This window comes from Salvia splendens, chromosome 12 (assembly GCF_004379255.2).
Source record: "Salvia splendens isolate huo1 chromosome 12, SspV2, whole genome shotgun sequence".
NCBI lineage: Eukaryota > Viridiplantae > Streptophyta > Magnoliopsida > Lamiales > Lamiaceae > Salvia > Salvia splendens.
The window spans coordinates 17,121,799-17,193,887 of record NC_056043.1 but is presented as its reverse complement, the minus strand read 5'-3'; the positions used below and the strand labels follow the sequence as shown (position 1 = coordinate 17,193,887).

General features: G+C 39.9%; 3 long non-coding RNA genes across 8 annotated transcripts; 1 reads left to right on the top strand and 2 right to left on the bottom strand.

Annotated features, from left to right (window-relative positions):
- Positions 1-23,970: 23,970 nt before the first annotated feature.
- Positions 23,971-32,689, bottom strand: LOC121759259. Of its 6 annotated transcripts, none has more exons than XR_006041625.1 (26): positions 32,339-32,689; positions 31,543-31,652; positions 31,200-31,277; positions 30,968-31,128; positions 30,717-30,869; positions 30,231-30,311; positions 29,614-29,729; positions 29,180-29,478; positions 28,995-29,068; positions 28,799-28,914; positions 28,434-28,662; positions 28,171-28,323; positions 27,952-28,069; positions 27,676-27,822; positions 27,534-27,592; positions 27,262-27,439; positions 26,938-27,008; positions 26,728-26,839; positions 26,299-26,591; positions 25,589-25,746; positions 25,344-25,488; positions 25,085-25,212; positions 24,938-24,993; positions 24,502-24,692; positions 24,181-24,243; positions 23,971-24,086 (listed from the first exon to the last, which is right to left on the bottom strand). It is a non-coding gene; the product is annotated as an uncharacterized LOC121759259 (long non-coding RNA). The 6 variants fall into 6 exon arrangements; XR_006041626.1 differs by having other exon boundaries at positions 27,971-28,069; XR_006041628.1 differs by having other exon boundaries at positions 31,543-31,624.
- A 17,481-nt stretch (positions 32,690-50,170) lies between these two features.
- LOC121758013 lies at positions 50,171-52,445 on the bottom strand. Its single transcript, XR_006041303.1, has 4 exons — positions 52,364-52,445; positions 52,221-52,284; positions 50,911-50,972; positions 50,171-50,450 (listed from the first exon to the last, which is right to left on the bottom strand). It is a non-coding gene; the product is annotated as an uncharacterized LOC121758013 (long non-coding RNA).
- An 11,433-nt stretch (positions 52,446-63,878) lies between these two features.
- On the top strand, positions 63,879-64,392 carry LOC121758786. The gene is made up of 3 exons (XR_006041558.1): positions 63,879-63,953; positions 64,110-64,286; positions 64,367-64,392. It is a non-coding gene; the product is annotated as an uncharacterized LOC121758786 (long non-coding RNA).
- Positions 64,393-72,089: the final 7,697 nt, after the last annotated feature.

Below are 72,089 nucleotides of genomic sequence, written 5' to 3'. Positions count from 1 at the left end.
CATCTTTCCTTCGGTGGGAGGCTCACCCTTATTAAAAGCACCCTAGAGGCGGTTCCTCTTCATATCTTCCAGGCAATTGAACCTACGGGCGAGGCACTAAAGCAATTGGACCAGCAACTTGCCCGATTCTTTTGGGGGGCATCGAATGATAAAAGGAAGACTCATTGGATCAGCTGGGATCAGATTTGTCTTCCCTTCGCCGAAGGCGGCCTTGGCGTCCGGAAAAACAAAAGAATTGTTACGCGCGTTTAATATTTTGCTATGGTGGCCATTCCGCGAGCAAAACTCTCTATAGGCTAAGTACTTGATGGCTAAGTATTGCTATAATCCCTCTCCCATTACAGCTAGGCCCTCAGGGAGGAACAGTCAAATTTGGAAAAGGCTCCTAAAAGCCCGGCCGCAGGCGCAACCACATATTCTTTGGATGGTGGGGCAAGGGAGAGTATATTTCTGGGATGATGTCTGGATCAAGGATTCCCCCCTTCGGGACCATTGCATTGATGATAGGGGGGACCCCAAAGAACTTGTTACGGATTTAATTAGGGATGGGGCTTGGGACGTTTCTAGACTGCAGATGCTCCAAGATCAGGCTGGGTTATCTCAGCAGGTTATTAATCATATCCTTGGCACTCCGATCATGATGGGGGTAGAAGATGTTCCGAGATGGTCCCTCTCGCGACTGGGAGACTTCTCCCTCTCCACAACGTGGGAAACCATCCGGTCGCATAGACCGATCGTCCAAGGTATGGACAATATTTGGAAGGCCGGCCTCACTAACTCTATTGCCATTTTCAACTGGTGCCTCTTATCGAACCGAATCCCAGTTGACTCAAAGCTCCAATGGCGGAGAACTGAGATGGCGTCCAAGTGCCAATGTTGTCCACATCGTCCGAACACGGAGTCACTTCAACATCTCTTCATCCAAGGAAGTGGGGCGGTTAGTGTGTGGAGGGAGTTCGATGGCTGGTTCGAGGGTGCCTCCCCATCCCTCCGGATCAACGATACAATGCCGGAGAGGCTTGTGGTGTGGTCCCGGCGGACACAACAACAAAACAAAAGACATTTGTGCTATGCCATTCCATATCTCATCCTCTGGTTCATGTGGTCCGAGAGAAATAGAAGCCGACACCAACATGTACAATTCAAACCGTACAATGTAGTGTGGCAGGTCCAACTATTGGGCTTCATATACACCTTTTTGATCAAGCGGCGCTCTACGCCATTGGCAAACTATTGGGCACACCGGGTGTAACATATTAGGTATACCGGCTCATCTCTATGAGGAATCGGCCCTCTTGGCAATCGGTAAGTTCCTTGGCAAGCCACTACAAGCCGATCATGCCACAATTCATCAAAGCCGACTCTCCTTCGCAAGGATTTGCATAGAGATTGACATCTCTACTCCCCCGACGGAAGAGATCATCCTTAATATCCGAGGCAAAGACTCGAGGTACAAAGTGGCATGGGACCGTATTCCATTGTTTTGTGATAATTATAAACATGTTGGGCATGAGAAAGAGGATTGCCATGCAGCGGGAAGGAAGTCTCGGGGTAGAGACAAGGGTCGCCGAGCATCATACAAGGAGAACCTTTCAAGCCAATGTTCTTCGTCTTCACTATCATTCTCCATGAAGTTCTCTCGAGCCATGAGGGAGAAATAACGATTGGTACTCATGTGGCTTGATGAGCCATGTGCCTCGGGTTTCTCAAGATCAAAGGGTTTAAAATGGCCTGTGGGTTGCACAAGGTCATCCGAGGCCGGGATCACATCACGCCGCGCCATGTCCGCTCCAATTGGCTTACCCCCGCGCCCACGTCCATAAAATGGGGGCTTAGCGGGTGTCCCTTTTGGTTGATTGAAGTTTTGCGCATCATGTGCAATGGTCATGTCCTTACTCCCCACATCTTGCAAATCTCCCAAAAAGTCCGGACCCGACCACTCCGCCCCCGAATGCACGTTGGCTTTCGGGTTCTTTCGGGTGTTGCTTTCCTTTCCCTTATGCTTCCCTTGTTGTTTCCATTCCATGTTATTATCGGTTTGCCTCGGTTCAGCATTGTTCTTCTTAGGTCCAGTCCCTCCATGTTGTGGCTGTTTTGGTGTTGCTATGTTGTAGTTTCGTTTTGGAGGTCGATCCACCTTCCCGGATGCATAGCAAACTTCACTCTTGTGTCCCACATGTTTACATTCTCCACAGTAGGACGGGATCTTATCCCACTTTACTTGCTGCACCAAAGGTCGCCCACAAATGTCAAGGATGATCTCGTCGGGCGGTGGCTTTGTGATGTCGATTTCGATGCAAAGCCGCGCAAAGGAGAGTCTCGATTTGTTGGCCGTAGCTTTATCTACTTGGATCGGATTACCAAGGAGTTTCCCAATGGCGTAGAGGGCCGAATGGTCATATAGGTGGATCGGGAGACCAATTAGGTTGCACCATATCGCCGCAATTGGGGACTCACAATATGCGTCAAAATCCGGAGACCATTTGAAGACTCTCATCGGATGCCGATCAATGAACCACACCGGTGTCCCTTTGGGTCCACTAAGGAGCCGAGCATAATCCGCCATGTCCTCAAATTGAATAAGAATATGTTTGGCGTTAATATATTTCCAAGAATAACCACGCCTAAATTTAATATTGTCAAGAGCCTTTTGGATTTGGGAGGAAGCCGGGATTGAGTGCGAGAACTTACCAACAATAGCGTGGCCGAGAGATGAGGCCAACCGTTGGATTTCCAAACCGGAGAAGTAGATGGCTAGCACTCCGTTTGACATGGAAGCAAAGCCGATGTTTTGGATGTTCTCCGGGACAAAGACTTGCGGGCCTTCTTCAGCTGACGTCTCCCGCACCATCTCGGCCATGGATTTTTGCTTAGTGGGGCTACGTACACCCGTCACCCCTTCACCTCCTAAGAAGTTGTTTATCGGATTGCCTCTCGGTTTAGCCCCAAGGTTTGTTTCGGTTTGGGATCTTTCTACCGGTTCCCTCTCGTACATGGGTTCATCGGGTGGCCTCGGTGTTTCCATCTCCATCTCGGTCCGCTTCGGGTCCATCACATTCATATCCGAGGCCGAGGTCGCGGGCGTGTCTCGGGGGGGCTTCAGTCCCCCCGGTCTCTCAAACGTCGAGCCGGTCTCGAATGATGCTCGGATCTTCCGAGTCCTTCCTTTTTCGAGGGGTGGGAAATCTTCAAGGGATGAGTCATTTTCAATACGAGGTACATTTGACTCGATCTCTTTGTCTCCCCTATTTAGGAGGAGGTTATCCTTCAACGTGTAGACCATGGCCGGAGGTGGACCGGCGAGGAGAGGCTGCGCCGCCGTTGCATCGAGTGTCTCCGCGGCAGCCAAATCGATGATATGGAGGATATCATTCTTTTTTGGCTCCATGTGCTGCATTGGGTGAGATGAGCAAGGCTCCACATGTGCCTTCCGGTTTTGGAAAGGAACAAAAGCACTTTCCGAAAGGTGGTTTGTTCTTGAAGCCATTTCGGGAAAGTTGACTAGCTCATTCCCCAAAGTACTTTTTGGCTTGCATGCAGCGGTCAAATCCTCTTGGGATACGCCTAGGGTTCCACCAACATCACCTTCAACGGTCATCTCGTCCATGGCGGTTCCATGGTCGAGGGGTGGCGCCGCCTCTGCTGCCGGAGCGTCTCCGTGAACCACCACCTCCATCTGGGCTTCATCCTCGGGGTTAGAGACCTTAGGAATGGTTCCCGAGCCTTGTGCATCATGGCTATCGATAGGGCATGTAGGAAATAATGTTACCTTGCATTTGGGGTTATCTATGGCGGAGCTCGTGTCGGGGCCGTCAGCCTCGGAAGTCTCTTCGTCTCCAAAGTCAAGCTTCTTCCTAAGTTGTTTGTCCTCCGGAAGAGGGGAGGGTACAAATCTTTTCCGGCCAAGACCTTTGGTGAGAGGTGCCGGCGTGCCCTTCCTAGCCATCCTCCTATTCTTCTTGTTTTGCAATTTCACTCCTTTGGCCGGATGCCTCGGTGTTGGGTCTTCGCTTGAGTGAAAGACCATGAGGTGGTCCGAGATATGCCTAGCCTCCTCGGGGTCCGGTGGGGCCGGAGTGGGGTTCGGGGGGGGATCCGGCATGGCCGATTTAGAGAGTGACCGGCCAAAGGCTGACCTTGAGGGCCGGTCGTGGGGGCTCACGGTTGAGAGCGCCGACCAGGTCGGGTGGAGGGTTGACGACGCCGTACAAGGATTGAGAGTCGTCGGGGTTGGCAGCGGGTGGGGCGCCGACCGGCGTGGGAAGGGTCTCGGCGGGCTGTGGGGTGGGGGGGCGAGTTGTGGTGGTCGGCGGGCAAGAGTAGCGGCAGTTCGGGTGTGTATGAGGGGTGGCGGGCAATCAAGATGGGGGTATTGCTAGAGAGAAGTGAGAGCGTCTCTCTCTAGAAACTTTCCCTTGACTTTTATAGATGCCAGTCCTCGTTTTCCCTAGTCAAGTTTGCATTCTCATTTTCTGGTCTTGATTTCTCTTCCAGAGTGCTTCAAGTTGAAGCCTCACCAAATCGTCGTCTTTCCCTCCCATTACTCCATCACGAAGCTCCCCGTCACTTCCTCCAACATCTTATTCTTGCTATTTTTTTCCATCAATTTTTCTTTTATTTTTTTCCACAGATCCTTCCTCTTTTTTTCTTCTCTTCTCACCAAATCGCCGTCTTTCCCTCCCATTACTCCATCACGGAGCTCCCTGTCACTTCCTCCAAGATCTTATTTTTGCTATTTTTTTCCACCAATTTTTCTTTACTTTTATTTTTTTTTCCACAGATATTTCCTCTTTTTTTCCTTCTTTTTCTGATTTTTTCTTCTATTCTCCCCATTTTGCACTTATTCTACCCATCCATGTTTCTTTGTACACTTTCTGCCCTAATGTTGCCTGATTACAAGTTGCAAAGTAGTCATGATTCATAGGCTCACCTGGTGTCTTCACAATAACAGCATTTCTGCAAATGAACCAATCTAATTCAGTAGGGGTTCAATGAATAAGCATTCAGCAAGTCCTCATTAACATCTATCCTCATTTTTTTGTTTTAAAATAAGTCACAATCTAACAAATGTCTTTAGCAATCATATCACCATGAAATACCAAGGAAAATCAACTGATATACAAAATTCCAACTTTACAGTTTTTCTCTGAGAATCAAATAATTAATACAACAAATCGAAGAAAAATATCTTTGCATTCGTTTTACTCATGGAAACACCTTCATATACAAAGGAAATTCAACAGATGAACAAAATTTTAGAGTTTCTTACCCAGACATTCTTGCTACAGGTTATGGGCAGAAAAGAGAGGGAGACGGAGTGCCGGTAGTGACTGGACTCCACGCGGTGACGACGCCGGGAGTAAGAAATTGGGCAAGAGAGAGAGAGAGAAGTTGGAGGCCGTGAGATGCTGGAGATGAGAATCTGATTTTTGGGCGAAAGAGAGATGCATCCTAATTTGGGAATTGTGAGAAGAGAGTGAGAGAGAATCAGTGAGTTTCGCCGGAGAGATGGATGGGAGTGGTACAGTAGGATTGGAGACCGTTGCACAGTTTTTAAAATGTTTGAAATGGATGGAAGTGGAAACGCATATTTGGGGGTAGGGATTTAAGTTTGTAGTATATGAATTTAATTTGAATTTGATTTTCAAAAATAAAATTAACAGATTTTGTTTTCTATTAAGCACGCAATTCATACAAATTATTTTTAAAAATTCTTACTTTCTTAACATTTTATTTTATTTATTCAAATAAAAATTATTTAACGCCTACACTCCTATTTATTTTATTTTCAAGATATTAATAATTAGTCATGCTTATTCACTTTGTAAAATCTTTTTATTTTTTTAACAATCAAATAATTTAATATAATAAGTTTTTATCAACTTTCATCTCATTAAAACCTAGTTTGGTTGCCTTGGTAGTATTTGATAAGATAGGGCTGGATTATCTCTAATTCCATGATTAAGTAATGGAATATATATTTTATTCATACACAATTCCTATCGTGGGTTTGATTTTCAGGTGTTTGGTTTGAACAATGGAAAATAGGGATATAAAAGGGCGTGTTCGGTTATGGATATTTGGTTTGCATGAAACAAATCTTAAATGATTTGAATCTTGAGGGGCCCACCAACATGTATGTGTCTGCATGCATTTGGTGTTGAACCCATCTGCAACTTGTACAGAGGCTGATGGGTCGATAATCGGTCCATGATTCTGGCGATGACTTCTTTGGGATGAGGACGATGCTTGCGGCCGTAATGCTTCATGGCAAGAAAGCCCCCCTGAAAAACTGTCCAATTGCCTCCACCACCTCCGGTCCCACAATGTTCCAACAGGCTTGATAGAAGCTAGCAGAGAAACCATTGGGTCCGGGCGCGCTATCTCCGGAGATACTGAAAGCGGCCCTCTTGACCTCGTCCGCATCCGGTACCTGGGCGATGTCCGCAACTTGCTCGGCTGAGTGAACCTAGTAGATTAGGTCGAGGCCAGGTTCTTCCAAAGCCGGGTTGCAAGGCGCAAGAAGTTGTTGGTAGAATTCCACTGCTGAGTTATTAATGTCAGCTTCCTCGGTTAGCTCTTGTCCGTTGGCATGAATCGAGTGGATGCAAAGACGGACCCCTTTGGTAGAACCGGGTGTTCTTGTCCCCCTTGGCTAGCCATCTCAAGGCTGCCTTTTGCCTCCAAAAATCCTCTTCCATTCTCAGCAGGAGGATGTACTCGACAATGTGCTTGTTGATCACCGTCCTATTCACTGGCGTAGGCAAAACCTCGAAGTTGGATTGGGCCAAGGCAATAGCTTCCTCCTTGTTCGCGACATTGGCGTGGATGTTCGCAAAAACCTCTTTGTTCCACTTCTTTAAAGCTTTTTTAACTCTGGCATGTTTAATTTGGATGTTTAGAATACTGGTCGCCCCCATGGGCTCCTCCCAAGCATTCTGCACAATAGCCAAAAAGCCCTCATACCGGATCCACATGTTCTGGAACCTGAATGCCTTGCCCCCGATGGCGATGTTCGGCATTTTGCATCGTGCTAGAACTGGTCCATGATCCGAGGCGATCCGTGGGAGGTTCGTTACCCAGGTAGCCTCAAAGACCCTAGTCCAAGCCTCATTAACAAGCACTCTATCCAACTGTTCAAATAGTCCGTTTTTGGCCCAAGTAAAATCCGCCCCATCGAACCCTGGGTCCATAAGCCGGCAGTCCTCAATTGCCTCCGCAAAGTCGACCATCTCGGCCTGCCGGTTGGTGTCGCTCCCAATTCTGTCCCGGTGTGATAGGATGGTGTTGACCACCAATGATCCATGGTGTTCCTTCAAGGGGCCCACCAATCTCTCTCATCTTATCCCACAGAAGGTATCTCTCAGTTCTTGTGCATTTGGCGTACACGGTCGAGATAGCTAGAGGGCTATCAATGCGATGGGACTTGAGCCTCCCATGCAAGATTTGTTTCGAATCATAATCAATATCAAAAGTAGATCCGTCTTCCACAAATAACAAGATCTTGCCCGTCGTGTTCGATCCAATGAAGGACAGCCCCAAGGCCTTGGAAAACCGGTCTGGATCAGGGGTTGTGAGCGGTTCCATTATTGCAAGAAATAAGACATTGTGGCATTTAATCAATCTTTTCAATACGTGTTGGGTTGATGCATTCGCGATTCCCCTCACGTTCCAAAACATGATATTGTAAGACATCATTAACAAGTAGAATGCTTACCCGAAGGGGATGAAGGCCCTTCATGACATTGAATGATTTGGAGCTCTTTGTTCTTTGCGTGCTCCTCGGCATCGCCTAGAGGAGGATTGCCTCCTCCCCTCTCGCACCCCATTTGCGCATCCATATCCGGGCCTTCCGCATCCCCACAATTATCAACATCAAATTCCCCATTCGCCATGAGGGAGTAGTATTGGTTAGTGCTCATGTGATTTTTCATCGAGAGAAACCACGTCCCCTCGTCATTGCAAGGCGCGTACCCCCTCTCGAACTCCCGCACGTAGGTGGATAAGTTGAGAGTTTCGCCTTGGGGCCTCCCCACCCCGCATCAAAATCTCCATGAATTGGCGTTGGTGTCTTGATGGCCGGGTGTGGTGGTTCCCTTCGGTCCCCATCTCTGAGCTTTACCCCCACATCGTGTGTTTCGAGGCGCATTTCACTCCCCTCTTGAGTGTCACCCATAATGTCCGGTCCATCCCAAAATGTTTCATCGGCATGTTCTCCATATGAGTTTTTACTTGGTCGATCGGCCGCCTTTCCTTTTTTTTTTCCTTGGCATTTCCAATCATTAGAGTTGGGGGCGCTTTTAGCCATGTCTTGCTTTCCTTTCACTACTTGGTCCGCGGGTTGAGGCTGTTTTGGTGGGGCGGTGTAGTAGTTTCTCTTTGGTGGCATATCCCCTTTACCCGTTGCGTAGCACACATCGCTCGCATGGCCAACATGCTTGCATTCTTGACAATAAGATGGTATCTTGTCCCACCGGACTTGTTGCACCATTTTGCGCCCACAAATATCAAGGATTATTTCTTCGGGAGGCGGTTTTGTGATGTCTATCTCAACGCAAATTCGAGCAAAGGATAGTCTAGACTTGTTGGTCGTGGCTCAGTCGACATGGATGGGGGTACCAAGAAGCTTGCCGATGGCGAATAAGGCGGATTGATCGAAGAGGTGGATTGGGAGCCCGATTAGGTTACACCAAATTGCTGCAATCGGGGACTCACAATATGCATCCAAGAAAACCAAAATGTTCATGTTCATTCGAGAGAAGATCGCTAGAAGGATTTCCGGATGGGCGCATCGTCATCTTTCTTTTGGAGGAAGGCTAACTCTCATTAAGAGCACTCTTGAGGCAGTTCCTATCCACATCTTCCAAGCCATTGAGCCCACGGCCGGAACCCTTAAGCTACTCGATCAGCAATTGGCTCGCTTCTTTTGGGGCTCGACGACTGAGAAAAAACGGACACATTGGATCAGCTGGGACCAAATGTGCCTCCCCACCAAGGAGGGAGGGCTCGGGATCCGAAAGTTCACAGAAGTTTTAAGAGCATTCAACATTAAACTCTGGTGGCGGTTCAGAGAACTGAACTCTTTATGGGGCCCGGTACATGATGAGAAAGTATTGTGCCAATTCCTCGCCACTTTCGCCAAGGACCACGGGAAGGAATAGCCCGACGTGGAGGAGGCTGGCCAAAGCTTGGGCCCACGCTCACCCGCACATTCGTTGGATTGTTGGTCAAGGTAAGATCTACTTCTGGGATGATATATGGCTTGGCAACGTCCCTCTTAGGGGGCTATGTTTCGACGAGAGGGGCAGCCCTACAACGATTGTCTCGGATTTTATCACGGATGGTGAGTGGGACGCTCCAAAACTCCAAGTTCTCCATGACCAGGCTGGCCTTCCCCAACAGATCATTGATCAAATTTGCAAAACCCCGATACTCCCCGGGGAGCCGGACATCCCACGATGGACGCTCACAAGGCGAGGAGATTTCTCGCTAGCCTCGACTTGGGAGACGGTCCGGTCGCCTCAACCCATCATCCAAGGGCTCGAGGAGATTTGGACGGCTGGCCTTACAACTACCATCGCTATCTTCAATTGGAGGCTTATATCTAATCGCATCCCTGTTGACGCAAAGCTGCAATGGCGCAAGATTGAACTCGCATCCAAATGCCAGTGCTGCCCACACAGGCCTAGTACCGAGTCCCTCCAACATCTCTTCATTCAAGGAGTAGGTGCAACAAGAGTGTGGAGGGAATTCGACGGGTGGTTCGAAGGCTCGGCCCCCACTCTCGTGGTCAATGACACGATCCCAACAAGAATTGAGGTATGGGCGAGAAGAGTGCAGCAGCCGGGAAGGAAGCACCTCAGCCGAGCCATGCCTTACCTTATCTTCTGGTTCCTCTGGGCAGAGAGAAATAGAAGCCGCCATCATGATGTTCAATTCAAACCGAGCAATGTGATTTGGCAAATCCTCACTTCGTCCGAAACAGCATGGCCAATGGGAGGCTTAAGCCAAAGCATTGGAGAGGGGTTAGGCTCGGAGTCAGTATCCCAAGCCATGCCGAACCTCAACGGCTACCGCGACTCGCTATGATGGTTAAGTGGGAACCACCGGATCAGGCCTGGATCAAACTTAATACGGACGGGTCCTTTAATGAAGCAACAGGAAAAGCTGGGGGAGGCGGCCTCATTCGAGACCATTTGGGTAAGGCGCTCGTCACCTATGCGCTCCCTCTCGAAGCACATTCACCACTCGAAGCCGAACTTCTCGCCATGCACCACGGCTTGATGCTGGCCTCGGAGTTTGAGAAACCAATTTGGCTCGAATCAGACGCCGAGCAAGCACTCAATCTCATTAAAGGGCCAAGTTGGGGACCTGCTCACACTCGCCAAGCCATGGCCCACATGACCTTACACAAGCGTCAACTCACACTCCGAACTACCTTCATCCACCGTGAAGGCAATAAGGCGGCTGACTTACTTGCGAAGATTGGTGTCGACTTGAGTCACAGTCGAGTCTTGGAGGCCCAAGACTTACCGAGAGCCGTCTAAGATGTCATTCGAATGGAACAAATGGGGATTCCGAACTTCCGGGTCCGTGCCGAGGAAGATGCTTAGGAGGACACCGTAGAGTAGGCGGGTGTCGAGCCATTTGTGACACGACCCCTACTTACTCTTGTGGTGATTTGGCCTTTTGATTGTCCTTGTTTTGGTTGTAATAGTTAGTTGTAATAGCCGCTTGTAACCCTAAGCCTCGAGCTAGGCTAATTGTAACCGAGAAATATTTTGCTATATAGGGATGAGGGACCCACGAACCCTCCACCGTTAAGGTGTTAGACAAAAAAAACAATATGCATCCAAGTCCGGGGACCATTTGAAAACCCTCATTGGGTGGCGATCAATGAACCATACGGGTGTTCCCTTTGGTCCTCCGAGAAGTCGTGCATAGTCCGCCAAATCCTCGCATTGATTAAGAAGGATATGCTTAGCGTTAATGTATTTCCAATGAAAGCCACACCAGAATTTAATATTTTCAAGGGCTTTTTGAATTTGAGGTCCCGTTGGGATAGAGTGAGAAAACTTACCCACGATAGCGTGTCCCATTGGACACGGAGGCAAGCTTTAGCGTTTCAGGTCCGGAGAAGTAGATGGTCGGGATGCCATTGGACACGGAGGCAAAGCCAATGTTATGGAGCTTTTCTGGTTCAAAGGCTTGAGGACCATTGGGGTCGGGGGTGCCTTTAAAGAGATCCGCCATCGACTTCGGCTTGTCGGGGTGGCCCGAGGGTGGCACGCCCCCCCCTCCCTTGTTGAGTACCAATATTCGGACCCCATGGTGTTGCTGTTCGGCTTGGGTCAACCGTTTCCTTCGGCTGGTTCGAGGATTTCGGGCTCACCCCCTTCTCCTCAGCTACGCAATGGTTGGCCGCAATCATGTTTAGGTTCACCTCGGTCAAAGAAGGGTTGACGCTTGTGTTGGCACTTCGGCCATACCCCGGGTTGGCAGTCCCTTGGATGTGACTTTCCGGCTTCAAAGGTGTCTTAGATTTTGAGTGTACTACCTTTCCTAAAAGGGGGAAAATCCTCATACGATGGATTGCAAGTCGCCGTACTCGAAGGCATTGCTGGTTCGAGCCTCGGCTGGTGAGTGATGTATGGCTCGGGCGCCATGGGTTCGGGTTCCGGCGGACCAGCGGTTAGGAGGAGGGGCTGTGCAGCCAAGGCGTCAAGTATTTCCGCCGAGTCCAAGGCGGCTAGATGGATGAGCTCTGCCTCCTTTGGTTGCATAGTAGCCTAAACTCCAATGGGATCACGTGAGCCTTTGGTGTGGAAAGGCACAAAGGCACTTTCGGGAGTTAGTTTTGTCCCTATGGCTGAATCGGGTAATTTGCCTTGCTGCAAAAGGGAGAGCATATTTGGTTGTTTTGAGGCCTCAACGGCTCCATGTGGTGCAGCAACACGTGATGTCCCAACTTGGCAAAGCACCAAGTGACTTTCGGCGGATCGGAATGTTGCTCTCACCACAGGACCATCATGGAGGTTGGAGTCCCCACCATCGGTGACGACCCCCCTCCCCGCCGACAACGTCGGACTCATGGCCGGTGGTCGGGCCACCCATAGCAGAATCGGCATCGGCGTGGGCCTTGTTGTTCATTCCTTCACCTTCGGCATTTGGGCATGGAAGGGCCTCGTCCGGCGGTTGGGTATCTCTTGCGGGCTAGCCAAAGCTCACGGGGAAAATGACCGTTTTGAACTTGTGACTTCCGGCGAAAGAGCCATCTTCATCGCCGAACGAGAGTTTCTTGCGTAGTAGCTTATCCTCCGGGAGTGGAGAGGGGATGAAGCGTTTCCGGCCATCTCCCTTCGATGGAGGGGCCGGGGTGTTCTTGCGGGCCTTGCACCTCGCCTTGACCGCCTTGCTTTAGACGGAGGTTTGGATGGCTCGTCCTCGGGGGATCGAAAGACCATTTGCTGGTCCGTGAGTTCGCGCGCTTCATAGGGTCCAGGTTCAGGGTCCGGCATGGCCGGTCGTGTAGCAAGGACCGGGGTACGGGCGGGTGACCAAGCTCTTGAAGTTAGTTCACTGGTTGGACCGAGAGCCACCAAGGGAGCCTTGGGAGGAGCGGCCGATTCGGGAGTGGGTTGGAGGAGGGGTCGTGGGGTGGGGCTGGAAACATGCCGAAGTAACGTCGGGGTTAGGTGTGGTGCGAGGCGGAGGTCGGCCGATGCCGTCGGGGATCAGGCGGAGGTCGGCGGTGATTGTCAGCGGCGGATGTCAAGGTTGAGACAATAAGATGGAGATTTTTAGAGAGAAGGAGGAGATTCTCTCACTACTTTTAAGTCCTGAGACTCACGGGAAAAATAGAAAACCGCATAACACACTTCGCTTGTGTGGCCCACGTGTTTGCATTCCGAACAATATGATGGGATTTTATCCAATCGAACTTGATGGGCCGTTTCTCGACCACAGATGTCTAGGATGATCTCCTCGGGGGGCGGCTTTGTTATATCGATCTCAATGCAGATACGAGCGAACGAGAGCCTTGATTTATTGGTTGTGGCTCGGTCCACTTGGATTGGCGTGCCCAACAGCTTCCCGATAGCAAGGAGAGCCGATTGATCGAACAAGTGGATCGGGAGTCCAATTAGGTTACACCAAATTGCCGCAATTGGTGAATCACAATATGCATCAAAGTCCGGAGACCATTTAAAAACACTCATGGGGTGGCGATCAATGAACCACACCGGGGTGCCTTTAGGTCCACTAAGCAACCAAGCGTAGTCCGCAATATCCTCACATTGAACAAGAATATGTTTGGCATTAATATACTTCCATGTAAAGCCTCGGTTAAATTTGATAGTATCAAGGGCCTTTTGAATTTGATGCGAGGCCGGAATAGAATGGGAGAACTTACCAACAATGGCGTACTGGCCAACTTCTGAATTTCCGCTCCAGAGAAGTAGATCGCCGGGATGCCATTTGAGGTGGTAGCATAGCCGATGTTTTGAATGTGCTCCGGGACGAACACTTCCGGGCCTTCGGGGTTCGGTGAAACTCGGACCATGTCTGCCATGGACATCGGTTTGCTAGTGTGCCTCACACAAGCTACGCCCCCTACGGCTTGGGGGTTGCTCGTCGGGCCTTGCTTCCGGTCATCCCCTAAATTGTCGAGGTTTTCAGCACCAAATATGGCTGGGGCCCGTTCCAATCGGTGTCAAGAAAGAGGAAAGGCAAGGTACATGAGGGCGATGTGTACATCAAAGCGCAACACATTGATTCATGGCATTTGAAGGAGAATGTCGCTACGGTGACATTTGGGACTGATAAATCGGGTGTGAACGAGTAGGGCACTGGCTCAATGAGTGTAGCATGTGGGCCCCCCAACCGGGAGATGGAAGGACCTTGACCCAGGAGGGTGCGTCCCCTGCGGAGGTATCCCTATCGCAGGCCCTAATTAGGAGATGGACTATGGTTTTTGGTGATGCACAGACTGCATCAAAAGTGTAATAGGGTTCTTGAGAGTTTATAGATGACCACTCTAGTTGTTAGGGAGGCCCTCGTTGTACTCTAATTGTCATGGCGAGTCGTCACTTTTGGGCGACTCGGTGTTTGTAAGGTTGTTGCAAATGGCTTTTGGTAATGCACAGGTGTGGGTCCACGTTAACCCTCCACCCCTTGGGGTGTTAAAAAATATTGGTTGGGGACCCACGTGTCGTGTCAGCCTCGGTCATTGGCGTGTCATCGACCGAATTATACGCCTTCCCCACATGGGGTTGGGGTTGTGCCGCCGGGGGGATCGTGTTTGGGACAAGGGGGGGGCGCCGTGTCTCAGGGAACTTGGGCACTCGGCTTTGGACTCAGACTTGGGTGTGGCCGGCCGCTTTCGAAAGATTGACGGAGTTTCCGAGTCCTTCCCCTCTCAAGTGGGGGAAAGTCATCAAGTGAGGGGATATTGGGTGCAAAATGCATCGCCGAGGCTGGTTCGTTTGTCCATGGGAGGAGGTGTGTTGCGGTTCGGCTGCCGCGAGGACGTCCGCCGGCCGATTGACGGCGAGAATGGAGTCCAACATCTCCGCCGAGTCAAATGATGCAATCTGCAAAATGGAGTCATTTTTTTGGCAACATTGGGAGGCCAACGGCTAGTGTGTCACGTGAAGTCTCGGTTTGGAAAGGCACCAAGTGACTTTCTAAAAGTGGTTTTGTTACTTTTTCCATTTCTGGTAGTTTGACCTCCACACCCGCCAAGGATGTTCGTCCTTCTCTAGAACCAGCAAAAGGAATCTTTGAAGCATGTGGCGATTTGTCTCCATCCTCACCATCGTTCTTCACGCCGTCGCCGGGGCCTCGGCCGGAGATTAGCGCCGAGAACCTGCATCTTTACCGACGACGCCCTCGTCCGCGACGGTCATTTCCTTTCTGGTGCTCACTCCTTTGATCGAACCCCTTTTCTCCAACGTGCTATCATCTTTCACTTCCATACCTTTACCGGCGTTCTCCGCAACCAAATTCAGCTACTCCATCAGATTTTTCTTATGAATGAATATTGTTGTTGTTTCTTCTTCCTCCTCCTTTGCCGCGGCTCTCTTGAACTTCGGCTTGAATGTGGGGGAAGGAGTGGTGATGAATCTTTTGTTTCCAATTCCTTTCTTGGTCGGCCTTGGAGTGGATCTCCGCAGCCTCAAGCGTTCTCCAACACTCCTCCGAGCTTCCTTCTTAAACTCAGCTGCATTCGTAAGGCTTTCTCCGGCTGATTGGAACATGGCCTCTGGGGTGTGGCTCTTGCCTGGGTCGGGCTCCTTCATTGGAACCAAGGTGTTGTGGTATTCGAGTGTCTCTCCCGACGGGAAGACCGTCGGTGGCTGTTTGATGATATCCGGCTCCCCTAGTGATGGAGACACACCCAAGCTGATCTACAAGGTTAAGAAGATGGATCCAGTGATCATTTTTTTTATTTTAAACACCACGAGGGTGGAGGGTTAAGGCAGACCCACACCTGTGCATTGCCAAGACCATTGCAACGAACAAACAGAACACCGAGCCGCCCAAAAGTGACGACTCGCAAAGACCTATTAGAGTACAACGAGGGCCTCCCTATTAGCTAGAGTGGTCATCTAAATACTCTTAACAACCCTTTTACAATTACAATGATGCGATCTTTGGAAAACCAAAATTAAGACCATTTCCTAATTGAGACCCGCAATAGGGATACCTCCGCATGGGACGGTTCCTCCTGGGTCAAGGTCCTCGATGAAACCCTCCATCTCCCGGCTGGGGAGCCCACAAGAGACATTCATTAAGCCAATACCCGTCTCATTCGCATCCGAATTACCACTCCCAAACGTCACCGTAGCAACGTTTTCCTTCAAACACCAATCATCAATGTGGTGGCCTTTGGTAATCAAATCTCCCTCGTGCACCTTGCCTTTCTTCTTCCTCGACACCACTTGGAACCCATCCTTGTCCACACTTGGTTGGTTTCGATTTGCTGCTCTTGGGGCCGACGAAACAACATCCATTGTACCTTCCTTGCTCTTCTCTTGGTTGGCACATTCTTTATCCTTGTTTCTATGCTCATAACTCGTTGAAGTGCCGGCCCAAGTATCCACCTTTGGACGCCATTCTCGGCGAATGATCTTGGAGACATTGCTCGAGTAGTGCGTCTTTGTTGGCGTTCGGTGGTTCTTACTACCATCACGTTCCTTCCTTCCCAAAGCATGACACTTATAAATGGTGTGCCAAACATGCTTACAATTGGCACAAAACAAAGGTATACGATCCCATGCCACTTTTTTTTTTTTTTTTATCAAACACCTTCACGGTGGAGGGTTCGTGGGTCCCTCATCCCTATATATCAACAAAAGGCCATTACTTGATTACAAGAGGACCAATCTTTCTAAAGCTAGAGTGACAAAACAATTTTACACCACACCCTATTACAAAAAACACCACAAGAGTAAATAGGGGTCAATCCGGGGATGGACCGACACCCACATACTCTACGGCGTCCGGTACAAAGCAAGATCGGTGACCACTTTCCGTGCCTCGTGCTACTCTCATTCATCATCTCTCACCCGAAGATTGGGGACTCCCATTTCGTCCATCCGGATGATGGCTCTAATCCTTCTTGGAACATTTTGTGGGAACATTTGTTGGAAATTATCTTGTTCCACTCCCATTTTGGCGAGCATATCAGCCGCTTTGTTGCCCTCCCTATGAATGAAGGTGGCCCGGAATATATGTCTACGTTTGAAGCCATGCAAAAGGGCCATGACGCGGCGAACTTGTGCCGGGCCCCAAGTCGTGCCATTGACCAACTTAATAGCTTGTTCCGCATCTGATTCAATCCATATGGGTAGGTTGAACGCCTTCGCTACCTCCAACCCATAGTGTATGGCCATGAGCTCGGCCTCAAGAGCCGATTGAACGACGAGGGGGGTTGCAAATGCTGCAAGTAATTTCCCATTGTGGTCCCGAACAAGACCCCCTCCGCCACCCTTGTTTGTTGCCCTCAAAGAACGCCCCATCCGTGTTAAGCTTGATCCATGTGCGTTCCGGGGGGTGCCACTTAACCGGCATAACTAACGGTCTCGGCCCCCTTGTCTCGGGGTGATTCGGAGGGCTCATTCCGAGTTTCACTCCCTTCCAATGCTTCGGCTTGATGTGACCATTGGTCATGTTGTTGTGGATGAACATGTGAACCTGCCAAACAACGGTGTACGGTTTGAACTGAATTTGCTCATGTCGACTCCTATTCCTCTCCGCCCAAAGGAACCACAAAATGAGGTATGGAATGACTCGACTGAGGTGTCTCCTATCATGCTGTTGGGTCCTAGCGGACCACACTTGCAACCTGTCCGGGATGGTGTCGTTCACCCTAAGAGATGGGGCTGAGCCTTCGAACCAACCGTCGAACTCCCTCCAGACACATGCTGCTCCCCACCCTCGGATGAAGAGATGTTGAAGGGACTCGGTGTTAGGCCTCCGTGGGCAGCATTGGCATTTCGACGCAAGCTCAATCTTCAACCCATTGGTGCTTGGAGTCAACTGGTATCCTGTTTGACAATAATCGCCAATTGAAGATTGCAATGGATTTTGTAAGGCCAGCCCCCCAAATGTCGTCGAGACCTTGGATTCTCGGCCACTGCGTGCGTATAGTCTCCCAGGTCGTAGTGAGCGGAGAACTCCCCGAGCCGAGAAAGCTTCCATCGAGGGACGTCCGGTTCTCCCGCGACGATTGGGGTATGAAGGATTTGTGTGATAACCTCTTGTGGCATTCCAGTCTGGTTGTGAAGTTGACGTAACTTAGCCTCATCCCAAGTTCCACCCCCAATGTAGTCCGAGACCTTGGCCGATGAGGCGCCCCTATCGTCAAGGCAGATCTCGCGAAGGGGAGATTCACCAAGCCAAATGTCATCCCAAAAGTAGGCATCGCCCTGACCGATCACCCATCTAATGTGCGGATTTGCTTGATTTCTCACTTTCATTAGCCGCTTCCATGTCGGGCTACTTCTCCCGAAGGGGAGGCCGCAAGGGGGGAGTAGTTTTATGACAATACTTGGCCTTCATGTATCTAGCCCAAAGGGAATTTTGCTCCCGGAACCTCCACCAAAGTTTGCTTACTGAAGGCCCGGAGGACTTCTTTGGTCTTACGAATGCCGAGACCCCCTTCAGGGGTGGGGAGGCAGATCTGATCCCACCCAATCCAATGTGTCTTTTTTCTCTCTGTTGACGATCCCTAGAAAAATCGGGCCATCTGCTGATCCAATTGCTTAAGGGCCCCGGATGTTGGTTCAATGGCCTGGAAAATGTGCAGCGGCACCGCTTCAAGTGTGCTTTGGAGTAGTGTAAGCCTACCTCCAAAGGAGAGGTGTCGATGGAGCCCACCCCGAGATTCGTGCAGCAATCTTTTCCCGAAGGAACATAAACATATCTGTACGTTTGACACCACGATAAATAGGAACTCCAAGGTACAAACAATGGGAAAGTACCCTCGTGCGAAGCTCCTTCATTTTGGATCTCCCTGTCTAGAGGCCGCGGGTGGACTTAAAGAACCCGGAGGGAGGCCGCCATTGACCAGCACCGAGAACCAACACGAGCCCACACATCTCTCAATCAAAGAGACCCACGGGGCCGGGAAACCCATCCGGTGGAGCACTTTCAAAGGAAGGGCCATTGTACTCGGTCGTAGGCCTTAGCCCATATCGATTTTTACCGCGACATTAGGGGCCGGCGCACATCTCGAGAGCTCATGGAACATCTCCTGTGCCAAAAGGACATTATCATTGAGGAGCCGGTCCCTTCACAAATCCACTCTGGTTTGGTGAGATAACCATAGGGATGAGCGAAGTCATTCTCTTCGACTTATCTTTGTGATAATCTTGTGACGACGTTGCACAGGCTAATGGGGGCGGTAGTCGCTCCACGACTCCGGCACAAGCTTTTTTGGGATGAGGACAATGCTTGTGGCCGTGACGCTACGTGGGAGGTAGGCACCCCCGAAGAATTGGGCCTATAGCCCGCCACCACCGTCCGGCCCAACCGTCGCCCTAACAGGCCTGGTGTAGAACAAGGCCGTGATGAAGGAAACCATCCGGCCCTGGGGCACTGTCCCCGGAGAATGTCAAAAATAGCATTTTTACTTCCTCTGCGGATGGAGGGTCGGGGAAGAGCAGCCACTTCATCCAAAGGGTGGGAGTTGATGGATCAAATCAAGGTCTGGCTCGGACAAAGTGAGGGGCCCCGGGGCCAGGAGGTCTTGGAACGAACTCCACCGCCGAACTTCTTATCTCCATTCGTCCGAGATATCCCTGCGGCCACATTGATCTTGTGGATGCGCATGCGGATCCTTTTTTGTTTGACCCAACTTTGTATAATTTAGTATTCTTGTCGCCATCCCCTAGCCATCTTAGGGTAGCCTTTTGTCGCCAGAAGTCCTCCTCCATTTTAAGGAGTCGAATGTACTCGGCAATGCATCTATTGATCTCTGTCCTGTTCTCGGGGTTGGCCTTTCTTCGAAATCGCTTTGGGCCAGTGCGATTTTCACCCTCCATATCCCTGAGGTTGTTATGGATGTTCCCAAAGGTCTCCCTTGTCCACACCTTTAGGATTCTCTTTAGTCGAGCAAGTTTGATTTGGAAATTGAGGAGGCCTTCGGACTCCGTCGGTGGCTCCAATCTCTCCCGATCAAGGTCCTCAAATCCCTCGTGCCTAACCCACATGTTTTGGAACCTGAATGGCCTACCCCCGCTGTTGTTGCTTGTCACTTTGCATCTTACCAACACAGGCCCGTGGTCCGAGGCAATCTGGGGCAGGTTCGTCACCGAGTAGTTTCCAAGGTTTGTGTCCATCGTTTCGTTCACAAGGATTCTATCCACATCTTTCAAAAAGGCCATTCTGGCCCACGTGAACTCCGACCATCAAATCCCGGGTCTAGTATCTTGCAGTCCTCAATGGCCTCCGCAAAGTCACCATTTCAGCTTGGCGGTTTGTGTCACTCCCTACTCTGGCTCGCGGATGGAGAATGGTATTGAAGTCCCCTCCAATCCATTCCAGGTGTACCCTCCAAAAGTATAGAGCACACTCCCTCAATTCATCCATAAATGAAGTCGTTCGGTCCTCGTGCATTTTGCGTAAATCGCCGAGACACACAAGTGGCTAGCAAGGCGAGGAGATCCAAAGCGGCGGATAGGGCCTGATTCGTATCTCTCTCGGCCACGAAGCTGCCCTTCCCTCAACAAACCCCCAGATCTTCCCATTTCTATTCGAGCCTTGGAAAGCCAGCCCCAAAGCCTTTGAGAACTTTTCCGGGTTAGGGCTGTAAGCGGCTCATTATTGCAAGAAAGTGAATATTATGAGATCTTAATTAATCTTTTAAGAACATTTTGGGTAGGCGCGTTAGCAAACTCACACTAACGTTCCAAAACATAAAGTTGACAGACATGATTAATGGGGAGGTATCTTACCCGGGACCGTGAAAGGTCCCCCTGAAATTCCACCATTCGTAGTCGTTCCTCTCCTAGGCATTCCTCCTCATGCATGAGCATGGGATCTTCCCCATCGGCAAAAGGGATGGTTCGGGGAATCCCCTCTTTATCTCCATCCCCCTCCAGTTCATCATCATCTTCTAAGAAATCTTCATTCTCCATGAGAGAATAGTATTGGTTGGAGCTTAGGACATTTCGGGCTGCTTGGGACCCTCGGCCCCTTGCCGCTCCCCGTGCGCCCCTCTCCAACAAGTGAACACTCCTCGTCGTGAGGGCGTGTACCCGTTCGTGGCTCCATGGAATTCACCACCACGATGGGTAGAGCTAGCAAGCACTCCGACGGTTTTATCGAAGGTTTCTCGGCCATAGGAACTCTCACCACCTTCATGGACGCTTGCAACCGGAGCCAGGTCAAAGTACCATGCACTTCACCCATGATGTCCAGACCCGACCACTCCCTCGGCTCGGAGCCATTAGCCGAGGATCCGGCCTTTGGCTGCCCCTTCGACCCTTTGTTTTTCTTTTGATGTTTCCACTCGTTAGTGCTAGCCATTTCCTTTGGTTGTTCCGTTTTGTCCCTTCCCCCTTGACTCTCAAGGTGTGGTTGTCTCGGTGTTACATTATTGTAGTTCCTCTTCGGGGGACGCTCAACATTGCCCGCCGCGTAACACACCTCACTTTTGTGTCCTACATGCCTACATTCCATGCAATATGCCGGGATCTTGTCCCATTTCACTTTTAGCACCGTCTCACGTCCACAAATATCTAGAATGAACTCCTCGGGAGGTGGCTTCGTGATGTCAATCTCAATGAAAATGCGAGCAAACGAAAGTCTCGACTTGTTGGCCGTAGCACGATCCACTTGTATCTCGGGGTTCCAAGCAATTTACCGATTGGAAAGAGGGCGGCGTGATCAAAAAGGTGGATTGGGAGGCCAATGATGTTGCACCAAACTGCCGCGATCGGGGACTCACAATACGCATCAAAATCCAGGGACCACTTGAAAACCCTCATGGGATGCCGATCAATAAACCACACCGGCGTCCCTTTCGGTCCACTAAGTAATCGGGATAATCCGCCATATCCTCGAATTGAACAAATATATGCTTAGCATTAATATATTTCCATGTAAAACCTCTATTGAATTTGATATTATCTAATGCCTTTTGAATTTGGTATGAAGTGGGTATAGAGTGGGAGAACTACCCACAATGGCGTGCCCAATGCTTGAGGCTAGCTTTTGGACATCCGCTCCGGAGAAGTAGATTGCCGGAATGCCATTGGAAGTAGTCGCAAAGCCAATATTGGGATGTTATCCGGCTCAAACACTTTCGGCCCTTCGATGTTCGGCGACATCCGAACCATATCCGCCATGCTCTTGGGTGCGCTTGTGTTCCGCGCACCATCTTCATTTCCTTCGGGTCGGGAGTTTCTCAATGAGGCCTTGTGCCGCGTCGCCCAAGCGTTGCCTAGTGGTTCGGCTCCAACCAAGGCTTGCGGTCCACGGTGCTCGCACATATCGGCCATCGGCGTGTCATCCTTGGCCGACCTCCCGTCCGCAAACCGAGGCCATGTTCTCGGTCGTCTCGGCAGCCTTGTCGGGGGCCGAGGGCCCTGACGTAGCTCGATGTGGTGTGGCGTCCGGCTGTGGGGGTTGGCTCGGGAGTGGCCGACCACTTTCGAAGGCGTCTCGGATTTTGCGGGTCCGGCCTCGTTCAAGGGGCGGGAAATCCTCTACCGATGGGCCATTTGCTACCGAGGGTGGTTCGGGGGTTGGTCCAGAGGTCCATGGTAGGGCGAGGTTCGGTCCGGTATTTTTGGCTAGGTCCGCCGGCCATTTGTCTCCGAGAAGGGGCTGCGCCACCATGGAGTCTAACATCTCCGGCGTGTCAAGGGTGACAAGATGCAAGAGGAGGTTGGTAGGATTTGGTTGCACATGGCCTCCCAAGTCTAGTGCATCACGTGAGTCACCATTGTGGTAAGAGACCAAACCACTTTCCAAAAGTTCTTTTGTTCCCATATCCATTTCAAGAAGTTTGACTCTCTCTTCCTCCAACACTTCTTTTGTTTTTGCAGCAACAAGTACAAGTGTATTGTCATGACTTGGCTGGATGACCGTTACCTCATCGGCGGCCGGCCCCTCTCCGGCTGTCCGGTCGGTATCTTGATCGGAGTGGAAAAGTGCGAATTATTAAGAGAGGCTTCACATACTTGATTGGCTTTTCCAAATCAAGCTCGTCAAAGAGGTCACGTTGCTCGCACGTCTTTGGCTGAATGGTACCCTCGATTTCTCCGTTTGAAGTCGCTGGAAAAATTGCCACTTTGCATTTGGGACTCTCAAGTGGGGCACCTTCCTCCTCTCCAAAATCTATCTTCTTCCGGAGTTGCTTTCTCTTCGGAAGAAGGGAGACGGGATGAATCTCTTCCGCCGTTCTCTTTGGTTGGTGGTGCCGGGGTGCTCCTCCGTGACTTAAGTTTAGCTTTGGCCAGCTTCATTGCCGCCTTCTTAGATACGTGCTTCGGGGAAGAAGGCTCCACCGAGCAAAATGTCATGGCTTGGTCCGAGAGGGTTCGCATTTCATCCGGCGGTGGAGAGTCGCTCGGCGGGCCGTCCGACATGGCCGAACCAATGAGGTTACCGAGGGATGTGGAGAAAGGGTGGCGTTCGAAGGAGGATGGGGTCGAGAACGAAGTGATGATGGGGTGTGGTGGTGATCGTCGGCGTGGGAGCGACTTGGGCGGAGGAATAAGGCGTTGTAACCGTTGGGGAGGTGGGATTGCTAGAGAGAGAGAAGAGAGTAGCGTCTCTCTCTAGAATTCTTGGACCCATATTTCACTTCCGATCCCATGCCACTTTGTGCCTTGATTCTTTACCTAAGATATTAAGAATAATCTCTTCCGTAGGGGGCGTAGAGATGTCAATCTCAACGATATCCTAGCAAAGGAGAGAGTCGGGATTGGTTAATTGTGGCATGATCGGCTTGTAATGGCTTGCCTAGGAGCTTGCCGATCGCCATGAGGGCCGATTCCTCAAAGAGATGCGCTGGGATTCCCATGATGTTACACCATACAGCAAAAATCGGTGATTCAAAAAAAGTATCACCTTCCTCTCTATCTCCCACCTCCCCAACGGTTAAACCCTTATTCCCGCCCAAGTCGCTCCCACGCCGACATCACCACCACACCCCATCAATCACTTCTTCCTCGCCCAATCCTCCTTCGAACGCCACCCTTTTGCCCTCCACATCCCTCGTAACCTCATTGGTTCGGCCATGTCGGCGGCCCGCTAGCGACTCTCCATCCCCGCGCCGGATGAAATCGAACCCTCGCGGACCAGCCATGCAGCTGCTCGGTGGAGCTTCTTCCCCGAAGCAACGTATCTAAGAAGGTCGGCATGAAGCGGCCCCAAAGCTAAACTTAAGTCACGGAGGAGCACCCCGGCACCACCACCAAAAGTTGTGGACTTGTGGTCAAGGAAACCCATAGCATACCTTCTTTAATGTATGACAAAATTTCTGAAAAATCGTCAAGAGAAATCTTTTTGGTTGAAGCAAGTTCGGCAAGTTCAGCAACAACCCCTTTCCTCTCCCACCATTTTGAAGCTTTCTGAAAAATAAAATACAAAAATTATGAATAAAAGCCTTCAATAATTATTTTTTGAATATTTTTAATAGGTAAAAGACAAAGATAGGCCACTTACCACCGCTTCCCAAAATCCAGAGTTCTCCAACGGCTTTAATATATCAACTTGATCGATAAGGTCCTGAGGAGTTGATAGGGAAGATATCTTAGACTCATAAAAGGCAGCCAGAAATCTAAGCCTCTAAGGTAAAACAACACGAGGGTAAAATATCAGTATCATTTACAAAGGCAGCTTCAATTCAATAAAGCTTAAGATGGGTGGTCAGAATCGATGATGCACATAAATTGTGGTTCACGCAAAACCTAGAACCTAATCAAGGAATGGGTTAGGCAAAGGGGAAGACAGATTCGACAAAAGTAAAAGACAGCATTGTATTACCTCGACCTTTGGCTACGTGGTGACTGGATAACATTGGCCAGATGTACACTCAAGCCAAGTATCTAAGGTACTCAATGTACACTCATGCATATGCTTTTTGTTGTCACCAAGTCTTTTCAAGACATCTGAAAAATCTGAATGAATCCCTTGCACGAGCCACATTCGTGTAAATGATCAAGCCTTCACAGGAGCTATGTACATGAAAGAAGAGTTTCAATATTGGGATTTAAAGATACAACTATTGGCTTTGAGGAATTCCGGATTTAATAAACGATCCCAAGCATTTATATTATTGAGATTGTAAATCTCAATTAGTAAGCGCAAGTGAATCTTAATAAACCTAAAATAAGAAAAGATAAAAGGGCACATCATGTAGATAATGATATAGTCCATAGACAAAATTTGATAGTTATTTCAAATTTTCTACTGAACGTACCAGTTCCAGTTCTCTTCCAGAATTTTGGTTACATTTTCAATAGATTCCAAGTGGACCTAGACAGAAGATAAAGTCAGATTGACGGCATGCCCTGTTAAATCATAAACAAATTTGATGATTAACAAACATATACTCCATATTACAAACCTTCCAATCAGAACTTTATAAGCCTTTTAACAAAGTGGGGGTGACTTTTTCACTTATATCTTCACGTGGAAGTCCATCTATGCCACCAGTTAAGTTACTTTAACAACCTTCTTTGGAGTTGCAGATTCCTGCAAAGAGTAATACTTGTAAATTTGTATTGAAGAACAAGCTCATATTGGAAAAATGACAGTATCACAACATCAATAGAATAAGAATACTACATAACTAAAATTTATAATAAAAAAACAAGATATAATACCTTTAGAGCATGATCAAACATTTAAAAACCAAATCAGAGAACTTTAGGTTTTAGGTTTCTGATCTGAAGATGGACATCTTGATGGATCCAGAGGTCTTAACAGATTTATAGGCACAGGAAATGATGACGTGTATTCTGCGTTATCCTGCACGTGCAATCCGGCCACACAATAGCAATTATATTCACAAGAAGAGAGGAGAAAAAACAAGCAATGCTTGCCTCTCATAAGTTTACGTGATAGTTACCAGAATCTTTAACATCAGAACATTCAAAGCAGTTGCGATTTGACTTTCATCATCCATCTCCGGAAGCCTATCATCCAAAAGCCAGAGAAACAGTTCCTTGATGAGACTATCAGAGTACACTCCTTAACTGCATAAGCAAGGCTCTTGTTCTGAAAATTCTGTGACAAAAGCAATAACCACTTCAGGCTCAATTGACACCCAAATAATCAAAATCATGACATGACTCTTCAATTTTAGGCGTTATTAGTTAAAAGGTCAAACTAATTAAATACATCATAGTATCCGGGACATATACACAAGATCTTGAAGAGGCACAAGTGAGGCTGAAGTTAAAGTCTTCACAATCTGGTAGAAATGATAACAATTGCAAGGATATCATGGAAACAATGCCGAAGAGGTATGCCAAAAATAGCATAACAATTGTCTTATTCTCCATGGATGAAACTAGCCTATCAGCATCTTTCACTATGTCAAACAAAAGACAAACTTATTTAACCAGTTAACTTTAACTGTTGTTAGGTGGCGGATCTATTTCAATCCCAATTAGAAAAGGAAATAATCGCAAAACATAAAGATGACATTTGTACAATTTTTACATTAACAATCAGCCCCATGAATGACAAAGTCAAATAAGTACTCAAAAACACGTCTATTATAATTTTTATGGGCATAGAAATTTAAAAAATAATGTAACACAGTTCTGGACTCACCGGTTTAAAGGCAATAAGAAGCGACAACTGGCCAAAAAATGGGCTCTCGGAACCCTAGCAAGGTTGCCCAGTGCATGAATAGCTTTATATGCTACAACAAATTTTTTTCTTTTTTCCCTTTTTTTTCTTTTTTTCTTTTTTTTCTTTTTTTCTTTTTTTCCTTTTTTTCTTTTTTTTACTAGGATTCTCAGTCCCATAGGAAGGTTGCCCAGCTCTAGAATAGCATCAGCTGCAACAACAATGTTTTTTTCTTTTTTTTTCCTTTCTTCAGTAACATTTACATTCGTGATAACCTGCAAAAATCAAAATGTTGGGCAGGCAACACCAATTACATTTTCACGATATTATCACCAACAATATATTCTGCGAAAAGTCAAGAAAAACCTTAATTGAGTAGTGGGCTTGTGGTCAAGAAATGCCATAGCATACCTTCTTTAATGTATGACAAACTTTCTGAAAAAGTCTCCAAGAGAAATCTTTTTGGTGGAAGGAAGTTCGGTTAGTTCAGCAACAACTTCTTTCCTCTCACGCCATTTTGAAGCTTTTTGAAAATAAAATGCAAAAGATATGAATAAAAGGCTACAATAAATTATTTTTTGATTATTTTTCATAGGTAAAGAACAAATATAGGCCACTTACCACCGCTTCCCAAAATCCGGACTTCTCCAAAGGCTTTAATATATCAACTGGATCGATAAGGTCCTGAGGAGCTGATAGGGAAGATATCTTAGACTCGTAAAAGACAGCCAGCCAGAAATCTAAGCCTCTAAGGTAAAACAACCCGAAGGTAAAATAGCAGTATCATTTACAAAGCCAGCTTCAATTCATTAGAGCTTAAGATGGTTGGGCCAGAAACAGTGATGCACATAAATTGCGGTTCACACAATCTAGAACCTAATCAAGGAATGGGTTAGCCAAGGGGGTAGACAGATTCTACAAAAGTAAGAGACATCATTGTATTACCTCGCCCTTTGGCTACGTGGTGACTTGACAACATTGGCCATTGTAAAAGAGTACCTAGCCTGACTTCTCAACTGGATATCCCATTATAGTCCCAAGAGTACCAATTATGGACAAAGTAGCACTTATCAAATTTTAGAACTGTCGTGTAGACGCCCTTATAGAGCTCCAAATAGATCTCCTAAAACAAGAACGATAAGAGGGCACATCAGTAGATAATAATATACTCCATATACAAAATTTGATAGTTATTTCAAATTTTCCACTAAACCTACCAGTTCCAGTTCACCTCTTCTAGAATTTTGGTTACATTTTCAATAGACTCCAAGTGGACCTAGACAGAAGATAAAGTCAGCATGCCCTCTTAAATTATAAACAAATTTGATGATTAACAAACATATACTCCATATTACAAACCTTCCAATCAGGACTCTATAAGTCTTTTAACAAAGTGGGGGTGATCTTTTCACGTATATCTTCACGTGGAAGTCCATCTATGCCACCAGTCACCACAGATGATGTAGAATAAGTTACTTTAACAACCTTCTTTGGAGTTGCAGATTCCTGCAAAGAGTAATACTTGTAAATTTGAATTGAAGAACAAGCTCATATTGGGAAAAATGACAGTATCACAACAACAATAGAATAATAACACTACATAATTAAAATTTATAAAAAAACAAAATATAACACCGTTGGAGCATGATCAAACATTTAAAGATTTCTGATCTGAAGATGGACATCTTGATGGATCCAGAGGTCTTTACAGATTTATAAGCCCAGGAAATGATGGCGTATATTCTGCGTTATCCTGCACGTGCAATCCGTCCACACAATAGCAATTATATTCACAAGAGGAGAGGAGAAAAAACAAGCCATGCTTGCCTCTCATAAGTTTACAGTGATACTTACCAGAATTTTTAACATCAGAACATTCAAAGCAGTTAAAATTTGACTTCCATCATCCATCTCCGGAAGCCTATCATCCAAAAGCCAGAGTAATAGTTCCTTGATGAGAAGAGTACATTCCTTAACTGCATAAGCAAGGCTCTTGCTCTGAAAAGTCTGTGACAAAAGCAATAACCACTTCAGGCTTAATTGACACCCAAATAATCAAAATCATGACATGACTCTTCAATTTTAGGCGTTATTAGTTAATAGGTCAGACTAATTACCTAGCAATGTTGCCCAATGCTTGAATAGCTTTATACGCAGTAGCAATTATTTTTTTTCTCTTTTTCCCTTTTTTTTCCTTTTTTTTTCTTTTTTTTCCTTTTTTCTCTTTTTTTAGAAGGGTTCTCAGGCCCTTAGGAAGGTTGCCCAGCGCTTGAGTAGCTTCAGCTGCAACAACAATGTTTTTTCCTTTTTCTTCCTTCCTTCAGTAACATTTACATTCGTGATAACCTGCAAAAATCAAAATGTTTTGCAGACAACACCATTTACATTTTCACGATATTATCACCAACAATATATTCTGCGAAAAGTCAAGAAAAACCTTAATTAAGTTGTGGGCTTGTGGTCAAGAAAAACCATAGCATACCTTCTTTAATGTACGACAAACATTCTGAAAAAAACTCCAAGAGAAATCTTTTTGGTGGAAGCAAGTTCGGTTAGTTCAGCAACAGCTTCTTTCCTCTCACGCCATTCTGAAGCTTTCTGAAAATAAAATGCAAAGGCCACATTAAATTATTTTTTGAATATTTTTCATAGGTAAAGGACAGGGATAGGCCACTTACCACCGCTTCCCAAAATCCAGACTTCTCCTAAGTAGGCTTTAATATATCAACTGGATCGACAAGGTCCTGAGGTGCTGATAGGGAAGACATCTTAGACTCATAAAAGAAAACCAGAAATCTAAGCCTCTAAGGTAAAACAACACGAAGGTATAATAGCAGTATCATTTACAAAGTTCTGGACTAACCGGTTTACAGGTAAATAAGAAGCGACAACTGGCCAAAAAATGGGCTCTCGGATCCCCAGCAAAGTTGCCCAGTGCTTGAATAGCTTTAAATGCATCAACAATTATTTTTTCCTTTTTTTTCTTTTTTTGCTTTTTTCATTTTTTTTCCTTTTTTTTCTTTTTGTTCTTTTTTTTCTTTTTTTTAGGAAGGGTTCTCATGCCCTTAGGAAGGTTGCCCAGCACTTGAATAGCTTCAGCTGCAACAACAATGTTTTTTCCTTTTTTTTCCTTCCTTCAGTAACATTTACATGCGTGATAACCTGCAAAAATCAAAATGTTGTGCAGATAACACCAATTACATTTTCACAATATTAACACCAACAATATTTTTGCGAAAAGTCAAGAAAAACCTTAATTGAGTTGTGGACTTGTGGTCAAGGAAACCCATAGCATACCTTCTTTAATGTATGACAAACTTTCTGAAAAAATCTCCAAGAGAAATCTTTTTGGTTGAAGCAAGTTCGGCTAGTTCAGCAACAGCCTCTTTCCTCTCCCACCATTTTGAAGCTTTCTGAAAATAAAATACAAAAATTATGAATAAATGGCTACGTTAAATTATTTTTTGAATATTTTTCATAGGTATAGAACAAAGATAGGCCATTTAACACCCTTTCCTAAAATCCAGACTTCTCCAAAGGCTTTAATATATCAACTGGATCAATAAGGTCCTGAGGTGCTGATAGGGAAGATATCTTAGACTCGTAAAAGACAGCCATAAATCTAAGCCTCAAGGTAAAACAACACGAAGGTATAATAGCAATATCATTTACAAAGCCATCTCCAATTTATAAGCTTAAGATGGTTGGGCTAGAGCAGTGCTGCACATAAAATTGCGGTTAACGCAAAACCTAGAACCTAATTAAGGATTGGGCTAGGCTAGGGGGTGGACAGATTTTGAAAAAGTAAGTGACATCATTAAATTGGCCTGATCCTAGGCTACGTGGGGAGTTGACAACATTGGCCAGAAACATTGTTCAAATGCCAAACAAAGACTTAAGCAGAGTACACATACCATCAGCTACACTCTTAAGTGGGTACAGAACCCACAGCCTAAGGAACAGGTTCTGGTCTTGGCTCCTTAACCTGCTCAGACCTGCCAAATGGAATATGCAAGATATATTGATCTCAATCATAAGAAAATTTAATTTATACATGTTGCATTATAAATAGAGACTGAGAGCTGCATGTGTCAAATAACAACTATAGCATAGAAGATCAGCATCCACAAGTTGCATAAATATTGAGACATTAAACCGAAAGAACATAGATTCGTATAGAATCAGACTGAACTAAGACTGAAGCACCTGCATAGATCATAGATCTCCAACAGTTAAAACAATAACTATCAAATCGACTATGTAAGACTATGCAAATAGTGATCATCAAACTATGCAACATAAAATTCATACAAAAGGAAGATCCACAACATCACAATATGATAAAAACACTACATAATTAAAAAAGATAAAACAAGATAAAACAGATCAAGATATAATACCTTAGTGAGCATGATCAAACATTTAACAACCAAATCAGAGAACTTCTGGTTTCTGATTTCAAGAGTTCATTTGATGGAGATGGCCATCTTGATGGATCCATGTCTTGACAGATATATAAACACAGGAAATGATGAAATACATTCTACGTTATCCTGCACGTGCAATCCAGCCACCCAACGGCAATTATATTCGCAAGAAGAAAGGAGAAAAACTAGAAATGCTTGCCTTATAAGTTTACAGTGATAGTTACCAGAATCTTTAACATTAGAACATTCGAAGCTCTTAAAAGTTGACTTCCATCATCCACCATTGGGGATTACTATCATCCAAAAGCTGGAGCAATAGTTCCATGATGAGACTATCAAGAGTACTCTCCTTAACTGCATAAGCAAGCCTCTTGTTCTTAAAAGTCTGCAACAAAAGCAATAACAACTTCAGACCTCAATTTTAGGCGTTATTAGTTAAAAGGTCAGATTAGTTACCAGCATCATAGTATTCATGACATATTTACAAGATCTTGAAGAGGCACCAGTGAGGCTGAAGTCAAAAGTCTTCACAACCTGCTAGAAATGATAACAATTGTGAGGATCTCATGGAAACAATGTCGAAGAGGTATGTCAAAAATAGCAGAACAATTGTCTTATTAGTCAGGCATGAAACTAGTCTATCAGCATCTTTCACTATGTCAAACTCCTAGATTAAGATGTGATTCGAAGACTACCGATTCACAATAATATTCAGAAATTATCACACTATTCGGTTCTTTGGACAACGTTTTTCAGAAGCATCAATGAACAAATCTGAGCAGATATTTCAAGGACATACCTATCTTTTGAAAAAGCATATTCTATGATTTCCAAAGCTTCATTTCCCAACACCAGTGTAAGCCGGTGGCATTGTAGTCTATCTGTGTGGATTTCAGGAAGGCCATAGTTCTCCATGAGAGAAAAACAATATAAATTAGTAGAAAGTTAACACATCTATAAATTATTAAGAGATAATTGGTTCAGGAAAAATAGCAAATCAGTTTGGATAGTGGTGTTGATTATAGACAATTAGTAATCAGTACATAAAAGTTTGAATACCGATTGAAAGTTGGGATCAACTTTGCTCAGCTGGATCAAACATGTGGGCATTAAAAACTAATTACCATAACCAAAAAGGAAAGGAACAATGAAGTCATTAATGATCTTTCCCTTCAAGTTTATGAATATATAAATCATCCCAACAGTTTACAATGAATGTCTTGCCTTGACAGACAACAACTTGGAACAGATTTGAGTCCAAAGACATTCTTTCCATCATTTAAGTATATTCTAGAGTATACACATATAACAGCAAGTTCAACAAATACAAGTTGTTCATAACCGCTAAAAGAAATTTTAGATGTAGCATGCCCTCCATGGGAAATGAGCCTTAGAGTGAACAAAATCATGATGGATAAATTAACCTAGGACTCTAGTCAGTAATAAAAGCAATACCTAAATATGTAGACACTCTTGCAAACTAGAAAAAAAACCCTATATATACCAACACAGAAACAAATCACGATACTTCCATTCAATTTACAATTCAATTAGGGAGAAAGATGAGAAGAAAAAGGAGAAGAAGGAGAAAAGACCACGATGGGAGGGCGGATGGGGACGGGTTCGCGCAGTTGGCGGCGGAGGCAAGGCCGCGAGTCAGCAGCCACGCGACGCTGCCCACGAATCCGGACCAGCGACCTGCTGCAGGAGACGACGGCGTCTGATGATGGCGAGTAGCAGCCGCGGCGGGGACCAAACTCCGAGACAGCCACATCCTCGGCTTTCTTCTCCGGGCAAGCAGGCCGGCGGCGTGAAATCTGCCAGGGCTATGACTCTTGGTGTGGGGAAAACACGAGTCGATTCTGCCAATTGAGATATGGAGATGGAGATGGAGATGCCCGTTGGGGGAGGGGAGATGGAGAGGGATATTTTTAATTTAATTTAGGGTTTCTAGGCAATTTTAATTTATGGAGTACTACTCTTATTTGGGTTTATTTATATTGGAATTTTAGTTTATGGAATGTAAATTGGGCTTTATTTTTTTGTAATTGTGTTCGATTTTATGATTTGGAAGCATTTATAAAAATATATACTAGAGTTCTAAATTTGGTGGTATGGCTAATCATTATATTTGTTTTAAAAATTAGGTTTTAGACTGGACTATTTTTTATTTGACTTTGTATAAATATATTTCAATTTAAATTCTTCTTTGTAATTAAATTTATATATTATTACTTTGCATTTTATTTGAGTCAAAATTAGAATTATGCTAAAGAGCTTAATTTTTTCTAACTGAACATTTATTCATCACTAGTCTCACCCCCGTGCGATGCACGGCTCAATATATTTTCTTTCAAATTGTCATATATAATATCAAATTATTATGCATCATAAATATGAAATGAAAATTAATATATTATTAATAATCTATAAATATTAATTTAAATATTTTAAATATAAAGACAAAACCGGCAAACATACATAAACAACAGTATAATTAAGAAAAGAGTAGAGACCAAAATTGGTTTTAACGGTCAACGTTTTTTATCCTGATTTTGACCAAATTAAACCGTTAAGTATGATTACTAACTCCCTAATTATATCAAGAGGTGGTTGGATTCCGCATTTTGACGAAGATAAACTTCCTACATATGCAAATGGGGTGATGAATTAAGGAGTTAATTAATCATAATTAACGGTGTAATTTGGTCAAAATCAGGATTAAAAACGTTGACCGTTAAAATTTGCCGGAAAAATTAGTTTTGGAAAGATTGTGATCCGAGCTGAAATATTTGGGATGCGAAAATTCAAAAGACAATGTTTAGGACCAAAATCGTAAAATGAACAATTTAATTGAGAAACATTATGACCAAGAAATTAAACCATTTTAGTTGACCAATCTCATCTAAATAATGATCTCCAAGGTAAGTTATCTTATCTTGCTTCACATATTCACCTCATACAATTAGTTCCCTATACAAACTTGGAAAAAAATATCTGATGCTTATATTATGCAATCATTATCGATTTTTAATAATCAAACATACCAAACTTCTCATGTCTATATAAATTCTTGGATTCAAATAATGTTTAGGAATATAACAATGGTCTTCCCCTTAACATCGAAGATAAAGACTTAGTCCTCATTTCTTCGTATTTATGCATTTACTGAAATTTCTGTAAAAGTAAAACTAATTTTTCTCAAGTCATACGGGTTAATAGCCTCAAATCTCCAAACTCTCACCATATGATTAATGTTCACTTTTCCATACCAAGAGGTGGTGGATTCCTATTGATGTGTGGAATTATTACTTTAGGAAGCTTCCTCAAGGCAAAATTTTTTTACATAAGCATATGCAATTTTGTTTAAAACAATTATTAAAGATTGTATTGGTGAGACACTTCCTAGTCGAGCTTTATTTCATTGCAATATAGTGACCCTATACTCTAAAAACCTATACCCTGAAACCTAAATTCTAAACCCTAAACTTTAAAATATACTCATCATGACCAACAAATGAACCAAATATCAATAAAAATCTCCCTCCGTCCCAGTTCAATTTTACTTTGTTGATCACTTATTCTATTTTGGGGGTTTTAGATTTGTATTCAATACCTTAGATTGAGTCGGCCTACTTGATAATCCTTACTGGTAGTAGATGTTTTTTTTTACCTAAAGCTTGGCTGTAAATTGTAACAGAAGAATTGTCTTAAATAAATTGAACATCATCAATTTTAATGTTTAAAATCCCCAACTTTGTAGCATATGAAATGTAAAATAATTAAGATAATCTTATCAAAAACTATAATTTAAGATTGCACTGGTGAGACACTTCCTAGTCGAGCTTCATTTCATTGCAATATAGTGATCTTATACTATAAAAACCTAAACCCTGAAACCTAAATTCTAAACCCTTAACTTTAATATATACTCATCATGACCAACAAATGAACCAAATATCAATAAAAAACTCCCTCCGACCCAGTTCAATTTTACCTTGTTGATCACATATTCTATTTTTGGGGTTTTATATCTGTATTCAATACCTTAGACTGAGTCGGCCTACTTGATAATCGTTACTGGTAGTAGAGGTTTTTTTACCTGAAGCTTGGCTATAAATTTGTAACTGAAGAATTGCCTTAAATAAATTGACCATCATCAATTTTAATGTTTAAGATTTGATATGCCAATAGCATCTATGTTATTTTCCTTTAAAACCTTTTTATTTTTTTCAATTTTTATTAAAGAATTCATAATGTTAAAAAGTAAGAATCGTGTAGATTATATATTTATATTGTCCATTTATTAAAGAAATACACTTTTAATTTAGTCGATGCAATTATGGACAAAAGTTATAAAAATGTAATGTTTTGAATTGCATTATTTTGTTCTTTTCTTTTTTCATATCTTGATTATAGTGTATAGTATTTATTAAAAAAATAGAAGTATTTTAATACTTACAAAAAAGGAAAATTAGAAATAAAATATAAAAATTGGAGTATGAAATAATGCTATTTTGAAGAAAACATTTATCCATCACAAGCCAATACTAACAAAAATGAATTAATTTTAATTAATTCATAAACAAATAAAAATACAAAAACTATATACTGTGTTGTTAAAAACTCAACCAAGACTTTTAATAAGTGTTCCAAAATTATTGCTCTTTATAACTAAAATTTATCAGTACCCGTTAGTTTATTTTTATTTGAGTGAAATATTATTTCAAAAATTGCTTATTTAATACACATTGTATAACATTTTATTATTTTTCGTTTTTTGTCAATCATTCTTGAACTAATAACAATGTATAAATATATACTATTAAAAGCAAAAACAATATGTAGAAGATTTAGAAGAATACCTAAAATCAAGCAATTTTTTTTTGTAGAAAATAGCAGGTTGAGTGAATTCTATCAATTGTCATGTATTTATTGTCCAAACAAATAAATATGATGATGGTTGTGGGGTGGGGGTGGGTGGGGCGGGGGCTATTCTAAAACCTTTCAATTTCCTCCATTTATGATAAAGAAATTTAAAAACTTTACAACTATTTCGGTCGTGAAAATGGAAACAAAATTAGGAGTTTTAGATGTTAAATGTTTAATATAGTTAAGAATGCAATAATATAAACAATTATATGTATAATAACTTTCAGAAAATGGGATGGGCAACAGTTTCCGTTACTTCAAATGAATGAGTAATGCACCAATTTCACAATTTAATGATATCATATCTCTCATAGCTAGTAACTGACGACATATGTATAATAATTTATCAATATATCAAAAGCTTAAATGCTTATTCCATAAATGCTTATATTATAATATTTTTATAATACTTTACAATTCTCAATAATGCAAATATTCTTTTTGTAAAATATATTTAATATAATATATTTTATTCAGCATGATCACCTATAGATAAGATAATTAGATTCTCTATATAAAATCAGTTGTATCCCATAATAATTCAGTGCTAAATCCTAATTTCAACAATAATATTATTAGTAAACCAAAATTTGGTAGTAGACTATTTTATTTTGTTTGAACAACTAATTGTTTAATCAACTCGATTATACATATTATGCACCACTTATTAATTCATCATAAGTGATAAAATATTATTTTTGTTGACACCACTTAATATAATTATAGCGCAAGTGACAATATAAATATACAAAAATAATAAATTGTGTAAAGATGAAGATAAATATTATGCATGTTTCGAGTTAAGGATGTTACAATTCTTCTATCTCTAAGAATTGTAAAAAATATTAGGATAAAAATTCTCGAACCATATACATGCGGTACTCTAACTATTGTAATAAAGAAAAAGACAACAATAAATGAAATGGAAATTACAATGAAAATTATAAAATAAGCCGAACTATAAGTCTGGTCGAAAAATCATCTTTCCGCAAGACAAATTACATCACGGTTAGTGCTCTCGAATTGACGTATTATCCTCAAAGATGAAACGACTTCCTCCTAATGGATATAACATCTCAAACCCGCTAGGGATCGATGAACATGATGGAGTTCCAAAAATTGAGCAATACAATGTTCCTAAAATATACAATAAAATGTTGAGAGCTTGAGAGAGAATGAGAATGTTTTTGTTGATGTGTAATTCATCTACAACTCCATGCCTTTTATAGGCACAAAATTAGGATATAAGAGATCATAGAATTAAAATATCATAAATGATAAAATTAATAGAATAGAGGTTACAAATTTGTTGAATGCTCCCAAAGTGCTAATTAAAATATTTAAATAAATATTCATGAGATGATGAGAGTTACATTCTATGGAGTAATCTAATGTAGTACATTCTAACAGCATAACACGTTGTCAAACTAATAAGAAGGGTCAACCACAGTTGTAACAGCCACATTAATATAATTTCATAAACATAAAGGGACGAAATTATAACTATAACGGCCACATACAAATTCCACTCTATAACTATTACTACATAGTATTTTATAAATATTCAAATTTATCCCATAACTTTTAAATATATCAAAATATGGCCAAAACTCAACCTTTATATATGTATAGATTACAATACTTCTTTTTGTAAGCTAAATGAGAACACAAATATCTAATTTTTTAATTTTCATCTTATATTTATTCAACTAAAATATTTAATATTTCATCCATTCCATAAAAATAAAGATACCATTTTTTTATCCAGACACAAATAAAAATATTTCATTTTCATTTATAGAAAATTCTCTCCGACTCATTATCTATATATCAATTTATTTACTTATTTACATCTTATTTAACTTGATGAATTCAATAACAAAGTAGGAATTTTTCTAGGCCTAAAAAAACAAAATTGAAGGATTATTGTTGAATTAGTAGGCAACCAATTCTATATAAGTGAATTTGTAAATCTGAAAAAATCTATATTCTCACTTATACAGACGTCATATGCTCTATATGACATAAAATATGAATATGACTAAAAGATGGTTTCAAACTTTCGATATGTGTTGTAATGAACATAACTTAAAATGCTGGATTATATTTGTGTATATTGTTATTATGTTTTGTTTTTATGAGGAATAGAATAGATGTGGCAAAAATGAAACCTAATAAGTATGCCTAAACATCCGAGGTCCGGCCCAATTGCTTCGAAATTCTCTCAATATATTTAGGCCAGCCCCGCATATATGCAACAACAATTTTGCCTTATACAAAATAATGAAAAATAAGTAAATTCACAAATATTACGACACACTAATGTTGTTTTTATAATAAACATGAAATTAAATTAAAGAATATATATATATATATATATCAATTTTGTAAAGGTTGAATTATAATAAAAATAAAATATTAGTTTAAAGCAACATTTACATAAATTAGTATTATTTATTGTGATAAATAATACTCACTCCGTCCAATAATAAGAGTCACATTTTGTCAGTCCGTCCAACAGTAAGAGTCATATTTGAGATAAAATCATATAGGCGTCATTCTAGCTATTACAATCAAAGAAAAAAAAACTATAATAAGTGGAACAGAAATCACAATGAAAATAATAAAACAAACCGAGCTATGATTAGTCGAGTCGGGAAATCCCTCTTTCCGCAAGACAAATTGTGTCGCGGCTACTGTGCTCGAATTGACGTATTGTTTCAAAGATAAAACTCTCTTAGCATATAGTAACACCTCAAACCCGCTAGGCATCGACAAAATTGATTGAGCTCCGAAAATCTAGCAATACAATGCTTCTGAAATACTGTCACGACCGCACTTCCTAAGGATAGAAAGCACGGTGGATCGCGACTAGTGGGGGAATTAAGAAGCGGGGAAGAAGGGGTAGCAATCAAGGAAGTACGACATATAGATCAAAAGATGAAATTCCATTATCAAAACAAAGTTTCAAATCACGAAGTAACATAGTGTGAATGACATAGTTCAACAACTTAAAGAAAAAGTAAATAATCTTAAGACTTAGAGTAACAGAAGCAATTGAGAGTTTGACTACTACTATGTATGAGGACACAGTAGTAATCGGAACATTTATTGAATAAAAATCTTGGCTCATTGCTCAACATCCTCCGCCTCCCGTCCTCGCTCAACCTGCACATAGGGAAAACATAAGCAGGGGCTGAGTACTTGATGCACCCAGTGAACTCATGCCCGAAATACATTTATCGTTTAAGTTATGTCAAGCCATCATTGAGTAAAACTCGGGTTTTACTTTAAAAGGCCGAGAAACACTAAAATCATTCCTTAAAATAGTCTCCACGCAGACAAACATCATCCTCCATCATATACCATATCTGAACCATCATGTGAAACGAGAATGTGGCCACAAACTCGATCACTGGACCGGCCAACCTAGAGGACGGCTCACGATCCCCATCAGTGCACTAGCCTAAGTCTGGCTTAGCCCCTACTTAGACCCGAATTCGTTAACCATCAAAGTCTAGTAGAACTTTATTCTAGTACACAAATCAGATAGGCAATTCAAAAACATAAAATACGACATGACATAATATTTAAAACCACACTTATTTCACCATAAACATATCATTTCAAATAAAAGAGATTAAGTAATAAAGCCCACCTCAAAAGCTTAGAGTTTTCCTTAGTAGCTTCTCGTTCCGACCTTAGCGGCTGTGCGAACCACCTTTTCAGAAAATACATAAAGTACCCATCAAATCTCGGTAACGAAGATATTTAGAATGCATGCACTCTAAGTAAAATCTTTAAATTCATTTTCTCAGTTTTTCGTGCATTTTCGATTATTTGGCGGCCGCCCAAGGCGTCGCGTGCGACGCCGGTCGGCCGCTTACGCTCGTTCTTTCCTCCGTTGGCTCTTCGTATTTTCCATGACGTCGAAAAAAATATTCTAAAATTTAATTAAGCACATAATTAATTTATCGCAATTATTTCTCTTCGTAAATATTTTTTTTACTTCGCACTTAGGGTAGTATTATCCGCCTTTCGAAATATTCCGGGATTTAATTAAACAATTTTCCGCAGTTTAATTTAATTGACGGCCCAAAGTTTTATTTACTTAGCCCACATTATTCCTCCAATTAAATTTAGGAAGCCCCAAATAAAATTAAAGAGTCCCAACTAAAATAGCCTCCCAATAAAAACAAGGCCCACAAAAAAAAAAGAACAAAAGAGGCCCAACTATCACTCTACCCTCTCCACACCTCTCTCTCTTCCTATCTTTCTCAATTAATTAATTAGGAGCCCAATTCTTTCCAAACAAATGGGAGCAAGCCCAAGAAGCTTTTCTTCTTCTTCCTCTCCCTCATGGCCGACGCCCTCTTCAAGTGGAGACCCTCCAATCTCCAACTTCTTCACCTTCCACCTCCCACAATTAATTCTACAAAATCAAGAGTCACCCATGTTATAACTTATGTTCATTCATCTTTCCTCTACTTTTCTACTTCAACATTTCAAGAAAGAAAAAAAAATTGAGAGAGAGGGCCGAGAGATATAGTGAGAGCCGAAAGAGAAGGAAGTAGGAACTTCTATCATTCTTGCTCCTCCACCACCAAGTTCAATCCTTCTTCAGGTATAATCTCTTTTCAATCCCCAAAACATGAATTTTTAGTACATATATATTTCCTACATCATTTCACAATTCACCTTCCACAAGTAATTCCAACAATTTAACAATCAACTTAATCGAACACTCGCTGTATGTAATCGAAAGTCCAAAAGAACATAACTTGGTAATAAAAACATACCTTGCGGGACGTTCGGGATAAGTACGGGGCTGCCCGGAGGGAATCGGGGCTTTTTCGGGTCGGCGGTGGGGACGCCTCTGGGCTGTCCGACCACCGACGGCTCGCTGTAGACGTCAGCGGTGGCTGGTGAAGCCGACTAGAGCAGAGGAGCTCGATGGCAACATCAGCGTCACGTCTTCCCGACGAAATGGTAGTAGCGTCGCGTCTTCCCGGCGAGACAGCGGTGGCGTCACGTCTTCCCTCCAGCAGTGGCCTCGTGTTGCCGACGGCGAGCGGTCGGCTGAAGTGGAGCTTGTCGGAGTTGAGTTGAAAGGCGATGAGATTCGTTGGAGAAGCCAGCACCAGCAGCAACGGACGGCGACAGTAGTGACGGAGGAACGGCGGCGTGGAAGGAATTGAAGAGACACCGGCGGATTTGGATGAAATCCGCTGGTTTACGTTGGCGAGATAGAGAGAGAAGGAAGAGAAAGATAGGGAGAGAGAGAGAGAGGTGTGGAGAGGGTAGAGTGATAGTTGGGCCTCTTTTGTTCTTTTTTTTTGTGGGTCTTGTTTTTATTGGGGAGCTATTTAGTTGGGCCTCTTTAATTTTATTTGGGGCTTCCTAAATTTAATTGGAGGAATAAGGTGGGCTAAGTAAATAAAATTTTCGGCCGTCAATTAGATTAAACCGCGGGAAAATATTTAATTAAATCCCGGAATATTTCGAAAGGCGGATAATACTACCCTAAGTGCGAAGTAAAAAAATATTTACGAAGAGAAATAATTGCGATAAATTAAATATGTGCTTGATTAAATTTTAGAAATTTTTTTTTTCGACGTCATGGAAAATACGAGGAGCCAACGGAGGAAAGAACGAGCGTAAGCGATCGACCGGCGTCGCACGCGACGCCTTGGGCGGCCGCCGAATAATCGAAAACGCATGAAAAACCGAGAAAACGAATTAAAAGATTTTACTTAGTGTGCATGCATTCTAAATATCTTCGTTACCGAGATTTGATGGGTACTTTATGTATTTTCTGAAAAGGTGGTTCGCACAGCCGCTAAGGTCGGAACGAGAAGCTACTAAGGAAAACTCTAAGCTTTTGAGGTGGGCTTTATTACTTAATCTCTTTTATTTGAAATGATATGTTTATGGTGAAATAAGGGTGGTTTTAAATATTATGTCATGCCGTATTTTATGTTTTTGAATTGCCTATCTGATTTGTCTACTAGAATAAAGTTCTACTAGACTTTGATGGTTAACGAATTCGGGTCTAACTAGGGGCTAAGCCCTACTTAGGCTAGTGCACTGATGGGGATCGTGAGCCATCCTCTAGGTCGGCCGGTCCAGTGATCGAGTTTGTGGCCACATTCTCGTTTCACATGATGGTTCAGATATGGTATATGATGGAGGATGATGTTTGTCTTGTTAGGGTTTTGTATATTATAGAAATCACCTTTCGAGTGAGTGGATACTGTAAAACTCTACTTGTTATTTTCCAATGAATAAAACAGATTATTTTTGTCATAATGTTGTTATGTTTTACATTTAATGGTTGTTTATTGCATATTTAAATGTGTAAGAACGTAACAAAGTCTAAGTCTTTGTTCTAGTAGACCGGTTGTGGGCGTCGTCCACTTTAAGGTATCACGGTCAGTTCTGAACAAAGAAAAAGAAGAATTTCACAACCCAGATAGGCCTAGACTACCTATCGTGAAAGGTTGCAATGTCAGTCCGATTATTTCTAAGCCTTATTGAAATAAGATGATGTTGGTGTGGTATAGCACTGAATGGATCTAACAGCAAGACGAGTCTTTATGCTATCTACTGAAAGACGAGGTCTTGATAATAATTTTTTAATCAATGTACGTTAGCATTGAGCATACGATATTGAGTATCTACTACTTTGACTTACCAAAGGTGCGGGTTTTTCGTAACCCAACGATCCAGGTATATTGGGTAGTGGTGATCATTATCTAGCGGTGCTAGGATTGCTATTACGTTGAATCGTGCGCGAGGAGAGTCTCGTTTGATAACATCCACAAGAGGAACTCGAAACAAGGTTTTATTATTCGGAACCTAGCTAGTTGGAGTTTGATTACTCTATGAATAATAAATAAGAGTTTCTTGCTAAGTCCATTCTTGGAGATTAAATATGTAGCAGACATTAATTAATTAATGGATGTTTCTATCTTAAGCGCGGGAAATGAATTGAACGCAAATAAATGAAACCCGGAATACTTGTAATTTTGGATTTGGAAAGGCAGTGCAATATTACTTCTGTAGTGGCTACTTGTAATATTCCAATATAAGCTTATATTAAATTGTGTGTTCAATTTAATTAGTAAAAAGCTAATTGGGTGAGGCCTGATCCAATTCTTCCTTAGATCACTGACTGGGCCCAATTTGTGACTTAATATAAATAGGAGAATAAAGGAGACAGAAAACAACTTTTACATAAAAATTCCGTCCTCTCTAGAGAGAGAGTTCGAAATTTGTGCCTCCTCTGTGAGCAGTTTATGTCTTCCATTATTCGATTCCTAGTACGTTGGTGAGATTTGCCCACACAAATATCAGCGTATAGTCCGGGACACCAGTCAGAAGATCTGAGGTCTTGTATTGAAGATCTTCACGTGGAGACGGAGCAAGCCATCATCGATTCTTGATTGAATCAACGAGGTAAATTGGATAATTCCGTAGTAAGCATGTTTTAGGGATTTTATATGCTAAAGCATGTTTTAATTCAAGTTATGAGCATGATACATGTGATAATTGCACGAATAGAATTTGTCTGAATAATCTGCTAAATAGATCAAATTCATGTGATCAAATATTTCTGCACGCTTCCGCTGCCAACCCCTTCAATTGGTATCAGAGCCAGCCTTTGGCTCTGATTATTTGGATTTAAATTTCGCGAAATTCATGTATGCATGTCCAATTTGATTGCGAAGCATGTTCTTGGTGTTTTGTTTAATTTATTATGCATGATGAACTCAAGAACTCTCGAATCAAAGAACTTGAATTGCTCGATCGTACAAGACGTGCAATCTGTCGGCGCTTGCGCCGAGACGGATCGAACCACGCGCGATCGAGGTAGGGATGTCGAAACAGTGGGAGCCGGGGACTCTCGATCACAGGGCGACGCACGGACGAGCGAGGGCTCGTGCGCGTCGCAGGCCGAGATCGCACGCCCCAGACACACCCGCGTCAAGACCGACATGGATGCTGGCGTGGTGCGGCGGTTCGACAGAGAATCGGCCGAGACACCGAGACGCGAGGGAACTCCATCCCTAGGCGGAAAGACCGAGACGGGCGCTCGCCGCTGGCTGAGTCGCGGTGACACCCAATGGCTCGACGGGCCGAGACGCTGGCGCGCCACCTGCGCACCGGTGGCCGAGACGCTGCGTGCGTCATGTTCCGACGACGAACTCACCGAATCTTCGTCGTTCATCGTTCGTGCGAACCTCGTACGATGAGATAACGATGAAGGATTATTTTAATGATTATTTAATTATTTAATTAAAAGATATCATTAAAATATTATTATTTAATGGAAATAAAATCTTCAAGGAAGATTTGCCTAGATTTAAGAATATTTTTATTATTATCTATATCTATGGAAATAAATAATATTATTTTGATTCCTAGATGATATGGATGAGAATAATTTAATAGTTTCCTAATATTAATCTAGATTTAAGGAATATTTTTATTATTTTCTATATTTATGGAAATAAATAATATTATTTTGATTCCTAGATGATATGGATAAGAATAATTTAATAGTTTCCTGATATTTATATATCTAAGATCCAAATAAGGATAGATATGTATGAATACATTAAATAATAAAATATCTCTTCCTAATCTTGAACAAGGAAATAATTTGAATTTATTTTTCATGTCTTATTAAGGATTAAATAATTTAATAGTTTCATGTCGCGTCTTCCCTGCAGCAGCGGCCTCGTGTTACCGACGGCGAGCGGCCGACTGAAGTGGAGCTTGTCGGAGTTGAGTTGAAAGGCGACGGGATTTGTTGGAGAAGCCGGCACCAGCAGCAACGGACGGCGACAGTAGTGACGGAGGAACGGCGGCGTGGAAGGAATTGAAGAGACACCAACGGATTTGGATGAAATCCGCTGGTTTACGTCGGCGAGAGAGAGAGAGAAGGAAGAGAAAGATAGGGAGAGAGAGGTGTGGAGAGGGTAGAGTGATAGTTGAGCCTCTTTTGTTCTTTTTTTTGTGGGCCTTGTTTTTGTTGGGAGGCTATTTTAGTTGGGCCTCTTTAATTTTATTTGGGGCTTCCTAAATTTAATTGGAGGAATAAGGTGGGCTAAGTAAATAAAACTTTGGGCCGTCAATTAAATTAAACCGCGGGAAATTATTTAATTAAATCCCGGAATATTTCGAAAGGCGGATAATACTACCCTAAGTGCGAAGTAAAAAAAATATTTACGAAGAGAAATAATTGCGACAAATTAATTATGTGCTTGATTAAATTTTAGAATTTTTTTTTCGACGTCATGGAAAATACGAGGAGCCAACGGAGGAAAGAACGAGCCGAATAATAAAAAATGCACGAAAAACCGAGAAAACGAATTAAAAGATTTTACTTAGAGTGCATGCATTCTAAATATCTTCGTTACCGAGATTTGATGGGTACTTTATGTATTTTCTGAAAAGGTGGTTCGCACAGCCGCTAAGGTCGGAACGAGAAGCTACTAAGGAAAACTCTAAGCTTTTGAGGTGGGCTTTATTACTTAATCTCTTTTATTTGAAATGATATGTTTATGGTGAAATAAGGGTGGTTTTAAATATTATGTCATGCCGTATTTTATGTTTTTGAATTGCCTATCTGATTTGTATACTAGAATAAAGTTCTACTAGACTTTGATGGTTAACGAATTCGGGTCTAAGTAGGGGCTAAGCCCTACTTAGGCTAGTGCACTGATGGGGATCGTGAGCCGTCCTCTAGGTCGGCCGGTCCAGTGATCGAGTTTGTGGCCACATTCTCGTTTCACATGATGGTTCAGATATGGTATATGATGGAGGATGATGTTTGTCTGCGCGGACACTATTTTAAGGAATGATTTTAGTGTTTCTTTGCCTTTTAAAGTAAAACCCGAGTTTCACTCAATGATGACTTGACATAACTTAAACGATAAATGTATTTCGGGCATGAGTTCACTGGGTGCATCAAGTACTCAGCCCCTGCATATGTTTTCCCTATGTGCAGGTTGAGCGAGGACGGGAGGCGGAGGATGTTGAGCAATGAGACAAGATTTTTATTCAATAAATGTTCCGGTTACTATTGTGTCCTTATACATAGTAGTAGTCAAACTCTCAATTGCTTCCGCTACTCTAAGTCTTAAGATTATTTACTTTTTCTTTAAGTTGTTGAACTATGTCATTCACACTATGTTACTTCGTGATTTGAAACTTTTATTTGATAATGGAATTTCGTCTTTTGATCTATATGTCGTACTTCCTTGATTGCTACCCCTTCTTTCCCGCTTCTTAATTCCCCCACTAGTTGCGATCCACCGTGCTTTCTATCCTTAGGAAGTGCCGTCGCGACAAATACACACTAAAATGTAGAGAGATTGAGAGATAAAAGAGAATACTTTTGTTGGTGGGTAATCCATCCACAACTCAATGCTTTTTATAGCCACAAAATAAGGACATGGAAGGTCAAGAAATTAACACACTACAAAACCACAAATTAAGACAATGAAGGTTACTTAGTGAAAAGCCAAAGGACTCCCATGATCACCTTCCACTACTCACGCCATACTGGTACATGTAATTTCTTTGCATACTGTTACATGTAATTTGATGTGGGGAATTGATCTACATGATTGTGATGAAACATTAGTGATGGATTATATCAACATTATCACACATTTAACCCAATAATACTAAAAAAAATTATAAAGGAAAACAGAACACGGACATAATATTAAATTAATCAAAGATTTCATTTCTCTAATTACTACATAAATAAATAGAAACCTTTTCATTTTTCAAAATTTATTACAAAATTTATATTGGAAATCTTGTTATTTTCTCCAACCGTGCTATGCACGACCCATTTTATTTTTCTCAAAATATGAAATATTTATTTAAAATAAGAAGCCATATCATTAAATGGATCTAAAATTATAAGTATAAATACATAGACAATAATACATTTGAGTAAACAAAATGTCTATTATTCTTTATTGTCACAAATTTTAAGACTCTTCCATACTACGTTGTTTAAAATGAGTTCCAATGGCATTAAAAATAAAAACAATGATATAATATATAAAATAATTTCAGCATCATTAAATTATTTCTTACAGACTTTAAATGGCATTGAAAATAGAATTTTGTTTTAGTAATTAGACATTGCGAATAAACTAAATAAAATAAAAAATAACATAATTAAATAAGATTTTTAAAAAAGTATATAGTACTCTATAATAACAATATGGTAAACAATTATAGATATAAAATTGTTATAAATTTTAAAATTAAACCAACATGAAAATATTTATTAATTACATACTTCAATACTACAACTAAAAAGTATAATGATGACAATGATATCGTCATAAAAAAGATAAAATAATGTACACTACAAAACCACAAAATTAAGACAATGAAGGTTACTTAGTGAAAAGCCAAAGGACTCCCATGATCACCTTCCACTACTCACGCCATACTGGTACATGTAATTTCTTTGCATACTGTTACATGTAATTTGATGTGGGGAATTGATCTACATGATTGTGATGAAACATTAGTGATGGATTATATCAACATTATCACACATTTAACCCAATAATACTAAAAAAATTATAAAGGAAAACAGAACACGGACATAATATTAAATTAATCAAAGATTTCATTTCTCTAATTACTACATAAATAAATAGAAACTTTTTCATTTTTCAAAATTTATTACAAAATTTATATTGGCAATCTTGTTATTTTCTCCAACCGTGCTATGCACGACCCATTTTATTTTTCTCAAAATATGAAATATTTATTTAAAATAAGAAGCCATATCATTAAATGGATCTAAAATTATAAGTATAAATACATAGACAATAATACATTTGAGTAAACAAAATGTCTATTATTCTTTATTGTCACAAATTTTAAGACTCTTCCATACTACGTTGTTTAAAATGCGTTCCAATGGCATTAAAAATAAAAACAATGATATAATATATAAAATAATTTCAGCATCATTAAATTATTTCTTACAGACTTTAAATGGCATTGAAAATAGAATTTTGTTTTAGTAATTAGACATTGCGAATAAACTAAATAAAATAAAAAAATAACATAATTAAATAAGATTTTTAAAAAAGTATATAGTACTCTATAATAACAATATGGTAAACAATTATAGATATAAAATTGTTATAAATTTTAAAATTAAACCAACATGAAAATATTTATTAATTACATACTTCAATACTACAACTAAAAAGTATAATGATGACAATGATATCGTCATAAAAAAGATAAAATAATGTACAATACAAATAAAAAACATATACATATAAACATTAGAACAATAGTTCGTAAGATATGAAAAAATTATTATTTTCATCCTTAATCTCCAAATTCATGATTTATGTATATGTGTGAAAACAAATGTGATAGTTTATTATCTTCTTCTTCTTTGCTTCCTTTCATCATTTCGTTGCTTTAGGTGTTTTCTTTGCATGAAAACAATGGAGTGATTGGTAAAAAAAAGAACTATTATAGCCTTGGCCATAACTCGTCTTTTATATATGTATAGATATAGACTTATAGAAAAATTAGATAGACAAAATAACATTAGATATTTTTGTGTGAAAACCTTATTTTACTATCTCCAGAAGGGAGTAAAAGAAAACCTAGTAGCAACCCTCGCATTCTCCACATCACTCCCATCATCTCCATCATCTCCAAGGCCCAAAAGTTCAAGCTATAATAGCAATCATGAAAATGAACATTATAGCTTGAAGACATTCTATAGCATTTAAACATCACACAAAACAAAAAACCTAAAGAATGTATGATTACCACTTCTCCTAATGAGATTTAAGATATTGTTTATCAAAAGCTATAATTTAAGATTGCACTGGTAAGACACTTCCTAGTCAAGCTTCATTTCATTGCAATATAGTGACCCTATTCTCTTAAAACCCAAACCTTGAAACCTAAATCCTAAACCCTTAACTTTAAAATATACTACTCATCATGACCAACAAATGAGACAAATATCAATAAAATTCTCTCTTCGTCCTAGTTCAATTTTACATTATTGATCGCTTATTCTATTTTGGGGGTTTTAGATCTGTATTCGATGTCTTACACTGGGTCGGCCTACTTGATAATCCTTACTGATAGTAGATGTTTTTTTACCTGAATCTTGGCTGTAAATCCATTGATATGCTTATATCAAGAAAATGTTTTACAATAGAGCTATGTGAACGGTAAACAAAAAAAAATCTTGCTTGCATTCATCCAAGCATCTATTCACCCAATGATATTATTTATTGGAGCCGAAGTAGTGTTTTTACAAAAGATAATGTAGCAAAATCAATGTTTAGGCTATATCAAACACAAATATCTCAAACCTTTTCTTTTCTCTTCATCACCTTCTTTTCTTTCTTGTCCTCAACAACAACAAATATATTAACATAAAAATAATAGAAAATTGAATGCATAAACTGATAGAAATAGCGATTAGTAAACTAAAGAAAAAAATCTCCAAACACAAAACAGTTGAGAGAGCGATATGATGGCTCAAAACAAACTTTAATAGTAATAGACAAAGGGGAAAAACATCATATAGAAACTGATTCATGTTAATATCGTTATAGAGTAATGAAAAACATATAGCTGAGTGAGTGGATTATAAACAATCAAATCTCCTATATTTATAGTCCAAAAATAGAATTATAGGAGACTCTTTCAAAACCTTCCACTTTCTCCACTAACAATTTGAATTTATAATCCTTATAACTTCCCTGATATTAAAATCCACAAATCCGACAAATAGGTTAATATTAAATTTAAAAAAAATTAAATGACAGCCTCATTGTAATTCAAGTAACGCACACTTTGCACAAATGTTGGGCATTAAATGCATAATAATTATTGAGCATTCAATTATTTACTATATTAATCATGTGTATAATATTTTGGTAAAATAAAATGAGAGCGACTTTGAGCACTATCTCACAATTTATTTTACACTAGTATTACACATGTGCGATGCACAGATTAAGATATTTTTAAAATATTGATTTTAGATTGAAAAATCTATTAAATGAAATTAGGAACAATATAATATAAAAATTAAGACAAAAAAAATTATTACTCTCTCTGTTCATTATTAGGAGTTTTGGTTTACCATTTTAGTATGTCCGTAACAATATTATTATATGGGTCTAAAATTGTAAATTTGTTATAAACATATACAATAACACACTTGATAAAAGTAGTAAACTTTATTAGTGTATAAACATTACTTATTCTTAACAAATCTATTTTATAAAATATTATTATTTAGTTTACTGATTTTAAATTATAGCATGTGTCATTTTATTTTATTTCTCTGAAATAGTAATATTTATGTCACGCTCGTATTTTCTAAGGATAGAAAACAAGGTTGATCGTGACTGGGGGAGGATTAAAGAAGCGGGGAAGAAAGGGGAAAAACATACGCATTTGACCAAAATCTTAATAACTGAATTAACCTTGAAAACGTCATAATATTTTCCTAACAATAATACCAACTCTAAGGAAATAAACAGTGGACAGTAAACAATTTTCAAACGAGTTAGACTCTGCACGAATAAACAATTCTAAAGAAAAGGACTCTTAGCGGAAGCGTTCAAGACACAGAAAATGCCGAGTATGAAGACACGACAAATCCAACAATTATTAATCATGACAAAACAATCCATGAACTCTGCTCAACATCCTCCACGTCCATCGCCGCTCAATCTGCACATTAAGAAAAACAATATGTATGGCTGAGTACTTGATGCACTCAGTGGACACATGCCAAAACATAGTTTGTCAAGCCATAAACAAGTGATCTTGGGGGTTTTAATTAAAAGAAACCCAAGTACACCAAAAACATAAATTTCACAAGTTCGGTCGGCCGACCATTTTCCATCCACATTCATAATCACCATATCTGAACATACATGACAAGGAACGTGGCCACGAACCAAGTCACTAGACCGGCCAACTCCAAAGAGATAGCACACGATCTACGGGGTGTACACTAGTCCGAGCAGGGTTTGCGGCCCTACTGGGACCCGAATTCGATTTAACATACATGGCATAGCCACTTCAGATAGGTTCATTCAAAAACAAAACATGGCAAGACAAACACTTTCCACCTCCTTTCACATAAAGAGTATTTAGGACATAGTCCTTATTTAAAAAGAAAGCCCACCTCAAACGCTTACTCCTCAATCACTTTCTGTTCCCACCGCAAACAACGTGCACAAGCTCACCCTTTTCGAAATAACATGATATGCAAAAAATCAGACTTTGCGAAATAATAATAAAAAAAATGCATGCATCCTAAGTGTGTGCTCAATTTATCCTTGTTCACATATAGTGAAACTTCATATATTAACCCTCAGTCCAACAACGGATCTGGAATTAGCAAACAAATTAAATATAGCGGTCCTAACCAATACTCATTTCTTTCAATTTTTACTAATCTGTAATAGGCCAAAAGATTCAATTCCAATACCATAACTCAATTAATATATAAACTAGTTCAGCCTCCAGTTAAACAAACAATGAAGAAAAAGTCAGTAGCTAAAAAAATGCTCCCAGTCACCATACATGTACTCCCTTCACAACATGTATATGCACTAGCATAACCCCTAACTCCTCACTGATTTTGAAAACACAAGAGTAAATCTAAAATAGATATTTAAAAAAACAAAAAAAAAGAAGACACGTACTGCCCTTCCATCTCATGATGAATAATATCTACTAAAAGAATTTTAAAATAATGTTCTCATCCAAACACATACGTACCTACACTATAAAAAGGGAAAGAGAGAAATAGTACTATTTAAACTATACTCCCACATGCATCCCTTTTCTCAATTAAATTCTAATTAGCCCATAGCCAATTGCATATCATGGCCCAACAAAAGCATTAATAAAATACCTAACATTTAAACTAAAGAAAAAAAAGAAGCAGTAGCTAAAATATTTCCTGCCACCACACGTTTAATTATCCAAACTTAATTGGTCAAAAAGAATAAGAATCTGTAACTTTAATATACTCCCTGCTTTAAACCCGTTAAAGAATACAAAAAAAGAAAAGAAAAGGGTTGTAACTTAATTTACTGCCAACCATCACGACATCTCTCTCTACCTCAAATCCCTCTCTGTTCTTCCTCCATCTCTCTCTACTGCCATTCTTCCACAGTTCACCAAAACATCGAGCTCATTGTCAAAATTTCTTCACAGAAGCACCAATTTCGTACCTCTCTCCCCCCTTTTCCCCAAATTTTAAACCTTTTATTTCAATTTTTTCTAATACGTTTGATTCAAATATTTTTGGGCAGGCAAGGAAATTTTAAGAATTTAGATTGAAGGGGAAAGTAAGAGGGCAATTTTCACTAGTACTAAAGATTGAAACTTTATCAAGAAGAATCATTCCACTGTTTCAAAAATTCCATCTGGTGGACTATCGTGAGTGTATGGAACTATAATATGGAATTGAAAAAAAAGGGATACCTTTGGGAAGAAGAAAGTTTGCACCACAGAAGGTAATCACAGCTCTCCCAGTTTCTCTTTTACACTGTGATGTTTGAGATTTTTGGTTATGGAATCAACAAGTGTTGGAGATTTTCGTATTCAATGGAAGGAGAAGAAATTACCTTGACGGAAGAGGAGAAAACTGTAGTAGGTTTTTCTCACAGATTTTACTTGGATGTGAAAGACGTGAATGTGGGATATTAGACTGATGGATATTGATTTATTTGGTTGTTGGAGAGATTTTAGGAGTGGAGGTCATCAATCAATCAATCATTCACATCCTCTTACCATAGTGCGACGAAAGTGTGGCCACACTATTCGCCCACGAGACCGGCCGACTTGCAAGGACGGCTCCCGATCCCACTTGTGTACACAACCTGATAGGGTTTGCTGCCCTACTCAGACCCGAATTCGTTTATCATAGCCCTATAGCCTAATGGAGCGAACTCACAAACTAGGCATCAAGCATAATCTCAACATAGCTCTATAGCCTAACGGAGCAAGCTCAAACGAACTAGGCGTCAAGCACAATCTCAACATAGCCCTATAGCCTAACGGAGCAAGCTCAAACGAACTAGACATCAGGCAACAATCTCAACATCAAAACAATCATGGCATGACATAACACTTTAAACCACCCTTATAGCTCCACAATCATATTTTTGAAACATAAAAGAGTTTAGTAAAAGAAAGCCCACCTCGCTTGCTTAGACAACACAATACGCAACTCAAAAGCAACCCTCGTTCCTTATGCTCACGTACGCACAACAACCCTTGTCAACACCACAACACAATCAGCCTTCCATCAATACAATTTAACATGCATGCCTTATCGTTCCTTTCATCGTTCTCTTAAATTACCCATCCCAAACATTCATCAAATAAGGAAAATATGCCATAATATTTCTCAACGTGTCACACATAATCACGTCATAGGATACATTCCTTAATCATACATGCATCATATAATTCACCCAAACTTGGCAACAAGTGATATTTCAACATAACAACAAATCTGGCAGAACTGCGCGGTTGGTTTGTAAAAATCACCAAAAATCCATACGACCTTATATGAAACTAAGATTTGGTCACAACACAGAAGACACATTCAAGTTCATACAGTTAAAATTCCACACCAAAAGCACGTCATTTGGTCAGTCAAAACAATAATGTAACTCTCTGGTCGGAACACAAAAATTCTGGCAGCACTGTGCAGTTCTATTGAAAAATTTACCAAATATTCATCTGATGTCCAATGAGGCTAAAATTTTCACACAACACAGAAGACACTTCAAATTTCATGCAGTTCAAAATTCACATCAAAAAGAGGCCATTTGGTTGGCCAAATTGAACACGAAACTTTCTGGGCGAGAATACAAGTTTCTGGCAGAATTGCGCAGTCGACTTCAAAAATTTATTAAAACCTCATCTTTCGTCAAGAGGGGCTGAAATTTACACACAACACAGAAAACACTTTGAAGTTTACTCAGTTAAAAATTTGAACCAAAATAAGATCGTTTGGTCAGTCAAATACACGTCGGAATCCACTATCCGAACACCACAGTTTTCAGGTTTCACAATTTCGAAATTAGGGTTTCTTCCTCATTCATCCAAACACAATTTTTCATGCTCCCCACACACAAACATGCTTCAAAAGGTTTTCACAATCATGTTCTCATATAATCACACATCATTCACCAATGAATCATTCAAACTTCACACATATTCATTCAAAATCGCATATTCACAAATCTCCTCATACAAAACACAAATTCCCACCGATTAATTATGCGATCTATGATTCCTACACTCACTATATGCATGAGGGAATCAAGAACAAGGATTCAATGGAAATGACGAGAAAGAGAATTCAAATATACCTTTCTTGTTCAAAAACAATCGGTAGAAAAGATAATTGATGCGATTCTTCGATGAATCTTGAATTTCCAACTCCAAATTGATGCAAGAACAAATGATTGGTGAAGAATTGGTGGAGAAGGAGAGGAAGAGAGGAAAAAAACGTGTGGGAGAGAGAGAGGGAAGCGTGAGAATGAGGAAAATAGGGTTAGGGTTTTTTTTTGTTCTATTTATTCAAGAATTACTCCCCCACTTAAATAAAACAAATTAAAATTGGTGGAATAAAAAGAATAGGGAATAGGCGTGTACTTTTGAAGGAAATTGAGGTTGTGGGATTTTTTTGACTAATTAAATAGAGATATGGTTCAAATCAAATTTATTTGGAGAGAAAGAATCCCACAAAATAGAAACAAAATAATTCAAGAATCTCCAAGTAGAAAAGAAGGGTGGGGGCAAAAATTATAAGTATTTCCACAAGGAAATAATTTAAATCCCAATTTAAATAGGCTAAGGAAAGATTTGGCAAGGTATGGTAGGATTTAATTTGGATAAATATCCCAAAATAATTAATTAAATCCAAGAAAGAAAGTATTATTTTCAATAAATAGGAGGGCTGAAAATTTCAAATAAAATGGCTAGAATGATTATGCATGATCCCACTTAATTTAATTCACACATTGGAAGCTTAATCATATTAACTCACATAACCCACAACAACTAATTTCACATAATTAACTCAATTACATAGAAATTAAATTTCATAAAAGCATTTCCCATTCAACATCCACATCAATAAAATAAAATAAGTCACAAATTTTCGGGATGTTACAGCAGACCATCTTTGATGGTAAAATAGGCATATTTCCATTCACACAGCAAGTTCCAGCCATAAGGAAGTCAAAGAATAGGCCAAGAGCCTATCCCATCAGTTAACAAAAAAGCCATGAGAGAATGTCTCCTTAATCAGGTATGTACATTTATTTATTTCACATTACTATCATACATTAGTAATGTCATCACTTAGTCATCAAAGCATTCAATCACAAATCATGCACAGATTATTCCAACAATCAAGGCTAAGTGGCCAGCCAATGCAAGCAAGGAGATATACATCCAACAAGATAATGCCAAACCCCACCTGAAATCCTCTGACTTACAATTTGAGGCTATTGCAAGTACAAATGGTTTTAAATTCCATCTAATTAGCCAACCAGTCAACTCCCCGGATACTAATGTGCTGGACCTTGGCTTTTTTAGGGCCATACAGTCACTACAAGATGACAAACTAGCCACCAATATAGATGAATTGTTGGCAAATGTTTGGAGTTCTTTTGAGGAACTCACAACACAAACTCTGAACAAGGTTTTCCTAACATTGGAAAGCTGTTTAAGCAAGATCCTAGAAGTCCATGGGGGCAACAACTACAAAATACCCCACTTGAACAAAGATAGGTTGAGTAGGACAGTGGGGCTTCCTACCTCACTTGAGGTTGAAGAGAATCTGGTAAGGGAAAGCTTGGAGTATCTAGTACTCCCTGAGAATGATGTGGGTGGCTCATATCACATAGGGCATCTAAGCAATGTGTTAGGGTTGTAGATAGGGCACTTGGGTCATGGGGTTTACAGTATAAGCATCAAAATAGGTTGGTGTTTAGGATGTAAATTTGTTTTTTGGTTTGTAGCCTTTATTTTGGGTTAGGGTATATAGGCTGCATTATAGTGTATACACATAATAGCAACCAAACCATCAAAGGGGTGGCTCTAAGCATAATAATCCAACCAAGGCAGTGTATACACATAATAGCATGCATCTCTCAGAAAAATTTCATCACAGAGGACCAATCACACAAAATTAGAGCCTCCAAACCATCAAAGGGGTGGCTCTAAGCATAATAATCCAACCAAGGCATTGTATACACATAATAGCATGCATCTCTCAGAAAAATTTCATCACAAAGGACCAATCACACAAAATCAGAGCCTCCAAACCGTCATACAAAAAATCAAAACCTCCAACATAGCCAAGGCAGCAATATTCCTCAATCAATTCCATAGAAACAGCCTCCAAACCCTATACAGGAGGGTGGCTTACCTCAGAAAAAATACTCATAGATTAGAGGAAATCTTTCATGCTAGGCAACAAGATCAACAACATTGCTTTCTCATTCTCGGTGTACTCCACCTTTGATGAAGACGGTGGTTGAGCTTCAGAGTCCGCAAAGGAGTGGGACGGTGGTTGGGTTTCAGATCCGTCGAAGACCCCAGCTGGTGGAAGAAATTCAGATTCTTGGATGACCTCAGATGGTGGAGGTGTTTCAGACCCATCAACGCCACCAAACGGTCGTCGATTTCCTGATCGGTGGTACCAATCGACCGCTCATTTGCTTTCCCACCGGTCAAGGACCTCCGGTGGTGTTTCAGGGACGATTAGGGTTTCTGGTGGTGCCTCGAAAGATGGCAACGATTCAAACTCCGGCGTTGCAACCCATTCATCGGCCATGAGAAGGCAACGGTGATGGAGTAACGGCGGGTTTAGAGAGGCGATTAATCGGAGGCGACGATTAGGTTTCGTTCCAGAACGAAGAAACACAGTCGGGAAGGTAGAGAGAGAGATGAAAGTCATATGAGGGTAGGGTTAGGTGGGTTGGGGGGGTTGGGGTTAATTAAATGGTTGGTTTTTATTTTGGTTTATTTTAATGTAGATAACGGCATTTTTATGTAATTTTGATGAAGAATGGGGTAAAATTGTATGACCAAATATGGAAAATTCTAAATGTGACTCTTAAACAGGGACGAACTTTTATGGCAAAAAGTGACTCTTAATCTGGGACGGAGGGAGTATAGTTCCTTTCATCTCTCTCCCTAGTTCCTCCTCTCTCTTCCACATTTTTGCCAAAATGTATGTGCAGATTCTCTCCTCTCTCTTCCACATTTTTTTGAGTTTTAATTATTAATAAACTTTTTTCTCCTCCATCACTATCTTCAATGGGTTAAAAAGCAAGTACTACACATAATATTATAAAATAAATTTAAACTTGTAACTTAAAATACTTACAAATGATAATTATGATATTGCTATTGTTATGTATTTTTTTTTTCATACACTATGAAAATTAAATTAAGTTTATAAATTAAAATACATTATAAAATTCAATTCAACTTATAAATTAATAATATGCAAAATTCTTAATTCTAATTATGTTATAGTCATATATATAATGTTTGTATGTTTTCTTTACTTATAAAGTCTAATTACGATAGGAGATTTTTTCAATATTTTCTTTATTTTGTTTAATTTATAACTTTAATTATATTTTATATAGTAATATAATAAAAAAATAACTGCATATAATTTTGCGTTTCATTAAATGTTATGAATGCGATACCGAATGAAAGATCTAATAAAAATTTTTAGAAAAATTGACTTTTTATTATAAAGACTTTGAAAACTTTTATTATCTTGGTATATATGCAAATTCATTGAATAAAAATTTCTGGACTTTAATAAAGTTAAATACAGTAAATAGTTTTAAAATCTAAGTAAATTTAATTTAAAAATTATTCTCTTCATTTTTTTTAAATCGATTGTTTGATTCATTTTTTATCATCTATATTGAATTTTATTAATGTTATAAATGCAATACCAAATGAAAGTTCTAATTAAAATAAAAAAAAAATTTGGACTTTTTATTATAGTTTACTTTGAAACCTTTATTATATATCTTGGTATAAAAGCATAATTCATTAAATAAATATTTGTGGACCTTAATAGCAAGTTAAATATATATAAAAAAATCATAAATATAGGTAAGTTTAGTTTTAAATTATTCTATTTATTTTTTAAAAATCGATTATTTGATTCATTTGTTTATCAACTACATTGAATTTCATTAATGTTATAAGTGCAATACCAAATGAAAGTTCAAATTAAATTCAAAGTTCTTTGGACCTTTTATTATAGTTTACTTTGTGAAACCTTTTATTATCTTGGTATATATGCATAATTCATCGAATAAATATTTGTGAATTTTAATAAAGTTAAATATAATAAAAATTCATAAACTATAAGTAAATTTTATTTTAGAATTATTCTCTTTTATCTTTTTAAATTGATTGTTTGATTCATTTCTTTATCATCTATACTGAATTTCATTAATGTTATAAATGCAATACCAAATGAAATTTCTAATAAAATTCAAAGATTTTTTGGACTTTTTATAGTAGTTTACTTTGAAACCTTTTATTATGTTGATATATATGCATAATTTTTCAAATTAATTATTGTGGACTTTATTAAAGTTAAATATAAAATAAAAAGTAAAAAAATAGTAAATTTGATTTAAAAAATATTCTTTTATTTTTTAAAAATTGATTGTTTGATTCATTTCTTTATCTTCTACATTAATTTCATTATGGTGTATAAATGTCAGCGCTACTAATAACAATTATTGCATGCAATATCTATTTTCAATTATGTATCCTTCTGGGGCAAAATTATATACCTATAAATCTAATATATTTTATAGAGTAATAAAATAAATAACATATTAATATTCAATTAGCAGTAGTGTCTATTGGTCGTGACAACTAGAATTTAACTACAATATAGATAACATTGAAAGTAAAAAATATATAATAAGAATAAGATATTTAAACATATAACTCATAATGTTTATCAAATCTGATCTGATACAAATATATTATTAGGTAGCATGTACCGTAAATAAAATATAAACATGTAGTATATTAGGTTGAACATACATATTATTCCGCTAATATTATATATAAATATTTAAATAATAATAATTTCAACTATTTTTTATTATAATTATGCTAAAATAAATAAAATACCAATAAAATTAATTTGATTAAAAATAAAGTTCCAAAAAAATATACTCCTATATAAATAAATTAATGAGTAAATGTTAAGGTCTTATAAATATTTTAAATGTTTATTTTGGTACACATAGAATAAAGTGCAATATAGAATACAAAAATACTAGGATAAATAAACACACATAAAATAAAAAAAAATATCTAGGGAATAAATATAATAAAATAATAACCCATTTAATTTTAATTAATTATGTTAACTGCAAGATATGAATTAATTGATATTTATGTCAATTGTTATGCAAAATTTTATATCGTCTAAACGAAATATATGAAAATCTTATTTCTTATTCTCATCATATTTATATACTCCATTTTTTAAGTAATTAAATATTATTAAAATTAATAATTGAAAAATCAAAGTGAATAAATTAAATATGATTCAAAGCTAATTCTTTAAATTTTAGTGAGTTATGGCTTGTCATATGACATTTTTTATCGATTTAAATCAACTGTTTGTTGTGAGCCAAAAATACAGCTGCACCCCTAAAAATAACAGTCTTCAAACCGATTCATATGATTAGTCATGTGATGTTTTCTACATATTTCAGAGGAGAGGTGCATGTTTGAAACAACTAGGCACTACTTGATTTTATTTATTTTTTTCAAAATTTTTGTGTGTTTATGCAGTGTGTATCCTTATTTTTTGTAAGGAAAAGATTTAATTTAGATATTTGACAGTAATTTGAGAGCACTATGTAAATCTTCTTCTTGCATGCAAAGTGTTCGACGAATCGTTTCTGTCGTTTTGATTTGAAGATTTAGATCAAATAAGAATTTTCTATTCATTAAAAACTTAATAGTTTTAAAATGAAAGATTTGAGTACTTTGTGAGAGTATATTCCAAGCCGACCCTTTTCTTGCAATTTCACACTGCTCGGTGTATCTTTTTATAATTGAGTGAACTGCACCAAATACCCCTAACTTTTCCACTTGTTATACCAGTGACCCCTAACAAAAAAAATAGCACCAGAGGGGCCTAACAAAAAAATACAATCACAAATGAAGTTTTTTCGGACGATAACACCCTCAGGCCCTTAAAGAGCATTCTTGTCAAATTACCCAAATCTGCCGATGCCGCCCTGCATTGAACCTGCAACATCCGTGTTTGACTGACAACTACAACTGATAGGACTTAAACCACCACCACCACCACCACCACTACCACTACTACCACTACCACCACTACTACTACTACTACTATTATTATTATCAATATTGGAAGAAACGACTCAAGAATTTTGGTAGAATATTTTTAGCACAACAATGGTCATGAATCTTGAGAAATGGAAGGCGACCCGCCACTGTTGCCATGAAATTATACGTTTTCAAAACAGACGACTTTGGTGGTTTAGCAATTCTTTAATGAATAGCAAACTAAGAAATAAAGCCTATTTTCCACTTTTGCCCTTTGATTTGACTCATTTACAGAACCTCACTCTACGCCCCTTATTCCTTTCTCTCTTATCCAAAATCCTCCATCAAACACCAATATAAAATCTGGAGCTCCATACCCATCTTCAATATCCCTCAATTTTCTTCTTTCATTGTGTGAGCTTCGGGTATTAAAATAACTTTTTTTCATCAATTTTTCTCTTCTATAGCGTGAGAATTAATGAGTGTTCGTCCTCTACCCAAATTGCTACTCCCCCTCACTCTAGAGTTCCGTTGACGGTCCTCTTCAGATAAACATTTTCCTCTGAATAACCAGTTAATTTGTAGCTCAATTTGTTCGTTGCTATTGTCCATTACCATCACCCATGACATTAGTGGACTGCGACATATTCACCTTCACACCAAGGTCAGACTTGTAAACCAGTACAAGAAACAAAAGAACGCATAATGGATGCATCCAAAAACAGGGGAAACAATACGGGGGGTAATTCGATGCTCCGACGAAAACAAATTATCAGTTTATGATCGATCAGCTGTAGCCTACGTCTGTAGGGGAGGAATGGTGTGCATTTAAAACAATTTTGGGTTTGCCATGTCTTACATGATTCGGGGGTAGCGGTGGAATTTGTAATATATGGTAGGACTTAATTATCATACAAGTTGGAGATGGGTTCAACACCAAATGCATGCAGACACATACATGTTGGTGGGTCCCTCAAGATTCAAATCATTTAAGATTTATTTCATGCAAAACCAAATATCCATAACCGAACACGCCCTTTTATATCCCTATTTTCCATTGTTCAAACCAAACACCTGAAAATCAAACCCACGATAGGAATTGTGTAAGAATAAAATATATATTCCATTACTTAATCATGGAATTAGAGATAATGCAGCCATATCTTATCAAATACTACCAAGGCAACCAAACGAGGTTTTAATGAGATGAAAGTTGATAAAAACTTATTATATTAATTATTTGATTGTTAAAAAAATAAAAAGATTTTACAAAGTGAATAAGCATGACTAATTATTAATATCTTGAAAATAAAATAAATAGGAGTGTAGGCGTTAAATAATTTTTATTTGAATAAATAAAATAAAATAAAATGTTAAGAAAGTAAGAATTTTTAAAAATAATTTGTATGAATTGCGTGCTTAATAGAAAACAAAAATCTGTTAATTTTATTTTTGAAAATCAAATTCAAATTAAATTCATATACTACAAACTTAAATCCCTACCCCCAAATATGCGTTTCCACTTCCATCCATTTCAAACATTTTGAAAACTGTGCAACGGTCTCCAACCCTACTGTACCACTCCCATCCATCTCTCCGGCGAAACTCGCTGATTCTCTCTCACTCTCTTCTCACAATTCCCAAATTAGGATGCATCTCTCTTTCGCCCAAAAATCAGATTCTCATCTCCAACATCTCACCGCCTCCAACTTCTCTCTCTCTCTCTCTCGCCCAATTTCTTACTCCCGGCGTCGTCACCGCGTGGAGTCCAGTCACTACCGGCACTCCGTCTCCATCTCTTTTCTGCCCATAACCCGTAGCAAGAATGTCTGGGTAAGAAACTCTAAAATTTTGTTCATCTGTTGAATTTCCTTTGTATATGAAGGTGTTTCCATGACTAAAACGAATGCAAAGATATTTTTCTTCGATTTGTTGTATTAATTATTTGATTCTCAGAGAAAAACTGTAAAGTTGGAATTTTGTATATCAGTTGATTTTCCTTGGTATTTCATGGTGATATGATTGCTAAAGACATTTGTTAGATTGTGACTTATTTTAAAAGAAAAGAAACGAGGATAGATGTTAATGAGGACTTGCTGAATGCTTATTCATTGAACCCCTACTGAATTAGATTGGTTCATTTGCAGAGAAGTTGTTATTGTGAAGACACCAGGTGAGCCTATGAATCATGACTGCTCTGCAACTTGTAATCAGGCAACATTAGGGCAGAAAGTGTACAAAGAAACATGGATGGGGTAGAATAAGTGCAAAATGGGGAGAATAGAAGAAAAAATCAGAAAAAGAAGGAAAAAAAAGAGGAAAGGTCTGTGAAAAAAAAATAAAAGTAAAGAAAAATTGGTGGAAAAAAATAGCAAGAATAAGATCTTGGAGGAAGTGACAGGGAGCTCTGTGATGGAGTAATGGGAGGGAAAGACGACGATTTGGTGAGAAGAGAAGAAAAAAAGAGGAAGGATATGTGGAAAAAAATAAAAGAAAAATTGATGGAAAAAAATAGCAAGAATAAGATGTTGGAGGAAGTGACGGGGAGCTTCGTGATGGAGTAATGGGAGGGAAAGACGACGATTTGGTGAGGCTTCAACTTGAAGCACTCTGGAAGAGAAATCAAGACCAGAAAATGAGAATGCAAACTTGACTAGGGAAAACGAGGACCGGCATCAACTAGTGGGGTACCCTTGCTTAACATATCCAAAACGCATGAAAAGAAGGCTGCAAAATCTTCTTTCAGGGTATATTGTCTCGTGAAGCTGCTTCTGTCCTAGTTTTGTCTGGATGCAATGATTCTTTCAGTACATCATATGATAGAATGTGATGCACTATTTACGCCTATATTGAATATTGATTATTGGTATTGGTTTTGTGATTACTGCAGGCTCCAGGGCAAGTCCCAAGTAGTGCAGGATGAACTTTCCAGGCTTGGTGAAAAGTTTATTCATAGTTCTGAGGGTACAAGAGCTTTAGCTCGGAAACTTTACCGTGAACTTGACGATAAATTCCTCCAGCATGGTCTGAACTCAGGGAATGGCAGAAGAAGACATGCGATTTAAGCTATACAGTTCTAGAAGGTTAGTTTCTTTTCTAGCATCCATCCACTGGATTTTGATGCTTTCAGCAGTTTGTAATTCTTAACCACCGCGAATGCACATGGGGAGATTACGGAATACTCACTAGAGCATTCCCTATTAAGCTAGTTCTTTAATATATATGTGAACATTCATATCCTTGTTTAAAAAATTTGTGCATATTATGCTTTTATTTTTTTGATCATGATGTGCCTCGTTTAATTCGAAATTATAGTGCTCAAAGCATGGAAAGAATAGAAGAGCTTCTCCAGGAGGACCAGAATGTCAAGCGGAGGAAAGACCGTATCCAGAAACAGTCCTCTATTCTTTCCAAGCTTACTACACAACTCTGTATTAATGATAATCTGGCAGCCGCTGCATCTACCTATTCCAATGAAGGTGACCTGTTTTATGATTATAAAAGTGTCTATTCTTACAAGTTTGTATAGCTATCTATATATATACATGGTATGAGAATTCTTTTGTAAGCGTGTAATGTTTTCCTCTATACATCAGTAGAAAGTTCAACCATTGCTGGCCCATCTTCCGGGGAGGTCTGAAGATGCTACGTTTGATGTTGCTGCCAGCGGTCCAAACCTATCATATGGGGATTCTAGATCAAATTGTCTCAGTCGCCGGAACAGTGATCCTTTTCATAATGGTGATATAAACCCTGGCTGCCGACGAACACCCTAGCATTTGCCACTTGCTCCTCCATCATCTAAATCTGTTTATATATTCTAAGGTAGATGGAAATTTTGACAAATCAATTCTTGCAATTCTTGTCGGATGTTTCATCAGTTTCTCAAGCTCGCATCGAGCTCTAAATCGTAGGCTGCATTGGTTTGCATCATGGACATTTGATTCCTATGTTTTAAGAAATGATGTCTTTCCCGATTAGGTTTATTTGACCATTACACTTGAGAAAATGGCCAAAGGGGATGCTCAGAAGCTCTACTTCACTGTTCCAATATTTGAGACACATCCTCCCTAGTACTTCATCCACGCAATTTCAGATTCATGGATGCATTCAGAGTGTTTCTATACTATGTCCTTCCGGAACCTCATGCTCCCTGAGGTGATTTTGAGATTCACTGATATTTATGTTTTGAACACCATGAAGAGTTTTAATCTTAAAGTTTTCTTATGTTCCTTCAGGCTCTTACAACTTATATGGAACTCCTTGACTTGAAACCACTTCCTGTGACTGCACTTGCAAATGGAACTTATGAAGAATTGTACAGATACGTACATTTTAACCCCATACAGACGAAGGTTTGGATGAAACTTGCCAGTCTCCCTTGTTGTTTCCCTGCAGTTTTCTCAATAAAGCATGAACTCTTGGGTTTTATTTATTCTGACTAGAGTTATTGTAATCATGACAGGCTTTTGATGTGCTATATCACACGGACCAAAATGGGGAGAAAAGAAGATAAAAACAGATAAAGAAGAAAAAAAGAAAAAAGAAAAAAAAGAAGAGGAGACAGATCTGTGGAATAAAAAAGAAAAGAAAAGAAAAAATTGGGGGAACAGATCTAGAAAAAGGAAAAAACAGTGCAGAATTAAAGAAAGAGTTCCAAGACGAGAATAAGCTGTTGGAGGAAGAGATGGGGAGCTTCGTGATGGAGTAATGGGAGGAAAAGACAACGATTAGCGGGGCTTCAACTTGAAGCACTTCTGGAAGAGTAATCAAGATCGCAAAATGAGAATGCCAAATCTTCTTTCAGGGTATGCTGTCTCGTGAAGCTGCTTCTGTCCAAGTTTTGTCTGGACGCATTGATACTTTCAGTACATCATATGCTAGAGTATGATGCACAATTTACACCTATAATGAATATTGATTATTGGTATTGATTGTGTGATTACTGCAGGCTCCAGGGCAAGTCCCAAGTAGCATGTTGAATATGCTAGACTATGATTGTAATCTGGCAACACTATGGCAGAAAGAGTAGAAAGAAACATGGTAAGGGGTAGAACAAGAGCAAAATGGGGAGAAAAGAAGAAAAAAACATAAAAAAGAAAAAAAAAGAGAAGGCAGATCTGTGGAAAAAAAAAGAAAAGAAAAATTTGTGGAACAGATCTAGAAAAGGAAAAAACAGAGCAGAATCAAAGGAAGATTTCCAAAAAAATGTGAAAAAAAATAGTCGGAGTAAGTTATTGGAGGAAGAAACGGGGAGCTTCATGATGGAGTAATGGGAGGAAAGTACGACGGTTTAGTGAGGCTTCAACTTGAAGCATTTCTGGAAGAGAAATCAAGACCTGAAAATGAGAATTCAAACTTGAATAGGGAAAACAAGTACGTGCATCAACTAGTGGAGTACCCTCGCTCAACAGATCCAAAATAGCATGGAAATTAGGCTGCCAAATCTTCATTCAGGGTATGTTGTCTCGTGAAGTTGCTTCTGTTCTAGTTTTGTCTGGACGCATTGATTCTTTCTGTACGTCATATGCTAGAGTATGATCCACTATTTACCCCTATATTTAATATTGATTATTGATATTGATCATGTGACTACTGCAGAATCCAGGGCAGGATGAACTTTCCAGGCTTGGTGAACAGATGGTTCATAGTTCCGAGGGTAAAAGAGCTTTAGCTCGGGTACTTTGCCATGAATTTCACGACAAGTTCCTCCAGCATGGTCTGAACTCAGGGATTGGACAAAGAAGACATGCTATTTAAGCTATACAGTTCTTTAAGGTTTGTTTCTTTCCATGCATCCAGCCTATCGTGTGTGATGCTTTCGGCAGTTTGTAATTCTTAACCACCGCAAATGCACATGGGGAGATTACGGAATACTCACTAGAGCATTCCCTATTAAGCTAGTTCTTCAATATATATGTGAACATTCATCTCCTTGTTTAAAAGATTTGTGCATGTTATGCTTTTATTTTTTTGATCATGATGTGCCTCGTTTAATTCGAAATTATAGTGCTCAAAGCATGGAAAGAATAGAAGAGCTTCTCCAGGAGGACCAGAATGTCAAGCGGAGGAAAGAGCGTATCCAGAAACAGTCCTCTATTCTTTCCAAGCTTACTACACAACTCTGTATTAATGATAATCTGGCAGCCGCTGCATCCACCTATTCCAATGAAGGTGACCTGTTTTATGATTATAAAAGTGTCTATTCTTACAAGTTTGTATAGCTATCTATATATATACATGGTATGAGAATTCTTTTGTAAGCGTGTAATGTTTTCCTCTATACATCAGTAGAAAGTTCAACCATTGCTGGCCCATCTTCCCGGGAGCTCTGGAGATGCTACGTTTGATACTGCTGCCAGCGGTCCAAACCTATCATATGGGGATTCTAGATCAAATTGTCTCAGTCGCCGGAACAGTGATCCTTTTCATAATGGTGATATAAACCCTGGCTGCCGACGAACACCCTAGCATTTGCCACCTGCTCCTCCATCATCTGCATCTGTTTATATATTCTAAGGTATATGGAAATTTTGACAAATCAATTCTTGCAATTCTTGTCGGATGTTTCATCCGTTTCTCAAGCTCGCATCGAGCTCTAAATCGTAGGCTGCATTAGTTTTGCATCATGGACATTTGATTCCTATGTTTTAAGCAATGATGTCTTTCCTCATTAGGTTTATTTGACCGTTACACTTGGGAAAATGGCCAAAGGGGATGATCAGAAGCTCTACTTCACTGTTCCAATATTTGAGCCACATCCTCTCTAGTACTTCATCCACGCAATTTCAGATTCATGGATGCATACAGAGTGTTTCTATACTATGTCCTTCCGGAACCTCATGCTCCCTGAGGTGATTTTGAGATTCACTGATATTTATGTTTTGAACACCATGAAGAGTTTTAATCTTAAAGTTTTCTTATGTTCCATCAGGCTCTTACAACTTATATGGAGCTCCTTGACTTGAAACCATTTCCTGTGACTGCACTTGCAAATGGAACTTATGAAGAATTGTACAGAAACATACATTTTAACCCCATACAGAAGAAGGTTTGGATGAAACTTGCCAGTCTCCCTTTTTGTTTTCCTGCAGTTTTCTCAATATAGCATGAACTCTTGGGTTTTATTTATTCTAACTAGAGTTATTGTAATCATGACAGGCTTTTGATGTGCTATATCACACGGACCAAAATGGGGAGAAAAGAAGATAACAACAGAAAAAAGAAGCAAAAAAAAAAAGAAAAAAAAGAAGAGGAGACAGATCTGTGGAAAAAAAAGAAAAGAAAAGAAAAAATTGGGGGGACAGATTTAGAAAAAGGAAAAAACAGTGCAGAATTAAAGAAAGAGTTCCAAGACGAGAATAAGCTGTTGGAGGAAGAGATGGGGAGCTTCGTGATGGAGTAATGGGAGGAAAAGACAACGATTGGCGGGGCTTCAACTTGAAGCACTTCTGGAAGAGTAATCAAGATCGCAAAATGAGAATGCCAAATCTTCTTTCAGGGTATGCTGTCTCGTGAAGCTGCTTCTGTCCAAGTTTTGTCTGGACGCATTGATACTTTCAGTACATCATATGCTAGAGTATGATGCACAATTTACACTTATAATGAATATTGATTATTGGTATTGATTGTGTGATTACTGCAGGCTCCAGGGCAAGTCTCAAGTAGCATGTTGAATATGCTAGACTATGATTGTAATCTGGCAACACTATGGCAGAAAGAGTAGAAAGAAACATGGTAAGGGGTAGAACAAGAGCAAAATGGGGAGAAAAGAAGAAAAAAACATAAAAAAGAAAAAAAACAGAAATAAGAAGAAAAAAAAGAGAAGGCAGATCTGTGGAAAAAAAAGAAAAGAAAAATTTGTGGAACAGATCTAGAAAATGGAAAAACAGAGAGCAGAATCAAAGGAAGATTTCCAAGAAAATGTGAAAACAATAGCCAGAGTAAGCTATTGGAGGAAGAAATGGGAAGTTTCATGATGGAGTAATGGGAGGAAAGCATGACGGTTTGGTGAGGCTTCAACTTGAAGCACTTCTGGAAGAGAAATCAAGAGCTGAAAATGAGAATTCAAAGTTGAATAGGGAAAACAAATACCTGCATCAACTAGTGGAGTACCCTCGCTCAACAGATCCGAAATAGCATGGAAATTAGGCTGCCAAATCTTCTTTCAGGGTAAGTTGTCTAGTGAAGTTGCTTTTGTTCTAGTTTTGTCTGGACGCATTGATTCTTTCTGTACGTCATATGCTAGAGTATGATCCACTATTTACCACTATATTGAATGTTGATTATTGATATTGATCGTGTGACTACTGCAGACTCCAGGACAGGATGAACTTTCCAGGCTTGGTGAACAGATGGTTCATAGTTCCGAGGGTAAAAGAGCTTTAGCTCGGGTACTTTGCCATGAACTTCACGACAAGTTCCTCCAGCATGGTCTGAACTCAGGGAATGGACAAACGAAGACATGCTATTTAAGCTATACAGTTCTATAAGGTTTGTTTCTTTTCATGCATCCAGCTAATTGTGTGTGATGCTTTCGGCAGTTTGTAATTCTTTACCACGTCGAATTCACATGTGGTGATTACGGAATACTCACTCGATTCTGCCCTATTAAGCTAGTTCTTCAATATATATATGAACATTCATCTCCTTGTTTAAAATATTTGTACATCTTATGCTTTTATTTTGTGATCATGATGTGCCTCGTTTAATTCGGAATTATAGTGCTCAAAGCATGGCAAGAATGGAAGTGCTTCTCTAGGAGGACCATAATGTCAAGCGGAGGAAAGAGCGTATCCAGAAACAGTGCTCTATTCTTTCCAAGCTTATTACACATCTCTATATTTATTTTAATCTGGCATCCGCTGCATTCACCTATTCTAATGCAGGTAACCTGTTTTACTATTATAAAAGTGTCTATTCTTTTAAGTTTGTATAGCTATCTATATATATACATGGTATGAGAATTTTTTTTGTAAGCGTGTAATGTTTTCCTCTATACATCAGTAGAAAGTCCATCCGTTGCTGGCCCATCTTCCCGGGAGGTCTGGAGATGCTGCGTTTGATGCTGCTGCCAGCGGTCCAAACCCATCATATGTGGATTCTAGATCAATGGGCCCCAGCCGCTGGAACAGTGATCCTTTTCAAAATGGTAATAAAAACCATGGCTGCCGACGAACACCCTTGCGTTTGCCACCTGCTCCTCCATCATCTGCGTCTGTTTATACATTCTAAGGTAGATGGAATTTTGACAAATCAATTCTTGCAATTCTTGAGGGATGTTTCATCAGTTTCTCGAGTCGCATCGAGCCCTAAATCATCTCCTTGGTTTGGTCTTTCGAGGACCAATCAATATAGACATTTTTGTGTGTAGATGTCCGGTTTATGTTGTACTTATGTTAGTTGTCTTCGCAGCTGCTGAAGTTCTTGTGTATTGGTAGAACTCTCATGGAAAATATATTATCGTGAAGGCTATATATATGTAATTTCTTAATTTATTGGAAATAATAGTATAATTTTTCTGACTTGATTCTTATCGTTTTCTTTGTAAAGATGTTCATGACATACTTATATCAATATATTTTTATTTTTCTATTTATGATGCCATAACGAATGGAATTTTTTTGTTATGTTCTGCTGATAGTGAAATACGAAATATAAAGGAGAAACTACATACTGTCTCCATAGTTCAAGTTTTGGTACTAGTAAATATTGATAATTTGGCATTTTTTTCTTATAAGAATAAAAATATTTGGCAGGGGTTTGAGCCCCTCATATCATGAATGTTTGTTAATGAACTAATTACTTATCGTAGGCTGCATTGGTTTGCATCATGGACATTAGATTACTATGTTTTAAGCTGCATTGGTTTGATAGAGATATTTCTGCAGATGAAAAAATACATAATTCTGCAGAAGAAAACGTACATAATACCGTTGTTATTATGCAATTTAATTGAACTTTTCTAATTGCTTGCTGACCTAGATATTGGCAATGCTTGAAGAAAGAGGGGAGGACTTGGATCGCCTATATGAGATGGAGGACAAAGGCATTGGAGCTATAATTCGCTGTACACCTGGTCGAAAGGTATTGCTCGTTGGACTTTCGTATTTTGAAACATGTACCAGATTTTGTTTCACTTTAGATCTTTTAGCCTTGGAATATTCTGTGACTTCCGTTATACTTTTCACTGAAGTTGGTGAACAAGTTCCTGGGATATTTCGTAATGGTTCAGTTTGTTGCTATAGTGAGTCCAATAACAAGAACTATTCTAAAGATAAATGGCAAGTTGGTTATGCTTCTGTAGTTCTAGAAGCTAATGAACGGTTATGAGCTAGTAAAGCGCCATACTAAGCAATGATGTCTTTCCTGATTAGATTGATTAGACATTACACATGAGTTCATCTAGAAGGGTCGTTTTCATGGTATGCCCTGCGCTGGTGGATTTTGGTTGAGGTGCTTCTCCGCTCATTTGGTTCTCTAGTGTCCTTAGAAATTTTAAATGCTAGTGGTTTCTCACTATACAATTGATAACTTGCGGAAGCTTGTTTTTAGAAAAACAAAAGGAAGGAGGATGTTGTGTGTCTTGATTGATTCTATTTAAGCAAACCTTATAGCTGATAGGTGCAAGTCTTAGGAGCGGAGAAGTTGACATATTAAAAATTCAGCAACTCTCTGCTCTCTCTGAGAAACTGAACCAATGATTAATAATTTTGCTTTGCAGGATTCTGAGAATGCCCACATACACCACTCAGAGCTGTTTACATTAACAGAGAAAATGGCCAAAGGGGATGCTCAGAAGCTCTAGTTCACTGTTCCAATATTTGAGCCACATCCTCCGTAGTACTTCATCCCTACTATGTACTTCCAAAACCTCATGCTCCCTAAGGTGATATTGAGATTCACTGATATTTATGTTTTGAACACTATGAAGGGTTTTAATCTTAAAGTTTTCTTATGTTCCTTCAGGCTCATACAACTCATGTGGAACTCCTTGATTTGAAACCACTTCCCATGACTGCACTTGCAAATGGAACTTATGAAGAATTGTACAGATTCACACATTTTAACCCCATACAGACGGAGGTTTGGATGAAACTTGCCAGTCCCCCTTGTTTCCCTGCAATTTTCTCAATATAGCATGGACTCTTGTGTTTTATTTATTCTGACAACAGTTGTTGTAATCATGACATGCTTTTGATGTATTGTATCACACGGACCAAATTGGGAGAAAAGAAGAAAAAAAAGAAAAAGAAGGATGAAAAAAAAGATGAGACAAATATGTGGAAAAAAAAGAAAAGAGAAGAAAAAAATTGGTGGAACAGATCTAGAAAAAGGAAAAAAACAGAGAGTAGAATCAAAGAAAGAGTTCCAAGAAAATGTGAAGAAAAAAATAGCCAGAGTAATCTTTTGGAGGATGAAATGGGGAGCTTCATGATGGAGTAATGGGAGGAAAACAAGGCTGTTTAGTGAGCTTCAACTTGAAGCACTTCTGGAACAGAAATCAAGACCTGAAAATGAGAATTCAAACATGAATAGGGAAAACAAGTACCTGCATCAACTAGTGGAGTACCCTCGCTCAACAGATCCGAAATAGCATGGAAATTAGGCTGCCAAATCTTCTTTCAGGGTATGTTGTCTCGTGAAGTTGCTTCTGTTCTTGTTTTGTCTGGACGCATTGATCCTCTGTATGTCATATGCTAGAGTATGATGCACTATTTACCCCTATGGCCTATATTGAATATTGATTATTGATATTGATCGTGTGACTACTGCAGACCTCAGGGCAAGTCCCAAGTAGTGCAGGATGAACTTTCCAGGCTTGGTGAACAGATGGTTCATAGTTCCGAGGGTAAAAGAGCTTTAGCTCAGGAACTTTGCTATGAACTTGACGACAAGTTCCTCCAGCATGGTCTGAACTCAGGGATTGGACAAACGAAGACATGTTATTTAAGCTATACA